We start from the raw sequence: 53,122 nt of genomic DNA, 5'->3' as shown, positions 1-53,122 counted from the left end.
TTCAAACTAAGCAGTACAATTGGCACTATCAATGACACCTTGCATTACTTTGTTGAAGATTACGAATAGATTTAGTGAGGGTAATACGCCAGATTGAATTTGTCCTTTCATTTAGTGGACCAAACATATTTGGGCATTTTTCTACATTGTTGTTTTCTGGAGCTCAGCTAGTGTTGCAGTTACATTTGGAATGCACATCATTATTACTACTGCTGAGATGTTGCCTTGCCCCTTAGCCTTTTGTGGTATTTTGTGCTGTCAGCCATTGCTTTACGTCAGATGCAGTGAATCAAATTGGCTGAAACTGGCTTCTGTGATGGCAAGGATCTTGGGCAGGAGCTGAGATGGATCACCTGCAACTCATTACTGGCTGAAAAGGATTATAAAAGCTTGAACTTGTCTTGATGTTATTGAGAAAGGGGATTTTCTTGGAGTTAACTCATCTTGTTAGCTGTTTAATTATCCAGACCACTTGTCACAACTAGATGGAGTAAGAGTGCAGAGTTTTAGATCTGTTGAAGGACGATCATTAACTGTAAGTTATCTAATTGTTTTTATATAGTTCAGTAGGTTTGTATTGCAGGTTGGCATCCAGTCTATGGTACATTAACTTTTCTAGCCATGGTTAGAAAAGTTTCTGAATGCTTTTAACTGCAATACCAGCCTGGTTTCCACATCAACATTATATATCAACTTGGATTTACAGAGTGTATTTTAAAATGAATCAGTTAAGGGATTTTTGTCAAACAATGGATTCTGAGGAAGAGAAAAGAAATAAAAGAAGGATATAGCAGATATAGAAAATTGAAAATGAGGAGGCCTTTTGGAGTATAAAATTTTTAGGGGACATAATATAAAAAGAAATTTGGAGGGCAAAGAAGGGCCATGAAATATCACTGATGATTAAGAGTAAAGAAAATCCAAAAGTAGTTTACAAGTGTATTAAGGACAAGTGGGTAACCAGGGAATGAGTAGGACTCATGAGGGACCAAAATGACAATCACTCATGGAGCCAGAGGATGTATGTGAGCTCTTAAATTATACTTTGCAACTGAGTTCACCAAAGAGAAGACAATTGTAGCTAGTCACAGGGTGTGTTGCAAGATAACTAGAGGACAGCAAATGTATTTGAGAAAAGCAGCAGGGATAAACCAGCTAATTAAAAATCTAAAACCCAAGGAAGTCTGGAGATGCAACACAGACAAAATGCTGGAGGAACTTAGCAGGCCAGGCAGCATCTACGGAAATGAACGAACATTCGACATTTTAGGTTGGGACCCTTCATCAGGACTGAAAAGGAAGGGGAAGATGCCAAAATGAAAAGGTGGGGGGAGAGGAAGGAGGGTAGCTAGGAGATGGGTGAAGCCAGGTGGGTTGGAAAGAGAAGGAATCTGATTGAGGAGAATGGACCATAGGAGAAAGGGAAGGAGGAGGGGACCAAGGGGGAGGTGAGGTGAAGGTGATGGGCAGGTGTGAAGAATTAAGAGGCCAGTGTAGGAAAAGGAAGGGAGGAGAGTTTTCTTTTTACTAGAAGGAGAAATCAATATTCAGTCTATTAGGTTGGAGGCTACCCAGACAGAATATAAGATGTTGCTCCTCCACCCTGAGGACGGCCTCATCTTGGCACAGGAAGAGGCCATGGATAGTTACGTCGGAACCAGAATGAGAATTGGAATTAAAATGTTTACCCATCAGGAAGTTTCACTTCTGCCAGATGGAGCAGACGTGCTTGACCAAGTGGCTCCCCAAATTTACAATGGGCCTCAATGTGGAGGAGGCTGCACCGAATGGAATAGATAACTGCAGAGATTCGCAAGTGAAATGTTGCCTCACCTAGAAGGACTGTTTGAGGCCCTGTGAGTCTAATGTTAGTGGTGCAGAAATTATTAGAATTAATTCTAAAGGATGGGATTAATCTGAATCTGGAAAGGCAGGAGTTAATCAACAATTTTTGTCAGACAAATCCTGTTGAATCAATGTGATTAAATATTTCAAAGAGGTAACAAAATCTATTGATGAGGACAATGCTGTTGATGCAATCTATATGGAGTTCAATAAGGCCTTTGATAAAGTTCCAGGTGGACAAGTGGTCCAAAAATAATTAGAGCCTATGAGAACCCAGAGCAAATTAGCAAATTAGATCAAAACTGGTTCATGCTAGTAAGCAAAGAATAATGTTGGAGGTTGTTCTGGAATTGAAAATTTGTAACCAGAGCTGTATAACAGATCAGTGCAGGGACCTTTCCTGTTTGCTATATATATTAATAATTTGAATATGAATGTAGAAGATATGATCAGTAAGTTTGCAGATGATATAAAATTGGTAATATTGATTGTGAGGAGCATGGTTACAGGCTTTGGGATGGTATTGATTAGTTGTTAAGATCTGTAGATCTGACAGATAGAATTTAATCCTGGTAAGTGTGAGGGGATGCACTTTAGAGGGCTCATATTCAATAAACAATGAATGGCCGGTCCTTTGGGAGTATTGAGAAACAATGGTTCAAGGATCCATGAATTTGGCTGCACCATGCTCTGGGGCATGGACTATCAGAGCAGGGAGCTGCCTCAGCTCTATAAAAGATTGGCTAAACCTCAGCTGGACTGTGTATGGTTCTGGTCACATTTACAGGAAAGGTTCACTAGGTTGTTGCCTGCAATTAAGATTTACAGTTATGAGAAGGAGTGGAAGAGGCTGTGTGGATCCTGAGGGAGGAATAAAAACTTATATGGGCTATAAGGCAGGAGACTGGGGCTGAGAGGAAGTGGTTCAGCCACGATGAAATGGCCTAATTCTGTTGCTATAAGTCGGGTTGATAGTAGGAAACATGTCTCCGTAGTGACGGTATCTAACAGTAGAGGGCATAGGTTTGGAGTGGATTTGAGGAAGAACTTTTTCCCACTCGGAGGAAGACTCATCTGGGATGTTCTACATTAATAGGTGGAATAGGTAGGGACTTCAACATTTTAAGCCTGCAGACACGGGGATAGTAGATGTGTTTCATATCGTTATTGATGGCCGGAATTGGCGTCACTGTCTGAAGAGCTTATTTTTCTGTGTTGTATGACTCGATTAATTCTTTATCAGGTACCTTGAGCCTGATGAAGAATTCATTAATAAAGAATTCATGAGGACGGGTGGGCTCAAAGATTTGTCAATTATTCCTGGTCTGTAAGCTTTGTCATTTAGCATAAGTGAACGTTATATTTTCCTTTATAAAAGCTCTCGCTTGATTGCCTATGAAAATAAATTCAAAGGCCTTCCCTTTCCACACAACAGACGCACGCATATCCCGAAACTTCCGGAAACCGAAGGGTCAGATCAGACACAGGAAGCGGGATAGCTGGCGACATTTTTTTTATTTGGTTTTATTTTCAAAGCTGAGTGAGAGAGAGTTCAATATTTTCCCGCAAAATGGTGAAGATCTCACTGTCCAGCTCTCTGGGGCAGAAGCCAGAAAAAGCGGAAGGCGAAGCGGATAAAACCGAAATTCTTATCCCTCAAGCTGACGTAAGTCAATTTTAATTTCTGCTCAATTACGTGTAAGCAGTGTCGATTTCTTAAATTCACATATAATTAACATGCATATTGTTTTGTTAGAGGTTGTTTTAGCTTTGGGAAATTACTACAGTGTACCTGACAAACTAACATTCTTGGTATATTGAAACCAAGAATGTGCCATTAATTACATTGGATTTATTGTATCTTAAAAGAGCTGTTTATAATTTTTGCGCTCGCTATTTATAATTCATTAACGTCTCCTCGGGTGGTTAATAGCGTTGTTTCAAGAGCTGTTTTTTTTAATTGGTTACATTACCTTGGAAAGGAACGGCACCAATGTTTATAAAAAACGGTAGGAGATATTGAAAACCAAGTTTCAGACAGGAAGCAACACACACAAAATGCTGGTGGAACACAGCAGGCCAGGCAGCATCTATAAAGAGAAGCACTGCGCTTCTCCCTATAGATGCTGCCTGGCCTGCTGTGTTCCGCCAGCATTTTGTGTGTGTTGTTGTTCGAATTTCCAGCATCTGCAGATTTCCTCGTGTTTGTTCAGACTGGAAGCTTTGTTAAAACAGAGGACTGAGAAAGCACGGGGAGAGGGGCGTGTGGGCGAGTGAAGGGTGTTTCACAAAGGAATGCAGATGGAAAGCAGGGCTTCATAAATAAAATTGTTGTACTGACAGGACGTTCATACCCTGTGCATCTTGCATTTTGTTAAGCTGCAACTACTTAAGTTAACGCTTAATTACACCGATAAAGTTGACACATTTAACTACAGTTCATAGTGCTCATATTTTTCTTTCTTACCTTTATTGCAAAACTCCTCCATTGCATAACACGTAAAATCCTAGCTGAAAAGCAAGATATTCTCTAGTGATTTAATTTCTTCTGTGTATTAATTTACAGCTGATTTCTCTAAACAGAATGCACATTGGGGCTTGTGTTTTTATGGTAAATAAAAGAAAGATCTTTGTTGTTTTCAGTACTGTAATTGATGTCTATGCACATATTATGACTTGCTGATTGACTTAAATCTTAGAACATGGAACATAGAATAGTACAGCATAGGCCCTTCAGCCCACAATGTTGTGCCGACCCCTAACTCCTGCCTCCCATATATCCCCCCACCTTAAATTCCTCCATATTCCTGTCTAGTAGTCTCTTAAATTTCACTAGTGTATCTGCCTCCACCACTGACTCAGGCAGTGCATTCCACGTACCAACCACTCTCTGAGTGAAAAACCCTCCTCTAATATCCCCCTTGAACTTCCCACCCCTTACCTTAAAACCATGTCCTCTTGTACTGAGCAGTGGTGCCCTGGGGAAGAAGTGCTGGCTGTCCACTCTGTCTATTCCTCTTCACTTAAAATAACTACAAATGTAATGTTTTCCAGTTGCTTTGCCTGAAGTTGTACAGTATGTCGTATCTACATTCTGCAATTTTTAGTAATTTATCAGAGAGTTAAAACATTGAAAGGTGATTGTTTCTGGCATTTAAAACAATCTTCTGCAAGTTTGATCATGGTTCACACCATAATGAAAATGTAACTACTATTTCAGTTTTGAGCTACAGTGCTAAAAGTATCCAGGAGCAATGGAATCCTAGAAGAAACAATGCAAACCCTGATCAGGTGTAGCTGAAGTTCATCTGGCTGAGGAGAGATTGGGTTGAATAGGGATATATATCCTAGTTTACACGAACAAGAGAAAATCTCATTGAAAATGCAGCATCCTGATAGGGTTTGGGAGACCAGATGCATAGAGGAGTAATTCCCTTGGGTGGAGCATCTGAACCAGGAGTCACAGTTTCAGGACATAGGGTAGGAGATTTAGGACTGAGATGCATGTTCACGGATGTTGGTGATCCTATAGAAGGATGTGGAGTTTGAATAACTGAGGATATTTAAGAAGATAGATTTACAAACAGACAAGGCATCAAGAAGTATATGGAGGGAACAGGAATGGGATGAATGATCAACCATAATTGAATTGAATGGCTACTAATATTTAAAAAATATATACTGATTTTAGTTAATATAAATCATATGCTGAAATAGTTGATCATTATTCAGTGATCCATCCCATAACAGACAGAATATAACATTTCATCACATCTCTATGACACAAAATTTCATTTCCTGTCTTCACAATTTCTCCTGAAACATTATGCACTGATTTTTTTCCCTTCAGATTTTAGAAGATGACTAGAGGACAACAAATGTATTAGGAAAAAATACTGACTTAAGATTTTTTTCATCTGTAATCATAAACTAAACATTTTTTGTAGTGGTTAGCATAATACTTTCCAGTACCAGTGATGTGAATTCAATTCCACCTGTTACCTGTAAGGAGTTTGTACATTCTCGCTGTGATTCAGTTTCCATCCACATTACAAAGATGTAGAGGTTAGGGTTAGTAAGTTGTGGGCATGCTACATTAGCATCAGAAGCATGGCAATACTTGCAGGCTGCCCCCAGCACAATCCTCGGATTATGTTGGTCATTGATGCAAATGACATATCTCACTGTATGTTTCAATGTATATGTGATAAATAAAGCTAAACTAAACTACCATTGACAGTATGGTTAGTCAGAGGCTTTTTCCCAGGGCTGAAATGGCTAACACAAGAGGGTGCAGTTTTAAGGTGCTTGGAACTAGGTACAGAGATGTCAGGGGTAAGTTTTTTACACAGAGTGGTAAGTGTGTGGAATGGGCCTGCCCCTGACTCTTGGATAGGGACGTGCAGCTTAGAAAAATAAGACGGCATATAACCCATATAAAAAATATGGGTTATTCTTGGTAGTTTCTGAAGTAAGTACATATTCAGCACAGCATTGTGGGCTGAAGGGCCTGTATGGTGCTGTAGGTTTTCTATGTTTCTATGTAATCTAATTGCATCTTTAAAGAGAATTTTTTAAATTGTGTTTTTAACTGCTTTAAAGAAGAACTGGCACAAAAACTTGGGGCTCCGAACTGAGCCCTGCATCTTTGACCTGTTGATATTAGGACAGAACATGTTCCTGTCATGGCTAACAACTTGAACAGTAGGAATTTGAGGTTAATATAGAAATTTTAAAATATCCAAAAGTGCTTCACGGGGTGATAACGTTTGACAGATTGCCACAAGTGGACAGAATTGGAGAAGTGCAGAGAAGAGGAGTGTTATTCGATCTACTGAAACTATGTAAATTAGAGAGGGCAATATAGTTATTTGAAAACAAGCATAAAAATTTTAAACATAAGGCATTGTTTAACCATGAGCCACTGAAGTTAAATGTCCATTAGAGTAATTAGGAGTAAAGTATCCTGCTTGCCTTCATACCCATCTAATTTACCTGTATTACAAATGGAAGAAAATCTGCAGATGCTGGAAATCCAAACAACACACACATACATTTACCTGCATTTGTACCTTTGATAACTGTGGACTTAAAAATCAAGGTCTCAGTTTTCCTCTCCTGTTTCAGTAACTTATCAATTATTGGTTATTCATGGGTCAGTTTGTCTAGCATTACCTCCATTTGCCACTTCTTTGACTACTTGATCAGCCATCGACTCATTCCTAATATTTTTGTTTTTTTCCACGTCACATAGGCAACGCTTTTTCTCATCTGCAAGTATAATATTAATATAATATAATATAATTCCCATTATATTTATGTCCAGATTACCAATGTGTACCTTAAAAGTTAAGGGACCGAACATTAAATTTTAAGCTCCACTTCACTGATTAAAATGTTCACAGGTCATCACTATTTGTTTCCAGTCAGTGTGCTAGCCTTGAATTCAGAGTGTTTCTTTTTGGGACTGATGGTTATTGTATTTTTTCTTATCTTACTGATCTTTGCTGACTTGCAAACTTTTTAACAAAGATTCCAAAACAGCATATGCCAATGAAAGTCAGCATCTGAAACTGAGTAAACAATTGCTTATTTTGGAGCGATGTTATCACCTGGCAGATTTTAGTCATAGTTCTTATCAGAAATACAATCACATTAAAACAAATCAAATCGTACACGGTGCATTGAGGCAGAACAATGCAGAATGAAGTGTAACAGATACACAAAGTAAACTACAAAGTGCAAAATCATAATGAGGAGAGAAACATTGAATGACTGGGCCAGGTGGGCTCTTTGATTATACTGGCTACATTATTGAGGCAGCAAGAAGTATACACAGGGTCTGTGTAGGAGACCACATAATTCGTGGCATGTTATGTGCCACCAGCACATAATTCTCTGAAACTTCTGCCACCTCCTACTGGATCCCACCACCAAACACATCTTCCCCTCCTCTCCACCTTCTGCTCTCCGCAGGGATATGACGCCCTTATCCATTCGTCCCTCTCCACTGATCTCCCTCCTGGCGCTTATCCTTGCAAGCAGAACAAGTGCTACATCTGCCCTATACCACCTCCCTCACTCAGGTCCCAAAAAGTCCTTCCAGGTGAGGCGACACTTCACCTGTGAGTCTGTTGGGGTCGAATACTGTGTTCGGTGCTTCCCACTCCCATTCTGTTATGTTCATCCATGGCCTCCTCCACTGTCATGGTAAGGCCACACTTAGGTTGGAGGAACAGCACCTTATATTTGGTTTGGGTAGCCTCCAACCTGATGGCATAAACATCTATTTTTCAAACTTCCAGTAATGCTTTCCCCTCACTGCCCCCCTTCACCATTTCCCATCTTTTCCCCCCTCTCATGTTATGCCCGCCCATCGCCTCCCTCAGGTGCCCCTCCCCCCTTTTGTTTTCTTCCATGGCCTTCTCTCTTTCACCAGTCAACTTCCCAGCTCTTTACTTCATCGCTCTCCCTCTAAGTTTCACCTCTCGCCTGGTGTTTCTCTCTCCCCTCCCCCCACCTTTCAAATCTACTCCTCAGCTTTTTTTTCTCCGGTCCTGCCAAAGGGTTTTGGTCCAAAATGCCGACTGTGCTTTTTTCCATAGATGCTGCCTGGCCTGCTGAGCTCCTCCAGCATTTTGTGTGTGTTGTCAGTGTAGGAGAGGCTGGTTTATGTGCTGTGCTGAGTTGTGTCCTCGGCTTTCTGTAGTTTCTTGTGGTCACATGCAGAGCAGCTGCCATGCCAGGCAATTATGCATCTAGATAGGGTGCTTTATATGGTGAATCAGTAAAAATGGGTAAGGGTTGACATGCCAAATTTCTTTAGCCTCCTCAGGAAGCAGAGTTGGTGATTTTTCTTCTCTGTGATATCAACAGGTTTGGACCAGGACAGGCTTTGTGTGATGTTCAAGGACCTTAAGTTGCTTAATTCTCTCAACCTCTATACTATTGATAAAAAGATGATTATGATTTCTGAACTCAATAACCAGCTCTTTATCAATTATCCCAATTCTTCCAGTTGTGCTGCCATTATTAATTTCTAAAATGAAACATAACCATCTTTTATATTTTACTCTTCTAATAATTTTAGTTATTTCTGAAATTTAAGCATTACCACTTATTTTTGTTCATTTCCTATTAAAGATTGAACTATGTTAGCTCTCAACTTGGAGTAGTTGTATCCTACAGTGTCTGCCAGTGCAGCTTCCATGAGCTATAGACTTTGGTTTAATCCAGTCATCATGAGCTTTTCCAATAATGATGTGGACATTTTAGTAAAGGCTGTTTCTACTTGATGTGTCAAAGCTGAGTGTGATCAAAAGCGTGCATTACAAATTACTTTCTGGAAGATCTATTTGCTTTACATGATGTACAGACTAAGCAATTTCCTCAAGTGGGCTTTTTAATGTGCATTAACTTATATTCAGATGGATTAAGATGTGCCCAGATATACCCCCAGTGGTGTCTTTTTTCAGTACATGTGTACACCTGCTCCTTAATGTAAATATATAATCCACCAATTATGTGGCAGCAACTCAATGCATAAAACCATGCAGACATGGTCGAGAGGTTCAGTTGTTGTTCAGACCAGACATAAGAATGAGGAAGAAATGTGATTGTGGAATGATTGTGGTACCAGATGGGGAGGTTTGATTATTTCAGCAATTTTTATGCATAACAGATTCTAAGAGTTCACAGAGAATAGTGTGGAAAACAAAAAGCATCCATGAGCAGTAGTTATGTGGTTGACAATGCCTTGCTAATGTGGGAGGTCAGAGGTGAATGACCAGACTGGTTCAAGCTGACAAGATGGTGACAGTAACTCAAATAGCCACGTGTTACAACCCTGGTATACAAAAGAACATCTCCGAACACACAGCACGTCAAACCTTGAAGTGGATGGAGTACAGCAGAAGATCATGAACAAAGACTTAGTGGCACAGGAAGTACCTAATAAAGTGGCCACTGAGTCTATAGCATCAATGATGTTGTAAAATGTTCCAAGATACTCCATCGATGTGAAACCAAATTTTGCACTTAGCTGTATAAGGAGATATTAGGACAAAAAGTGCGCCATGGTAGTGTGGTTAGCGTGACACTATTTCAGCTTGGGGCATCGGAGTCTGGAGTTTAATTTTAGCGTTACCTTTGAGGAGTCTGTATGTCCTCCCCTTGGAATGTGTCGGTTTTCTCCTGGTCCTCCAGTTCCTTCTCACAGTTCAAAGACATAGGTTAATAGGTTATTAGGCTAAGGGGCTGCTGGATGGTGTGACTCAAAGGACCAGAGGGCCTGCCCAATGCTGTGTCTCTAAATAAAATAAAAATAATAATCTAGTTCATTGAAATGCTGTGGAAGACTAGTCAGAGTGCGAGGGAAGGATTGTCAGAGTTTGGTGCAGAAAGTTGATACCTAAATCAATTCTTCAGGGCTAATCTAGGAGTTGGTGTAGTAGACCATTTCTGAGCTGATGTTCAATGGGAATGTCTCTGCTTCTGTATGAGGATATAAAGCATTTTGGTATTTCACCAGCAGCCAGGATTCTAGGCCATTGTTCCCGTTCAGATCCCAACAACCCAATGGGGAGCTTAAGTTCAGGTAGCTAAGTAAGTCTGAAGTTGGGATAGTTATGAAACTGTCTTGAAACTCTATCCTGGCATTCTGTGGTCTAGTAATTCCCATGGGCTTAAGATGTTTTGTACCTGTAGAACAGATGTATACTAATTAACTAATTCCAGCGAAAATTAACTCCGATCTAAAACTGAGGTTCTACTAATTGGTGGTTAATTAACCTTCCTGTACAATTTTTGCAGTCTCAGCTGAAAATATTTCTAACTCAGACACTGGGGTTACAGACAATATTTGTGTGATGACTATATTTCAAAAGAACAGTCCTGTTGCTTAGAGGAAGATGATCAGAGCAGTTTTCATGATCTGGATTTTCTGTGCTGCCCCAGTTTCTGAGAGTTCCAGATGAGGGAGTTTCAACCTGTACTAGGTTATGTCAAAACCCATATGCTTCATTAATATTCAGGAAGGAATTTAGTTCATCCTTGTCTCATCTGTACTAAATGTGACTCCAGACTCACCAATGTGGGTGAGTGTGAAATGCCTCTTCACTTTGGGGCACTGGATAATTGGCTGTCAATGTTGCCAGGAACAAATACAAGAACTAACTGTTGCACAAAAGAGATCAAACTATGAATAATACAGGAATTGGGACCATTGTATCCATCTAGATGACTCCAATAGTGTCGATACTCATGGAGAAAGAAGAACAAATTTAATTTTCAATGAAAGTTTCTCAGTCCAAATAAGAGAGGTGGTAGTTAAGCTCTACCAGGTAGCATGCAAAAACATTAAACCATATCGAAGGATAATTTGCAAATACCTTGACTCCACCCTATACACATTTACAATATTACAATCTTGAATTTATCAACTATAGATAGAGATTTTTTTCCTGAGTTGAGCAAGTGATAAACTGGCATGTAACTATAAAATTTTTTAAAAATGTTGGTTATGTTAAGGTGCCATTCGGAAGGTCATCAGCTTGAATGAAATCAGTGAATGGAAAACAGCTCTGTTTCTTTCCCAACATGTGATTGATACCTGACCTGTTGACTTTTTGCAGCATTTTCATGTATTTTTTTGAGATTTGCAGCATCTGCAGCTTTTTGATTATCATCATTACGTGCTGTGAGTGATCATGGTCTTTGACCTTGATTGTTCTTGGCAAATTTTTCTACAGAAGTGGCTTGCCAATGCCTTTGTCTGGGTAGTGTCTTTACAAGATGGGTGACCCCAGCCATTATCAGTACTCTTCAGAGATGCCTGGCATCAGTTGTTGCATATCCAAGTCTTGTGATGTGCACCAGCTGTTCATATGACCATCCACCACCTGCTCCCATGGTTTAACATGACCATGATAAGGGGCTAAGCATGTGCTACACCTTGCCCAAGGGTAATCTGCAGGCTAGCAGAGGGAAGGAGCACCTTACACCTTTTTTAGAATGTAATTATAATAATTATTTTATTGTGTTCCTAATGTGTTGCCTTGACAGATGAAAGTTGCTATAGTTCAGTATTATATGGAACTTGAAGACTGAGGCTGTTGAAATTTCATTCTTATAGCTATTTCTTTGCTTACAAGTATTGCAGCATAATGGTAATTTAATAGAACATGGAACAAGACCTTTGGCCAACTATGTTTGCCACAATCATAATCCCAGTCTAATTAATTCCAACATGGTCTTTGTCCCTCTATTCCCCACCTGTTCACTTATTTATCTAAATGTCTTTTAAATATCACTACTACTTCCAGACCCTTAGCACACTAATTTTTCAAAAAAGTGCTTGCCTTAGAATCTCTTTTTAAGAAATATTTCTCATTTCATGTCAATCTTATGGCCTTGGGTATTTAATATATCTCCTCTGGGAAGAATATTCTATCTACCCTCTCTATACCTCTCATCATTTTATATACTTCTGTCAGATCACCCTCTGGCACTCTAGAGAAAACAATCCAAGTTTGTCCATTTATACTTAATAGACTCCAATCCAGGCAGTGTTTTCCTCTATTCCTGATGAAGGGTCTCAGCAAGAAATGGCGACTGTACTCTTTTCCATAGATACTGGCTGGCCTGCTGAGTTCCTCCAGCATTTTGTGTGTGTTGCTGGATTTCCAGTATCTGCAGATTTTCTCTTGTTCTGTGAATGTTCAGGTGGACTTACTTTGTACCACTTCAAATTCTCCAAGTTCTTCTTGTAGTGTTGCAACTGCGCATAGTACTCTAAAAGTGGCTTATCTAAAGTTCTTTTACAACGGCAACAGAGCTTCACAGCTGTTTTATTCACTGCCTGGAACAATGATTGCAAGCATGCCATACGCTGCCTTTATCACCGTACCTAATTACGCTGCAACTTTAAAGGAGCTATGGACATGCATCTCAAGTTCCCTCTGAATATCAGTACTCCTGAGGGTCCTGCGTTGTACTGTATGTTTTCTTAATTGTTTTTGACCTCTCAAGATACAGTACTTACACTTGTCTGGATTAAACTCCATCTGCCATTTTTCTGTCCAAGCTTCCAACTGATCTATATCCTGCTGTATCCTATGACCATCTAACTCACTGTTACTGATTCACCAAATTTCATATAATATGTAATCAGACTATCTCCATTTTCATCCAGTTTTGTATTTGCACTTCAAACAGCTGTCCCAGCAACGAACCTTGCAGAGCACCAGTTCTCTATGTCCACAGATTCTGATCTAGAATTAAGTTAATACTTTTGTTTGAACAAGGGTAGAAACATTAACAAACCTTGGTCTTCCTTCCAATGTTAAATAAATGCTAGGGTTGCAATATACCAGATATATTTTGAAGTTTGCAGAAATACAGAAGTTGCAGGAGATACACAGTAGGTTAGTGAGCATCTTCTCTGACATATCGATGAGGGGTACTGTTACAGGTTATTAATTTGATTTGAATGTTTTATGGTTATGCTGAGTTTTACTTCAGTGGTGGGCAAACAATTGGAGAGGATTCTGAGAGATGGGATTTGAGAGTATTTGGAGAAGTGCTAAATGCTTAGGAATAGGGAGCATTGCTTTGAGAGGGGCAGGTCAAGCTTCATGAGCCTGACTGAACAAATTGTTGGAGCTAGAATAGTGGATGTGGTGTATATAGATTTTAGTGAGATGTTAAATTACAAATGTGAAATAGCCTAATATCAACTGACTTAAACCATAAGGTTACACACACAAAACGCTGGTGGAATGCAGCAGGCCAGGCAGCATCTATAGGGAGAAGCATTGTGGACATTTTGGGCCGAGACTCTTTGTCAGGACTAACTGAAAGGAAAGGTAGTAAGAGAAAACAATAACTACTTGTCTACTTTTTTGTGAGTTCCCCAGTGAAATCTTTGTGCAAAGGTTCTCTCATATGGGAACATCTCTTTTTTTGTTCCATCTTGCAATGACGGTAATTTAAAGTGTGGTTATCCACTCTATATAATACTTTACAGGCTCAGTCAGGAATATGGAAAAAATGAACTGGGTTATTTTTTAGTGGCACAGTAATTTGTGAACTTCCTGACCACATAAACCAATGGAGTGCAGTTATCTATTGTTGCTTTACTGTCCCAGCAGATGATCTGAAACCACAGCTTAGCAGGCAGTTGCAATTAGGCCGTTCGCTTTCTGTTATCAGAGCATGTTTTTGAGATGCAGGAGGTTTTCTCCAAGTACTCTGGTTGCCTTCCACATCCCAGAAGTGTCTGGATTCCTAGGTTAACTGGCCACTGTCTATGGCTGCTGGCGAATGGCATTTCTGTTATAAGGATCACCAGATCTCAGCAGTTAATAGCCTTGCAACATTTAAATAACATTCCCCTTTTCCATTCATTAGTGGAGATTAAATCATTGCTGCAGCTGTGTGCACCTTTTAAAAGTACCAGATTCAGTATCTAACATAAATCACAGTCACTGAAGCTGAACTGTTCTTGCCTGGGATCTGTTATGGATTTCTCATGGTTTGTATTTGTACCAGTAATCTTCACATTGATGTGTTTGTTGTCAGAAATGGCAGCTGTGAATCTGCGCTTTTTGAACATACAAGATGTTGTTTATATTGTACTATCCAACTGATGACTAATTGGAGCTAGTTAAGTGAAGGCAGCAGGCGTATTGTGGAGCTGAAACTAGCTGTGAATAGTCGTACAGCAACTGGTAGTTACTTTTGTGCTCCGTGTGTGTGTCATTCATTCCTTACATGCAAATAAAAAGGCTGAATACTAAGAGGGTTGTGGACTTGGTCTAGGCTGCAGTATCGGAAAGTACAACTATTTAAAGTTCAAAGTAAATTTTATTCTCAAAGTACATGTATGCCACCGTATACAGCCTTAACAACACACAAAATGCTGGAGTGGCACAGCAGGCCAGGCAGCATCTATGAAAATCAATAAACAGTTGATGTTTCAGGACAAGACCCTTCATCAGGACTGGGAAAAAAGACGAGAAGCAAGAAGGTGGGGGCAGGGGAGGAAGAAGTAGAATGTGGTAGGTGATAGGTGAAGCTAGGAGAGGAGGGAGAGGTGAAGAAAAGAGTAAGGAAGTTGATTGGTGAAAGAGATACAGGGCTGGATAAGGGGGAATCTGATAAGAGAGGGTAGAAGACCATGGAAGAAAGGGAAGGGGGAGAAGCACAGAGGGAGGTGATGGGCAGGTAAGGAGATAAGTTGGATGAAATAAATAGTGTGCAGAGTGGTGCAATTACTGGAATTTTGATAAATCAATGTTCATGGCATCAGGTTGGAGGCTACCCAGATGGAATATAAGATGTTGCGTCTCCAACCTGAGTGCGGTTTCATCGTGGTTGTGTGCCTGTATGTCTCTTTCTCTCACACACACACACACGTGTCATTCTGGTGTTGTTGCACTGAGTGTATGCACTTCGATGTCTCCCACCCTACCCTACTGTATTCTTATAATGGGTTGGCTTTATGGTGCTTCCCCATCATACACCATTTTCCATTTCTTTAGTAATTGGGGTTTGTAAATGTGGATATGTTGTTTGTATGCTGTATTTAAGGTAGATACTTCTGTTTATTTGGTAATATGATTGTAACTACATTCGTTATTGGGTGCAACATATTCTGATTCATGTGTAGTCTTCAGTTAACTTTGTGGGTAATTGGAGCTGGTATGTGTGTAATAAACACTGCTCATCATTCTCAGTGGAAGAGAGAGATTGGGCTGTCAGGCGTTCACTCTGTACAAAAATAGTATGGAGCTATTGTTGGGTTTTCCGGTAGCTATATTTTTGTAAATATTGGCAGCTTTCTTTTTGCTATTTTCACTAATTTTTGTACTTTTGATTTTTGACACACTTAATCAACACCCTTGCATTGTAGTGCAAAGCAACTTCAGCCATTGTCTTTCTTCAGTCACAACTCTTGTATCTAATGTGGTTGTAAAAGCCTCTGGTGTATTGCTTTCAGTTGCATGGGATCATTCCCATGTTTCACTGGCTGTTTTCACATTGTAGTGTAATTGCCAAGAGGGTAGTTCAGCATTTTTCATACAGTGCAGCAAATACAATGCAGGATAATTTTTGTTGGATTCGACACAACGCACACAGGAACAAGAGGAAGTTATGCAAACAACAGGGCAGTTTAAGGAACATTCCATAACAGTAACAATGAATCATCCATTAATTCCTTTTCAGCAGCAGATAGGTTGCCATATTTCCCACAAGCGGCCAGCAAAGTTAGAATTTCAGAAAGCAGAGCTTAAGAAATGTATATAGGAGATGTTAGACCTCATAATTTACATGGATATAAGATGACAGGATTGACAACAAAAATGAATAACTTTATTTATTGAGATCCAGCGCAGAATAGGCTCCCTAGCAATCCCCTGATTTAACCAGTCGGTCTTTGGGCTATGGCAGGAAACTGGGATACACGGTGGAATCCCATGCGGTCACGGTGAGAATGTAAAAACTCCTTTCGAGCAGTGGTGGGATTTGAACATGGGTTGCCTGTATTGTAAAGCATTCTGCTAACCAATGCACTACCTTGCCACCCCAACTTTACACCAGTAAGAAAAGGAAGTCATATTTCTTTTGTAGGTAAGTTTGATAATTATGTCTATGTTCTGAATCCTTTTTCAACAATCTGATTCATACCATAGATGAAGCAAATATACACTCAGTCCCTTTATTAGGTACAACCATAGACTTGATCCTTAATGAAAATATCTAACCAGCAATGTGGGAGCATAAAAGCTTGAAAATATAAAGTTGTTGTTCAGATCAAACATCAGATTGGAGAAGTACTGTGTTCTAATTTGATGGGGAAGTGATTGTTGGTGCCAGGTGGGGTGATCTGAGTAACTCTAAAACTGTTAATCTCCTGGGATCTTCACACACAATAATGTTTAGAGTTTACAGAAAATGGTGAAAAAACCCCCAAAACTCATCCAGGGAGTAGCAGTTTTGTGGGCAAAAACAGCTTGTTAATGACAAAGGTCAGAGGAGAATAGCCAGAGCAGTTCAAGCTGACGGGTATGACGGTAAGTCAGGTAACCACATGTTAGAACAGTGGTGAGCATCTCTGAATGCACAACATTTTTTTTGAGCCTCGAAATGAATGAGCTGTAGCAGCAGAAAACCACACCAGGTTCCGCTCCTGTACCTAGTAAAGTTGCCACTGAGTGCATGTGTACAATGTTTGGCCGTGCTTGGCTTAACTTGTAGCTCAGTTTAAAGTATTTTACATTGTTTTGTGATTTTAAGAGTGCTGAGCTTTTCTATGGTACATGAATTAATACCTATTAATTCATATCTTGTTCAATATGAGCAGTTAGCTGAGAATTTATTCTTTGTTTTAATGTTAATATGCTTCAATTAATAAATGTATTTCCTAATAGCACACCAAAAAGGCATTTTGTTCAGAATCAGGTTTATTAACACTGCCTTATATGATGTGGTTCCTTGAGGTTGTCATAGCCGGGGGAGGTAGTAGGGATAAACTTCTGGTACCTCCAAAATGCTCCCAAGAGCATGTGTCTCAAATAGCCTCTGACAGTCAAGCCCAGCTCCTGGTTCTCATGTGTGGCTTAGCTATTAAGCCCAGTGAAACCATTTTTACTGATGGGAGAAGGGACAAAGGTGGGTTACTAGTGCCTTAAAGTCAGTTGCTTTGGGTGGATGGGGCTTGTCAGCCATAGATGACAGCTCACCTAGGAGAAGGAAAACTCAATCTGAAAATCCCGCTGCCTTGCAGCTATACCCACTCATGGGGAAGGCTTCAGGAATTATAATATGGACCTGGACCAATATCCGTGGTCGACTCCAACCAACAGAAGACCTTATGTTAACTGATGTGAAAACTATTGTTTTGCAGTAATAGTACAGAGCAAAGACATGAGATTACTATTAATTAATAAACAGTGCAGGAAAAAAGGAATAATGACATAGTGTTAATGGTTTATGGACCATTTAGAAATCTGAAGGCAGAGAGAAAGAAGCTGCTTCTGAATCGTTGAATGTAAGTCTTCAGATTCCTGTACCATCTCCTTGATGGTAGTAACAAAAAGAGAACATGTCTCAGATGGTGAGGGTCCTTAATGATGAATGCTGTCTTCTTGAAGCAGTGCCTGTTGAAGATGTTCTCAATGGGAGGAGTGTTGTATTCATGATGGAGCTAGATTAATCTACAATCCTTGGCGGTGTCTTTAGATCTTGTGCATTGGAGCCTTCATACCAGATAATGATGCATCTGGTCCAAATGCTGTTCACTGTACATCTACAGAAATTTGTAACAGTTTTCAGTGACATATTAAATCTCCTCAAACTCCTAACAAATTAAAATCACTGGCACACCTTCTTTATGATTGCACCAATGTGCTGGATCCAGGACAGATCCTTTGAGATTCGACACCTAGCAAATTAAAGTTACTTGCTTTTTCTACTGTTGATCTCTCAATAAAGACTAGTGCATGTTCTCCCAAGTGCAGATTAATAATTACAGAAAAATATTTTGGTAATTTGCTGAAAGAGTTCTTTGGTTCATCAGGGTCTTTTATAAAGGCAAGATGTATTAAATAACACCAATCCAAATCAGAATGTTTCTGAATTTATAAAACACAAAATAAGATGTGCTTTTATTTAAATTTTGAAACGAGCAATTTCACTGTAGAAGTAAGGAGTTTGCTGTAGGATATTCAATACAGCATGAACAAGTATGAATAATGTTCTGTAAAAATGCAAGCTAATGTTGACAATAGAGTGTGTTTTAAATGTTTTCTAATCTCTGTGAGAATTGTTTTCTGATCTTAATGCCGCGGTCTGGTTAAGATGGGACGGAGGAATTGTCTACTTCGCAGAAAATGTTTTTCTGATTTGTCAGCAGTTACCGCTTGATTTAAAAAAATTAATCTGCTACATGAAGATTAAATCAAAACAAAATCATTTACTGGAATTCAGGAAAATGAGTGAATTCATAGAAACCTACCAAATGTTGAAAGGTCTCGACAGAGTGGATGAGAGGATGTTACTTAAGGTGGGGGAGTCTAAGACCCAGAGGACGCAGCCTCAGAATAGAAAGGTGTTCTTTTAGAATGGAGGTGAGGAAGAATTCTCTTTAGCTAGAGAGTGGTGAATCTGTGGAATTTGTTGCCACAGGCAGCTGTGGAGGCCAAGTCATTGGGTGTATTAAAAGCAATGGCTGATAGATTCTTGATTGGCCAGGGCATGAAGAGATACGGGCAGAAGACAGGAGAGGGAAAATGGATTAGCCATGATGAAATGGTGGAACAGACTTAATGGGTCAAATGGCCTAATTCTGTTCCATTATCTTATTGTCCTATAATGTAGTCTTCTATCAGCTCATATTTTCCAGGAGCTAATTCTGAATATAGTATTTCTAAAAAGTCTTACCCCATGTATGCTGTCATTTCCCATTGCTTCCATGAAGACTTCATCACATGACTATCAGATCAGGTGCATATTTAATTGCCAGTAAATATTGTTCACTGATAACTACAAAGGCTTTTGTTGTCTTTTCATTTTGTCCCAAATGGCTTGTAATCAGGCATTTTCTCTTGGTGATCTATTCATGTTGTTGAGCAATATTAATTTGCAAAGAGCAATTGATGACATTTTTAATAACTTTCAGATATGACAGGAAAATTTAAAAAAATGTTTGGGTTGTAGATGTGAGATTATGATTATGAGAGGCATAGATAGGGTGGACAGTCAGTACCTGTTTCCCAGGGCACCAATAGCAAACACCAGAAGGCATAGGTACAAAATTAAGGGAGGGAAGTTTAGGGGAGAAATCAGGGGTAAGTGGTTTTTTTTTTACACACAGAGTTGTGAGTGCCTGGTATGACTTGCCAGGGATGGTGGTGGAGGCTAAAACATTAGGGGTATTTAAGAGCCACTTGGACAGGCACATGGATGAAAGAAAAATGCAGGGTTATGGGGTAGTGTGAGTTTAGTACTTTTTTTTTAAGGATTATATGGGTCGGCACAACATGGAGGGCTGAAGGACCTGTACTGTGCCGTAGTGTTCTATGGTTCTGTTAATGGAAATGTTAAATCAACACCGGTTGTTTTAAAATTGTTTGCTTTTTAAATTTTGATATTTTCAGTATTATTCTGAATTCCATAAATATTGGATCATTTTAAAAGCAATCGTAAGCAGACACTTATGCACAATCCAAATATGTATAAAAGATAAGGAGTTTATTTTTACTCTCTACATTTTTTCAGATATTGTTCATCATTTTTCATGAATAAATATAGTATCAGAAACTTTTATAGATGTACCGTGGAGAGCATTCCGACAGGCTGCATCGCTGTGGGGTATGGGGTGGGGGAAGCTACTGCACAGGACCGAAAGAAGCTGCAGAGGGTTGTAAATTTAGTCAGCTCCATCATGGACACTAGCCTACAAAGTACTCAGAACATCTTTAGGGAATGGTGTCTCAGAAAGGTAGCTTCCATTATTAAGGACCTCCAGCACCCAGGGCATGCCCTTTTCTCACTGTTACCATCAGGTAGGAGGTACAGAAGCCTGAAGGCACACACTCAGTGATTCAGGAACAGCTTCTTCCCCTCTGCCATCCGATTTCTAAATGGACATTGAACCCGTGAACACTACCTCACTTGTTTTTTAATATATATAATTTCTGATTTTTACACAACTTTTAATCTATTCAATATATGTATACTGTAATTGATTGATTTATTATTATTATATATTTTTTCTTTTGTATTATGTACTGCATTGAACTGCTACTGCTAATTTAACAGATTTTATGATACTTGCCAGTGATAATATACCTGATTCTGAAACAACAAATCATATCCTTTGGTGAGACATATCACTTGTTATTTAAATACGTTTAACAGTTTCCTAATTCTGTGTCAGTTTCATCTGCAACCAGTTGCACCCTTTGGTTGGAGCAAGGTGTCACTGACAACAGCTTGTGGATGCTTAGCCCTGCACGTGCTACGATCAGAAATTGCCTTTGATTTCACAGGGCTTTGGCTAAGAGTGTAGATATAATTTTGTTGAAACTACAGTTCTGTACCAGTGACTCCACTAAGAAGTAAAAAGTTTTTTTCTGTGCAGTTATTCTAAACCAACTTATTTATACTTCCACCATAACTGGAAATGTTTCTTATTTGTTTATACTTGTCACTCAGTATTTTAACTTTTCTTAGAAAGTGATTATATTATCTGGTGTAACCCTCTGTTGAGGGGTTTTGTTGTAGTTTCAGTAAAGCACTGAAGCAATGGGAATTACTTTGCTGTTGCTATTTGCTAATTATGGAGAAGGAATGGCAGCGGCTATCTTTCATTAGGAGTTTGAGGAGAGTTGGTATGTCTCCAAATACTCCAGCAAATTTCTGCAGATGTAGAATATTCAAAGATGGAGAACATTCAAACAGATTGCTTCACCATATGGTATGGAGAGGGGCACTGCACAGGATCATAAAGGGTTGTTAACTCAGCCAGCTCCATCATCGTAGCGACTTTACAAATCTCACAACTAATGTCAGTTATAATAAACCTCATTCTGATTCTAACACAGTGTTGTGAATTTAACTTCCCGAGGAAGGCTCTCAAAATACTGGTCAAAATGTCAATGTTAAAATGCCAACTGGTTGCTTTCTATGGGTGACTCATCTATTGGCATAACCACTGGAAAATGTTTAGTACAAACTGATTTTGATTTATTAGACCCATCAGTTTAAACCAATCTTAAAAAAAAGCAGGCATTTATCCAGCATACTATCAATTTGAATGTGTACGTATGTGGGAGGCTTGTTTCATCTTATAATTTTACTAGGCTTCTGCTAATATTCTCTAGTTTGCCTGAATCCAATTCAAGAATTAACAACACAGTATTTAAACACCAGGTAAATTGAATCTATTTAGATATACAACTCTGAAATTTCCATTAAGTTTCCTGTTCCTTACAAACACCAAATCTGATGATTGATGGGGGAGATATGACCTGTACGAAAGTAACAGGTTGTACCTGAACTTGGGGGGGGGGGGGGGGGGGACCAATATTCTCGCAGACAAGTTTGTTAGAGCTGTTGGGGAGGGTTTAAAGTAATTTGGCAGGGGTGTGGGAGCCGGAGTGAAGGGACTCAGGATAGGATGGATGGTAAAAAAGCAGAGATAGTGTACAGTCAGATTATCAGGAAGGGCAAGTAGATGATAGAACACAGTTGCAGCCAGCAGGGTGAGTATCTGTACATTAGGGATGCAGAATCAAAATGGGTAGCAAATATAGTACTCAGTTTTATATCTCAATGCATGGAGTATAACCATACAACAATTACAGCACGGAAACAGACCATCTCGGCCCTTCTAGTCCGTGCCGAACACTTACTCTCACCTAGTCCCACTGACCTGCACTCAGCCCATAACCCTCCATTCCTTTCCTGTTCAAATACCTATCCAATTTTTTTAAAATGACAAAAACGAACCTGCCTCTATCTTCACTTCTACTGGAAACTCGTTCCACACAGCTACCGCTCTCTGAGTAAAGAAGTTCCCCCTCGTGTTACCCCTAAACTTTTGCCCCTGAACTCTCAACTCATGTCCTCTTGTTTGAATCTCCCCTACTCTCAGTGGAAAAAGCCTATCCACGTCAACTCTATCTATCCCCCTCATAATTTTAAATATCTCTATCAAGTCCCCCCTCAACCCTCTACTCTCATATAAGGAATAAGGTAGATGATCTTGTTGCACTTTTACAGATTGTCGGGTATGGTGTTGTGGCCTTTACTGATTTGTGGTTGAAGAATGGTTGTAGTTGGGAGCTAAGTGACCAAGGTTATATGTTATATTGGAGGAATAGGAAGATAGGCAGAAGGGGTGCTGCGGCTCTGCTGGTTAAAAAAAATGGCATCAAGTCATTTGAAAGCTGTGACATAGGATTGGGGGATGGTGAATCCTAGTGGGTTGAGTTAAGTATCTGCAAGGGTAAAATTACCCTGGTGGCAGTTATATACAGGCCTCCCAACAGTAGCTGGGACGTGGAGCACAGATTACAACAGGGAATAGAAAAGGTATGTCAAAAGGGCAATGTCATGATAATCATGGGAGATTTCAACATGCAGTTCGATTGGGGAAAATCAGCTTAGAAATACATCTCAAGAGAGTGAGTTTGTTGAATGCCCATGAGCTGGCTTTTTAGAACAGTTTGTCATTGAGTCTACTAGGTGTTAAGCTATACTGGGTTGGGTGTTATGTAATGAACCAGAGCTGATTAGGGAGCTTAAGGTAAAAGAACCCTTAGGAGACAGTGATTACAATATGATTGAGTTCAACTTGAAATTTGATAGAGACAATGTAAAGTCTGCCTTAGCAGTATTTTAGTGGAATTCAGGAAATTACAGTGGTATGTGAAAGGAGTTGGCCACAGTAAGTTGGAAGGAGATGCTGGCAGGGATGACAGCAGAGCAGCAATGGCGTGAGTTTCTGGTGAAAAAATGAGGAAGGTGCAGGATAAATTTTTCCAAAAATGAAGAGACACTCAAATAGCAAAATAATACAACTGTGGCTGACAAGGGAAGTCAAAGCTAATGTAAAAGCAAAAGAGAGGGTGTACAATGAAGTAAAATTTAGTGTGAAGACAAAGGATTGGAAAGCATCAGTAGGAGGGGAAAGATGATATCAAAGTGGATAGTAGCTTTTTCAAGTATGTTAAAAAAAATTAAGATGAGAATGGATACAGGACCACTAGAAAATTAGGTTGGAGAAATAATATTAGGGGAGAAGGAGACTGCAGATGAACTAAGTGTTTTGCATCAGTCTTCACTGTGGAAGGCACTAGCAGGGTGCCAGATATTGAAGGGTGTGAGGGAAGAGAAGTGAGTGCAGTTACTATTACAAGGGAGAAGGTGCTCAAAAATCTTAAAGACCCAAGGGTACATAAGTCACACAGACCAGATGAACTGCACCTCTAGGGTTCTGAAAGAGGTAGTGGTAGAGATTATGGAAGCATTAGTAATAATCTTTCAAAAATCATTGGACTCTGGCATGGTATACCAGAGGACTAGAAAATTGTAAATATCACTTCACTCTTTAAGAAAGGAGGAATGCAGCAAAAAGGAAATTGTTGACCAGTTAGCCTGACCTCAGTGGTTGGGAAAATGTTGGAGTCAATCATTCAGGAAGAGTTTATGGAGTACTTGGTGACACAAGACAAAAGATGACAAAGTCAGCATAGTTTTCTTAAAGAAAAACCTTGCCTGACGAATCTGTTGAAATTTGAGAAGATTGCAAGTAGGATAGATAAGGGGGGTTCCGAGGATGTTGTATATTTGGACTTTCGGAAGGCCTTTGACAAGGTGCCACACATGAGGCTGCTGACTAAATTAAGAGCCCATGGTATTACAGGAAAGTTACTGTCCTGCTTAGAGCATTGGCTAACTGCCTTGAGGCAGGGAGTGGGAATAAAAGGATCCTGTTCTGGTTGGCTGCCAGTGACTCGTGGTGTTCTATAGGGGTCAGTGTTGGGACCACTTCTTTTTATGTTGCATATCAATGATTTAGATGATGGATGCAAACTTTGTTGCCAAGTTTGCAGATGATATGAAGGTTGGTGGAGGGGCAGGTAGTAATGAGGAAACAGGTAGGCTGCAGAAGAATGGGCAAGAGAATGGCAATGAAGTACAATGTTGGAAAATGCATGGTCATGCACTTTGGTAGTAGAAATAAATCTGCAATCTATTTTCTAAATGGAGAGAAAATCCAAAAATCTGAGATGCAAAGGGATTTGGGAGTCCTTGTGCAGAACACCCTAAAACTTAACTTACAGATTGAGTTGGTGGTGAGGAAGGTAAATGCAACATTAGCGTTAATTTCAAGAGGTCTTGAATACAAGAGCAGGGATGTGGTGTTGAGGCTTTATAAGGCACTGGTGAGGCCTCATCTTGAGTATTGTGAACAGTTTTGGTCTCATCTAAGAAAATACATACTGGTATTGGAAAGGTTTCAGACGAGGTTCTCAAGGATGATTATGGGAATGAAAGGGTTATCATATGACAAACACGTTATAGATCTGGGCCTGTATTTGCTGGAATTTAGAACAATGGGGGGATCTCTTTGAAACCTTTCGACTGTTTCAAATGCCTAGACAGAGTAGATGTGGAAAGGATGTTTCCCATGGTGGGGGAGTCCAGGTTAAGAGGGCACAGCCTCAGGATAGAGGGGCATAATTTAAAACAGTGATGTGGAGAAACTTCTGCAGCCTGAACGTGGAACTTATTACCTCAGGCAGCTGTAGAGGCCAGGTCATTGGGTGTATTCTTGATTGGACATGGCATCAAGGGTTCTGGAGAGAAGGCCAGGGATTGGGGCTGAGGAGGGAAGAAAAGAATTAGCCATGATTGAATGCGGAACAGACTCTTTGGGCCAAATGAACTAATTCTGCTCCTATGTTTTGTGGTCTTAAGATGTAACAGAAATATAAAAGATTTCACACAACCAGTGGCAAAGGAAGTAAAAATTATAACGATTTTTAATAATGTTTTAAATATTTTACATAAAAAGAAATAAATTTTAGTATGTATATCTTGGATTAAGGTGGTACAAGTGGCCCCCATTTTTCAAATGTTTGCTTTACGACAGCTGGCTGTTACAAAAGACCTACATTAATACCTGTTTTTGCTAACCAAAGAGGATTTCTGCTTTTACGATTAAAAAAAAAAGACACCTGTTTTATACGTGTGTTTACCCCGAGAAAGACTACCATGACTGTGAAGCCTTGTGCAGGTAGTTAATGTGAGCATGCGTGTACATAGTTTTTCTCCAAATCGATTTTGGCTAGCTGTCTTCCCCATTCTGATAAGTGAAACTACACCATACATACAATATTTCTACTTTCTATAGGCTGTATATTTATCATATCATTCCTGCTTTTACTATATGTTCATGTTATTTTAGGTTTTATGTGTTATTTGGTTTGATTTGGTAGGTTATTTTTTGGGTCTGGGAACGCTCAAAAATTTTTCCCATATAAATGAATGATAATTGCTTCTTTGCTTTACAACATTTCGGCTTACAAATGGTTTCATTGGAACGCTCTACCTTCAGATAGCGGGGGAAACCTGTATCTGAAACATCATCTTTTGGGTGTCAGAATTCTGCCTCTGAAATTCTGTCATAAGATCTTAGTAATCTTATCACACTGCTTTTTTTTGCGCTGGGGGGAGGGGGGGATTGTTGCTCACTGCCGCTTACGCAAAGGAGGGAGGGGAGTTGGGGGGACTGCGATTCTTGGGTTTATCTGTCATTCATTCTTTGGAGCACTTCTCTGTTTTCGTGAAGATTTGCAAAGAAAAAGCATTTCAGGATGTACGGCATATTGTACACATTTCTGACATTAAATTGGATCTTTGAACGTTTGAACATTGTTTTCAGTCATTGGATTGTGCTGGTTGAAATTTGAACCTTAAAATGTGAAAAGAAATAGAGCAATATTGCCTCATTTGTGGACAAATGCTGTATTTATGCAAATGCCTGCTCCTATTACTAATCTGAAATATGAACAGTTGTATAGGCAACTGTGCTACCTGTTTCACCTTAAGAGGATTGTAAAGTCCAAACCCTTTCAAAATTTCTTTTCCTTTTTCCCTTTTTTAGGATGTGCAGACTCTCCCTGCAACAACTCAGAAGCCTACACTGAGTCGCATTTTGTGTGTTTCGGTCGTCCTGATTATTCTGCTTTCGACTGTGGTCTTGGGAATAATATGCACCTTCAGGTATTACCATCTCACTCAGGTATGATATGCATTTTATTGGCTAAAATGTAATATTTCCTCAAGTTTGTAAACATTGTTCAAACTTTTAACAAGGGTTCAACATGTGACTGACATTGATTAGTGGAGGACAGATTTCATCTCCCATTCAACATGTTTGTGCTTAAAATTTAGAGCATCATTTTTTAAAGCAATTTTCCTCACGTTGCAATATTATTCTATTCTAAATTAAAACAAGATTGATTAAACAACCACGCTTATGTAAGCTTGACCCCAGATCTCTGTATGCTTAGGTAAAACAACAGAGAACAATTATCTTTTCTTCAATGTTGTACCTCAGTGACAGAAGGAACATACATCATTAGACTTTTATGAGGTGGATTTGAATGTCATCCGGCCTTATTAAGCAGTACTTTAATCACTGTGATGTCAGGATATGGATTGAAAGCAGTGAATAGGTTTAGAAAAGCAAAATAAAATTGCAGGTGCTGAAAATACTGGAAATATTCTGTAGGTCAATCAACATTTGTGGAGGAAGAAACAAAACAGCTTCTCATCAAAAGCATGAGTCAGAAATCAAATTTTAAGTTGCAGCGAAGGGAGGAGGGTAAAGAAAGTAAAGAGAATTTCTGTAAAATGCTGAGGACCCAGAGAGAATGAATAAAGCAAGTAGTGTCATTGTCTGAGAGAAGGTGATGAATGCTTGCTCTGCCTGGAGTAACAAGGAGAGAGAGGAATAAAACACCGTCGAAACTGTGTGGTACAGAATATAACAGCTGTGGTATCTGTCTCAGAGGCCAATGTCAGAGCATCTTTGAAGAGGGTGAACCCTCACAAGGCACGAGACCCAGATGGCATACTAGGAATGGCACTGAAAACCTGTGCCAACCATCTGGCTGGAGTGTTCAAGGATATCTTCAATCTCTCAGTCAGAGGTTTTCACCTGCCTGAAAAGGAGATCAATTATAACTCAAGAAGAGCAGAGTTAGCTGCCTTAAAGACTATCACTCAGTAGCACTCACATCTATGTGATGAAGTGTTTTGTGAGGTTGGTCATGGCTGGAGTTAACTTCTGCCTGAACAAGGACCTCAAATCACTGCAATTTGCTTACCACCACAAGAGGTCTACAGTGGATGCAATCTCACTGGGTTTGGACCACTGGACGATAGCAATACCCATGTTAGAATGCTGTTTATAGATTACAGCTCAGCATTCAACACCATCATCCACACTGTAAATCAATAAGCTACAAACCTGGACTTCTGTACCCACTTCTTCAACTGGGTCCTTGACATCCTCCGGATACCACAGTCCGTGTGGATTTGAAATAACATCTCAAATGTAGATAAGCCGACAAGAGGAGAGGCTGTACTTGATTTGGTTTTGGGAAATGAACATAGTCAGGTGTCACATCTCTCAGTGGGAGAGCATTTTGGTGATAGTGATCATAATTCTATCTTCTTTACCATAGCATTGGAGAGGGATAGGAACAGATAAGTTAGGAAAGCGTTTATTCGGAGTAAGGGGAAATATGAGGCTATCAGGCAGGAACTTGGAAGCATAAATAGGAAACAGATGTTCTCAGGGAAATGTATGGAAAAAATGTAGCAAATGTTCAGGGGATATTTGCGTGGGGTTCTGAGCAGGTACGTTCCAATGAGACATGGAAAGGATGGTAGGATACAAGATCTGTGGTGTACAAGGGCTGTTGTAAATCTAGTCAAGAAGAAGAGCTTACAAGACGTTCAAAAAACTAGGTAATGATAGGAATCTAGAAGGATTCAGAAGTGGCTAGCAGGAAGGAGCTTGAGGATGAAATTTGGAGAGCCAGAAGGAGCTACGAGAAGGCGTTGGTGGACAGGATTAAGGAAAACCCCAAGGCATTCTACAAGTATGTGAAGAGCAAGAGGATAAGATGTGAGAGAATAGGACCTATCAAGTGTGACAATGGAAAAGTGTTATGGAACCCGAGGAAATAGCGGAGGTACTTAATGAATTCTTTGCTTCAGAATTCACTACGGAAAAGGATCTTGGCAATTGTAGGGATGACTTGCAGTGGACTGAAAAGCTTGAGAATGTAGATATTAAGGAAGAGGATGTGCTGGAGCTTTTGAAAAGCATCAAGTTGGATAAGTCACCGGTACCGGGGATGGGATGTGCCCCAGTCTACTGTGGGAAATGAGCGAGGAGGTTGCTGAGCCTCTGGCGATGATCTTTGCGTCATCAATGAGGACAGGAGAGGTTCTGGAGGATTGGAGGGTTGTGGAAGTTGTTCCCTTATTCAAGAAAGGGAGTGGGGATAGCCCAGGAAATTATAGGCCTGTGAGTCTTACTTCAGTGGTTGGTAAGTTGATGGAGAAGATCCTGAGAGGCAGGATTTATAAACATTTGGGGAGGCATAATATGATTAGGAATAGTCAGCATGGCTTTGTCAAAGGTAGGTTGTGCCTTACGAGCCTGATTGAATTTTTGAGGATGTGACTAAACACATTGATCAAGGTAGAGCCGCAGATGTAGTGTATATGGATTCCAGCAAGGCATTTGATAAGGTACCCCATGCAAGGCTTATTGAGAAAGTAAGGAAGCATGGGATCCAAGGGGACATTGCTTTGTGGATCCAGAACTGGCTCGCCCACAGAAGACAAAGAGTAGTTGTAGACGGGTCATATTCTGTATGGAGGCCGGTGACCAGTGGTGTGCCTTGGGGATCTATTCTGGGACCCTTACTCTTTGTGATTTTTATAAATAACCTGGATGAGGAAGTGGAGGGATGGGTTAGTAAATTTGCTGATGACACAAAGGTTGGGGGTGTTGTGAATAGTGTGGAGGACTGTCAGAGGTTAAAGCAGGACATTGATAGGATGCAAAACTGGGCTGAGAAGTGGCAGATGGAGTTCAACCCAGATAAGTGTGAGGTTGGTTCATTTTGGTAGATCAAATATGATGGCAGAATGTAGTATTAATGGTGAGACTCTTGACAGTGTGGAGGATCAGAGGGATCTTGGGGTCCGAGTCCACAGGACACTCAAAGATGCTGCACAGGTTGACTCTGTTATTAAGAAGGCATATGGTGCATTGGCCTTCATCAACTATGGGATTGAGTTTAAGAGCTGAGAGGTAACGTTACAGCTAACTTGGACCCTGGTCAGACCCCACTTGGAGTACTGTGCTCAGTTCTGGTTGCCACACTACAGGAAGGATGTGGAAATCATAGAAAGGATGCAGAGGAGATTTACAAGGATGTTGCCTGAATTGGGGAGCATGCCTTATGAGAATAGGTTGAGTGAACTTGGCCTTTTCTCCTTGGAGTGACAGAGGATCAGAGGTGACCTGATAGAGGTGTATAAGATGATGAGAGGCATTAATCGTGTGGATAGTCAGAGGCTTTCTCCCCAGGGCTGAAATGGCTAGCACAAGAAGGCATCATTTTAAAGTGCTTGGAAGCAGGTACAGAGGAGATGTCAGGAGGAAGTTTTTAAAAGCAGGGAGTGGTGAGTGCGTGAAATGGACTGCTGGCGGAAATGATAGGGTCTTTTAAGAGACTCCTGGATGGCTACATGGAGCTTAGAAAAATAGAGGGCTATGGGTAAAGCCTAAGTAGTTCTAACATAAGAAATAGGAGCAGGAGTAGGCCATCCGCCCCATCAAGCCTGTCCCGCCATTCAATAAGATCATGGCTGATCTGTCCATAAACTCAGCTCCATCTATCTGCCTTTTCCCCATAACCCTTCATTCCCTTACTATGTAAAAATCTATCTAACTGTTTCTTAAGTATATTTAGTGAGGAAGCCTCAACTGCTTCCCTGGGCAGTGAATTCCACAGATTCACCACTCTTTGGGAAAAAGTTTCTCCTTATCTCCATCCTAAATCTTCTCCCCTAAATCTTGAGGCAATGTCGTACCCACCAATCGAAACAACTTTCCTACTTCTATCTTACCTATCCCTTTCAAAATGTTGTATGTTTCCGTAAGATCCCCTCTCATTCTTCTGAACTCCAGAGAGTATAGTCCCAGGCAACTCAATCTGGCCTCATAGGTTAACCCCTTCATCCCTGGAATCAACCTGGTGAACCTCTCTGCACTGCCTTCAAAGGCAGTATATCCTTCCTCAAGTTTGGAGACAAGAACTGCACACTGTACTCCAGGTGCGGCCTCACCAGTACCCTGTATAGTTGCAGCGTGACCTCCCTGCTCTTGAATTGAATCCCTCTAGCAATGAAGGCTAACATTCCATTTGCCTTCTTAATAACCTGTTGTACCTCCAAGCCAACTTTTTGTGATTCATGAACAAGCACTCCCAAGTCCCTCTGCACAACAGCATGCTGCAATCTTTCACCATTCAAATAATAATCTGCTCTCGCATTTACCAATGTTGTATTCCATCTGCCAGACCTTGGCCCACTCACTTAACCTATCTATATCCCTCTGCAGGTTCTCCACATCCTCTGTACATTTTGGTTTTCCACTCAGTTTAGTGTAGGGACATGTTTGGCACAGCTCTGTGGGCTGAAGGGCCTCTATTTTGCTGTATTTTTCAAATTCACTGACAATCAACATAGACACATCTCAAGAATGTGTGCTTCGCTCAGTCCTCTACTCTCTCTACACTCATGATTATGTGGCTCCCAGCTCAAATGATGTCCATAAATTTGCTAGCAATACAACTGTTGGCTGAATCTCTCATGGTGATGAGGTGACATACAGGAGTGAAATAGATTGGCTGGTTGAGTGGTGTTGTAGGAATAGCCTTGCACTCAAAGTCAGTAAGATCAAGGAACTGATTGTGGACTTAAGGAAGGGAAAAATCAGGAAATTACATAGCAGGTCTCATCAAGGGGTCAACAGTAGAAATAGTGAGCAGCTTCAAGTTCCTAGGTCTCAACATCTCAAAGGATATATCCTTGGCCCAACGTATTTACGTAATTATGAAGAAAGCATGCAGGCGACTATATTTCTTTAGGAGTTTGAGGAGATTTTGAATGCCACCAAGGTCTAGCAAATTTCCACAGATGTACTGTGGAAAGCATTCTGACTGGTTGCATCACTGGCTGGTATGGAGACTGCAAAGCACAGGATCAGAGAAAGCTACTGAGGGTTGTAAATTCAGGCAGCTTCATCATAGTCACCAGCCTTCCCATCATCAAGGACATCTTCAAAAGGTGAAGCCTCAAGAAGATGGCATCTGTCATGAAGGAGCCTCATAATCTAGGGCATGTCTTCTCATTGCTACCATCAATAAAGACGCACAGGAGCTTGAAGATGCAAGCTCATTTTAGGAACAGCTTCTTCGCCTCTGCCATCAGATATCTGTATGGTCCATAAATTGGAGAAGCCAAATAAAAAATTTTCTGAGGGGGGGATAGGCGGTATTTTGTGAGTGATAATATCAAGAAATTAAACACATTTCTATCTTTGGTTGAAATTCAACATTTCCTGGTTAGACACAGCATCATCATGCTACTTGCATTTTTGTTATGTGTTGGTGGCATAACTAGTGGGAAGAGTGCCTATTTTTATTGTCTTGGAATCATAACCTATATTTAAGTCACCGATAAGTAGGACACATTTGAAATCTTACCATCCTTATTATTATCCTTGGAGCCTAAGGAGGCCTTTTACTTGCTCAGTTGTGACTTTTGCAACTCCCACATGATTCATCTTTGCGCTGTTTCTACATGACACTAACTACTTGCAGAAAATTGTCAGATCACCTAAGGATTTGTCCTGTAAATTGTTTTTAAATAGAACTAGAAATTTAAATCTGGCAAATGTATGGCATTTTCATTAATAGATTTTGAAAAGCCAGCCCTTTTCTGTAGACGTGGGCTTGGGAGAGTTTTGTGGCTAGGGATTTTCTTGCTATACTTTTCTGTATTTATTGATTTTTAAATATATTGAGTAATCTCTTTACATCCTTCTGATGAGATATTAATGAGATCTGTTTGCTACAAGTTTATACTCTTTCTAATTATTTCTTTCCATTGAAATGGCAGAAGACGTTTGTTAACTAAATTCAAGATTGCTGATGCTGACTCTATTTCCATTCTTTATCACAGAATAGGTTTCATTGTCGGGTCCTGTATGATGAAGATTTTGCCTCTGTACCAAGCAGAGCCCAACTGCAACTGGAAGAGGATGTAGAAATTCGCCTGGAAGAAGAAGTAGAGCTGGTCAAAGTCCCTGTGCCTGAGTTTGAAGGTGGTGACGCTGCCAATATCATCCATGACTTCTACCAAGTGAGTACCGTGCCAGATGCACACGCTTATACAAATCTACAAGTAATTTGGTGCTGAAAATCTAACAATAAAATAATATTGTAGTAGGAATGTTTGTGCTTACCAGTCTTTGAATAGAGGCCTGGATTCCATGCATCTCTATAGGACATCCTTGGGTAACAAACGGGTTCCATTTTTATGGACATCTGTAAGTTAGAAAATACATAAAAATCACACGATATGATGCTACTTTCACTGTTCTTTTCTGTGTGTGAGCGGATGGGGGATCGTTATCGTCCCTGTTTTTCTACAGGTGAGGCAGTCGGGGATTGTTATTGTCGCCATCTGATTCCTAAATGGTCATTGAACCCTTGGAGACGACCTCACTTTTTTTAATATACAGTATTTCTGTTTTTTGCTCATTTTTAATCTATTCAATATACATATGCTGTAATTGATTTACTTATTTATTAATATTATTATTTGTTTTCTTCTATACTATATTGCTGCTACTAAGTGAACAAATTTCACATCACATGCCAGTGATAATAAACCTGATTCTGATTCTATTTCTGATTTTTCTGTGAGGGAGTCAGGGATTGTTACTGTCACTGTTCATTTTTCTGCGAGTGAGGGAGATGGGGTTGTTACTGTTATTTTCTATGGGGAGGGGTGGAGATTTGATGCTATTGTTGCTGTGTTTTTCTGTAGGGGAGGAGGCGAGAGATTTTTGGGGTCTGCTAGTTTTGTTTCTTTTTTGTGTTGGGAGGGGGAGTTGATGACTTTTCTTTCATCAAATCCCATGGTCTTTCATTCATGGCTCTGTGGAGAAGGGAAATATCAGCGTTGTATGGTACATGCATACTTTGACAATAAAATGAACCTTTGGACCTTTTAATTATTAGAAGTGGATAGAGGGAGGAAATTAGTTCTGCTATCCATACAAACGAGCATGTGTCAAATGTTTGAATAATACAGGAGCTTGTTCATTTCTATGGTGTTCACAAGTTGGTGGCATGTAACCTAGGGGCAGCTTAAACAAATGATCTGTGCTTCATTGGAAGGGGACAAGTTCACTGGATCATTTAAAATCCTTTGCCTCAATGTATTTCCTAAATTTAGCTAAGTTTGAGGAATGTTAAGACAACAGTGGGTAGACAGGCAAAGTGCAAGGTAGATCACGAGTTCATCTTTGTTGTATAAGAGGCCCATTCTAGAGTCGTGGGGCGAGGTATTCACTACATTTTGATGTTATATACAAGATTCTGCATGCTGGGTCTTGAGTTTCAGGAGCATTTAAGAAACTTACAAGTAACAAGGAAGGAGTTTCCTCTTAATTAAGGTATGCACTTGTGAATTAATTTGTTAAGTCTAATCTACAATACAGATGGTCATTTGGCAGCAGGAGAGAAAATTATTTCTAAAATAGAAACAATATTTGTTTTTCGTCACAGAGTTTGACTGCTTACCATGACCTCTCTTTGGATAGATGTTACATCATTGAACTCAACAGAACCATCATTTTGCCACCTCGCAATCTCTGGGAGCTGCTGGCCAAAATGAAAGTAAGTTTATTGTTTTGCCCTTAATGCTATAAAAAAATGTTTTCCTTGGTAGTAATAGAGTGGACGTTCAGCTCCACTCTCACAAATGAATGAAAACTAGTGTTCTCAATAGCAAACACGAGGAAATCTGCAGATGCTGGAAATTCAAACAACACACACAAAATGCTGGGGGAACACATGTGTTCCCCCAGCATTTTGTGTGTGTTGTTCTCAATAGCAAGCTGCTTATGCACAATGTCAGCTTTCTCCCGGGTGCCTTGTTAAAGTGCTGGAAGCTGAGGACTTGAAAGGTTACCTCAAGATTTTTGGATCAAAATATCATAGAAAGATACAATATGGAAACAGATCCTTTGACACGGAGAATCTGGGCTGACCACTAAACGCCCATTTTACACCAGTCCTTTACCCAGTCCAGTTTATTTTCTCTACATTGCCATTAACTCCCTTAGATCCTTCCATTTATCTGTGCCTAGTTGCCAATTAACCTAGCAAACTAGTTGAGCCATGTGGCATCAGCTATACCAGCTGCACTGCTGTATCTGCCCTTATATTGTGCTTATATATTCCTTCGTTTTACTGATGACATTGACCTGTTGTCCAGGTATCAGCTAGGCCATGTTCTCTTCTCGCTGTTACTATTGGACAAGGATGTAAAGGAGCCTTGGGTCCCATTCCACCAGGTTCAGGAACAGTTATTACCATACAATCATCAGGCTTCTCACCCAACATGGATAACTTCACTCACCTGAACTAACTCCGTGATCTACAGATTCACTTTTAGTTCAGTACTATTAATTTACTTTTTATTATTTGCATGATTTGCATTTTTGAAAAGCTATACATAAAGAATGATTTGTCTTTTACACTTTGGTTGATTGTCACTCATTCTTTATAGTTTTTCAAAAATTCTATAGTAATTCTTTATTTTCCAGTAAACACATACAAGAAAGTGAATGTCAAGATTGTTTATGGTGACGTATACATGCTTAGATAATGAATTTACTCTGACTTTGACTTGAGTATAATTAGAAGTATTATTTTAACTGTTCACTATCCCAATATGATTCCTCCATGCAGTAGTTTAAAGATGTGATAACAATTTAATAGCAGTCTTTCACCTGTATGACATATGGGATGTTCATAATCCTGAAGGCAGTGAGTGGTTGGGAAGCTCCAGAGGCTGATGTCACATTGATCATGAAGAATGATATTGTGGTCATTTCAATCCCAAGACATCACTGCAGGAGTTCTTCAGGGTACTGTCCCAGACCAAACATCTTTAAGTAGCTCATCAAAGAATATTACTCCAGCATAAAGTCAGAAATGGAAATGTTGAATTTTCCTATTTCAGTTAACCTACACTCCTGATGTTCTTCCAATCACCGGTTCACCTTTCCCATCTACCCCACCTACCCCCACTCCCCTTACCCCCCAGTCCCAGTCTGGTTCCACCTACCAGCCTTACTTCCATTGTTCCTGATACAGGGTCTCAACCCAAAATGTCAACATACGCAATATTCAACCTTGAATTGATAAAGTTCATGCTACACAGGTGACAGCTATTGCATCTTCAACAGAGAGACTATAACCGTTTATTCTGTGAATAAATGACATTACCATTGTTAAATCTCCCATCATCACCATCCTGAGAGTCACTACTGAACAATAACATAGTTCTGCCAGCCACAAACTCTGTTACGCAGGCAGGTTAGAGGCTGACGCTCCCAAACCTTTCCACCATCAGACAACCAGAGCTATCACTTTAAACATTCACTCTCCACACTACTGGTACTGTATTCAAAAACCAACATTTTTCAAAGGCTTCTTCAATACTACCATCAAATCCTGCGGATTCGAGACCCCCAGCATGTGTCCTGCAGGATACAACTGTAATGAATTGGAAATAAGCTATATCATTATCATTGCTGGCTCAAAATCCTGGTACTCGCTAGCTAGAAGCATCCTTTGAACACCTTCTCAAGAAGGATCGCAACAGCTTAGTAAAATGGCTCACCACTACCTTCTTAAAGGCATTTATAAATAGGCAATAAAGTCTGACCTTGCTTGCTGTATCTCATGAATGACAAAATGCAAGTGAACATTAAAAATAATAGGAAATTATTAATTTGTCACTGTCTACTCTTTTTAAGACAAACATGAGTACTAACTTCAGAACAAATTACCTCAATATAATGGCCTGTACTATTATCACTTCTTTCTGGTTAATGATCCCATTTTTAAAATCTTCACAGCTAGGAACCTATCTGCCTCAGACTTACATAATTCAGGAGGAGATGGAAGTGACAGAACAAATCAGCAATGTGCACCAGCTGGGTTCCTTCATCCGCCATCTGTGCAATGGAAAGAAAACATACAAACTGAAGCGCAAGAGTATTCAGAGAAGTGAGTCCTGCAGTTTTTTTTCACATTGCTGTCCCAGAACACTTTCATGATCTTGCTGAACAAAATGCATTCATCTGAGCGCTATGTGCTGATCTGACATTTACTGATCAAAAAATATTCTACAAATTTGCTCTGATATTGCTTAGCAAACCAATGGTACTACTGGTACCCACTAAGAATACTCAACAGATCTGGTAAACAGCCTACTGATTTAATGTGTTGTCGTGCTATAACGGCAGAGCTTTTCACTTTCACTAAACATCTGAAATCAAAGTTATTGAAGCAGCTTTAATAAAATGCATAGAGTAATGGTCATATAGCACGAGAGGTCCTTCAGCCCATCAGGTCTGTTCTAGTCACCCAAAACCCAATTTCAAGTATGATCTAAAGAAACATGTCTGTCAAACCTGTTTGATTTCCGATTAATTTGAAGGATGAACTTCAAAGTTATAATGGAGAAAGAAGGGGAAGTGAAGGCTTTTTATTAGTAGAATTACAGATCCTCCTAGGTTATGACAGGGTTCCTTTCCTGTGAACTGTTCATAATCTGAACAGATTGTGTTCAAAATGTACCCATGAACTTTGTTCCTACATGTCAGAAGATGCCCATAGCCATCAGCAAATCCATCCCACATCTCCCAAATGCCAGTTTAGTCAGGTATTCATAAACTGGGGAGAACTTGTAACTTGAAAATATCTGTTGGCTAATTTTTTTCCTGATGAAGAACAGTTTAGTGCACAAGCTTCTTTGTGGAAAAAATATATGCTCATAACAATGTTGCCTTGCAGCTTCTTTAGAGAACTGGCTGCAGTATTATTCAGCCGTCAGGTGTCACTTGGCAGTGAGAATGGGACAACTGGGTGAGTTAGGCAGAACTGCTATTGATAGGCTTCTTCGATCCCTTTCAGACTTGGGCTGAAGGAGGCATTGCCTGAACATGTGATCCTGTACACCCCAGAGAAACTGACCATTTGACTGAAGTTCCTGGGCAGGTTGCTGCAGATCAGAAGTGTTATTTTGTATACAATGTAGGAATTTATAACAAGCCAAATTTAAAGATGGACTGTCATCTTTTAACATGGGGTGAGCACTAAGCATTCCCTGATCTACAGTATTGTAGTAATTTTATGTACTGCACTGCCACAAAAAGAACAAACAAATCTCATGATGTACGTGAGTGATGATAAACTTGATTCTGATATGGGTCTCTATTGTGGACTGAGAGTGGGAAGTGGGCAGGAAGAAGGGAATTATAGATGGGAAAAGGGGAAAGGAGTGGGAAGCACCAGAAAGACATTCTGCAATGATCAATAAACCAATTGTTTGGAATCAAATGATTTTGCCTGGTGTCATGGTGCTGGATGTGTCAGCACCTGTGTCAACCCCACCCTTGGCACTCCTCCTTTGCCTCTGTCCCACACCCCTCCCATGGTACTCCTCAAATGTCATACCCAACATCCTTTGCTCCCGTCAGATTTACAAACTCCATGTTGATAAATACAGTACTGTGCAAAAGTCTTAGGCGCCCCAGCTGTATATATGTGCCTAAGACTTTTGCACAGAACTGTACTTAATCCCCTTCAACTCATTATGCCTCACACAATCACAACTTTGATGAGCTTAGAGCATGGATCAGTACTTGGAGCTATGATGTTGTGGCCATCACAGAGACATAAATGGCTCTGGAGCAAGATTGGTTATTTCGAGTGCCAGGCTTTAAATATTTCAGAAAGGATAGGGAGGGAGGCAAAAGAGGTGGGGGCGTGGCACTGTTGATCAGAGATAGTGTCACGGCTGCAGGAAAGGGGGAATTCATGGAGGGATTGTCTACAGAGTCTCTGTGGGTAGAAGTTAGGAATAGGAAGGAGTCAATAACTCTACTGGCTGTTTTTTATTGACCACCCAATTGCAACAGGAACATCGATGAGCAGATAGGGAGACAGATTCTGGAAAAAAGTGTAATAAAACAAGGTTGTTGTGGTGGGAGATTTTAACTTCTCAGATATCGATTGGCATCTCCTTAGAGTGAGGAGTTTAGATAGGGTGGAGTTAGGTGTTTTCAGGAAGGTTTATTGACACAATATGTAGATAAGCCTACAAGAGGAGAGGCTGTACTTGATCTGGTATTGGGAAATGAACCTGGTTAGGTGTCAGATGTCTCAGTGGGAGAGCATTTTGGAGATAGTGATCACAATTCTATCTCCTTTACCATAGCATTGGAGTGGGATAGGAATAGGCAAGTTAGGAAGGTGTTTAATTGGAGTAAGGGTAATTATGAGGCTATCAGGCAGGACATTGGAAGCTTAAATTGGAAACAGATGTTCTCAGGGAAAAGTATGGAAGAAATGTAGCAAATTTTCTGGGGATATTTGTGTGGAGTTCTGCATAGCTACGTTCCAATGAGACTGGGAAATTATTCAGGAAAGGGAGTAGAGATAGCCCAGGAAATTATAGACCAGTGAGTCTTACCTCAGTGGTTGGTAAGTTGATGGAGAAGATCCTGAGAGGCAGGATCTATGAACATTTGGAGAGGCATATGATTAAGAATAGTCAGCATGACTTTGTCAAGGACAGGTCATGCCTTACGAGCCGGATTGAATTTTTTGAGGATATGACTAAACACATTGATGAAAGTAGAGCAGTAAATGTAGTGTGTATGGATTTCAGCAAGGCATTTGATAAGGTACCCCATGCAAGGCTTATTGAGAAAGTAAGGGGGGATGGAAATCCAAGGGGACATTGCTCTGTGGATCCAGAACTGGGTTGCCCACAGAAGGCATAGAGTGGTTGTAGACAGGTCATATTCTGCATGGAGGCCAGTGACCAGTGGTGTGCCTCAGGGATCTGTTCTGGGACACCTACTCTTCGTGATTTTTATAAATGACCTGGATGAGTAAGTGGAGGGATGGGTTAGCAAATTTGCTGATGACACAAAGGTTGGGGGTGTTGTGGATAGTGTGGAGGGCTCTCAGAGTTTACAACGGGACATTGATAGGATGCAAAACTGGGCTGAGAAGTGGCAGATGGAGTTCAACCCAGGTAAGTGTGAGGTGATTCATTTTGGTAGGTCAATTATGATGGCATAATATAGTATTAATGGAAAGACACTTGGCAGTGTGGAGGATCAGAGAGATCTTGGGGTCCGAGTCCACAGGACACTCAAAGCTGCTGCGCAGGTTGACTCTGATTAAGAAGGCATATGGACCACTGGCTTTCATCAATCGTGGGATTGAGTTTAAGAGCTGAGAGGTAATGTTGCAGTTATATAGGACCCTGGTCAGATTCCACTTGGAGTACTGTGCTCAGTTCTGGTCGCCTCGCTATAGGAAGGATGTGGATACCATAGAAAGGGTGCAGAGGAGATTTGCAGGGATGTTGCCTGGATTGGGGAGCATGTCTTATGAGAATAGGTTGAGTGAACTTAGCCTTTTGTCCTTGGAGTGATGAAGGATGAGAGGTGACCTGATGGAGGTGTACAAGATGATGAGGGGTATTGATTGTGTGGATAGTCAAAGGCTTTTCCCCCAGGGCTGAAATGGCTAGCACGAGAGGGCATAGTTTTAAGGTGCTTGGAAGTAGGTACAGAGGAGACGTCAGGGGTAAGTTTTTTTTTAAAAACGCAGAGAGTGGCGAGTGTGTGGAATGGGCTGCTGTCAATGGTGGTGGAGGCGGATATGATAGGGTCTTTTAAGAACCTCCGGATAGGTACATGGAGCTTAGAAAAATAGAGGGCTATGTGTAAACCTAAGTAATTTCTAAGGTAAGGACATTTTCAGCACAGCTTTGTGGGCCGAAGGGCCTGTATTGTGCTGTATGTTTTCTATGTAACTATAGTTATTGATTACTATGTGTATTATGAGAGAGTTATCAGCAAATATGAAAGGACAAAAATAATGCTAAAGTAATCTCTTCAAAAATAAACATTTCTTATTGAACCTTGCCTCTGAGAGCTGAATGGTGACACCATTTAATTCCATGAAAAACCACAACAATCTCTTGTGTTTCAGCCATTGATAAGCGTGAAATCAAGAACTGCCATCGTATACGACACCTTGTGAACACATTTGTCATTGAAACATTATTCTGTGACAAGGACTGAAGTTGAGAAGCCAACAAACCCATTACTCTACTATTCAAGGCCAGCTGCTTGAAGTTACTTGTGCATTCAACGTCAATGATGTATTAGTTTGCTGCACACTTTTTCACATCTTTGTGGTGGTTCAATAATGCTATTACTTAAGTAGTTATAAAAACACTTTAATATTGCATTAGTTGCTCTTTGCAGTTTAACAGATTTTATGCTGAAGAACAAGTCAGAACACAAAAGATTGTCTTTCATCACCTCTAACACTGCATGTCTAACAGTATCAAAAGTTTGAAGTATGGGTATGCATTTCACTGTATCATTAAAATGTTTCAATTTAAAATAAGCAAAGGGGTGGAAATTCATTCTTGATGAAATACACAACCAACTTGTTCTTGGAGGTAACTTCTCTGCTTCTGACTTTTACCATTCCATTAATTCAAACAGAAGAGAACTGCAGAAGCAGAAGATAATGCAGACAGTTCTGTTGTGTGTTTAGCACAACTAAACTGAGGATCAATTTCTGCCCCTAAGGTAACAAAATAAAACAAATTAAATAAAGAGAAATGTACATTTCAGCCAAAGAAGTGTCGTGTGCATTTAGACTGTAAACAACAGCAAATAACTGAAATTAAAATTTCTTGAATCAAAAATAGCTTTGTTTCATGTCTCAATCTTCTCAGTTTTAGTGGACTTTTGTTTTCCTCATTGAACAGATTGTTGAAACAACTGTGCATTGTCATGGGAGGTACTTGGGACAGTTTAAACTAGCTTGACAGGGTGGTAGGAACCAAAGCACCATGTCAGAAAGTAAAGGAATTGAGAGGAAGGTAGATGCTGGAGCAAGGTAATAGACAATGGATGGACAGGTTGAGGTGTGTGCATTTTAAAATGAGTATTATGGGTTATGGTAATGGACCAAGCATTGATCAGTACATGGAACTACGACTCTGTGGCCATAACAGAAACTTGATCGGTAGACGGACCAAAATGAATGCTTAATGTTCAAAGGTTCTGATGTTTTAGAAAAGTTAGAGAAGGCAGTAAGAGTGGGAGGGAATTACACAATTAATCAAGGGCAATATCACAGCTGTTCTCAGATGGGACATAGTGGATGGCTCATTCACTGCTCCTAAATAGGTAGATCTCAAAAATAATAAAGGTGTATTCATTCTGATGGAATTATACTACAAACCCTTCAATAACTACTGGGATATGCAGGCAGATTAGGGAAAGGTGTAAAAACAATGAGGTTGTTTTGCTCTGTACTGCTGCCACAAAACAACAATTTTCACAATAAATTTAGTTAAGGAAAAAGAAAAGTTTTAGGAACTAAAAGGCAAACAGAGTCCTTGATGATTATAACAAAGTGAGAAAGGAGTTAGGAAATCCAGGAAGGGCTATGAAAGGTCCTTGGCAAGTTGGATTCAAGAGAAACCCAAGGCATTCCATACATTGAGAACACAAGGATGTCTAGGGATCACTCAAAGGTAAAGAAACAGAGGTGGAGGATGTAGATAAGGTCCTAAATGATAACTTTGCATCAGTATTTACTAAGGGGAAGGTTGTGGAGAATAGGGAGATCAGTGTGGAGTTGGCTAATTAGCTAGGGCAGCTAGAGACAAAGCAGGAGGTTGTGTAAGTTCTCTAAAGGAACATTAAGGTGATTAAGTCCCCAGGGCCTGTTTGAATATACCTCAGGCAATTGAGGGGGGCAAGAGTTGAGATTGTTGGAGCCTTGACCAATATCTTCATGCCCTCTTACAATGGTGCAAACGGCAGCCTATAGTTGCCTGATTTGACGTAGGCCAATTAACAACACTTTTGTCTTACATTTTGCTGATGCATTCCAGAATGACTCATGGTCACTTCACTTTGCAAACCATCTTGAGCAGGCAGCCCCTGCCGTGGGCCAGCTGCAGCCTTGCTCTACAGACAATGCTGTTTTCAGAGGAATAGACAGAGTGGATAGCCAGCGCCTCTTCCCCAGGGCACCACTGCTCAGTACAAGAGGACATGGCTTTAAGGTAAGGGGAGGGAAGATCAAGGGGGATATTAGAGGAAGGTTTTTCACTCAGAGAGTGGTTGGAGCATGGAATGCACTGCCTGAGTCAGTGGTGGAGGCAGATACACTAGTGAAGTTTAAGAGACTAACAGACAGGTATATGGAGGAATTTAATGTGGGGGGTTATATGGGAGGCAGGGTTTGAGGGTCAGCACAATATTGTGGGCCGAAGGGCCTGTAATGTGCTGTACTATTCTATGTTCAGTCTGGCTTCTTAGCTCTTAAACTGATCACTACTTGCAATTTACATTAAGAACTGAAGACTGGGTTCATGTTTGAATTAATACACAATTCTGTAACTCCAGAAAAAATTTGTGTAAGCTGCACCTGGAATATTGCATTCAGCTCTGGTTGGCCCATGATAGAAAGGAAGTCGAAGCTTTAGAGAGAATGCAAAAGAAGTTTACCAGGATGCTGCTTAGATTAGAGGGTATGTGCTAAAATGAGAGGTTGGACAAACTAGAGTTGTTTCTCGGGCATGGCAGAGGATGAGAGGAGATCTGATAGAGGTTTATAAGATTGTGAGAGGCATAGATTAAGTAAAGAGCCATTATCTTTTTCCCAGGTTTGAAATGTCTAATATCAAAAGACATGTATTTAATGTGAGAGGGGCCAAGTCTTTTTCACACAGAAAATAATGAGTTCCCGGCGTATGAGGTGGATTCAAAATGTGTCTTGCAAGTTTCAGTTGCACAGTTTATGATTAAGGTTTGTATCGCAACTCAAAAGTATGATTCTTGGTTATGTAATGAACTAAATGATGGGCTTCAGGAAGTTTACATCTGCAATGAGAAACACAGTAATGCTATGTCACTGGGAATTTATTTCCATGGTGTGCAGTAAAGATGCAAGGGTCACCTGATTGATGTAGGGGAGGGACAGTGACTGAATGTGACAAATAATCTCAATGCTTGCTCCAGCAGAGACTGTAATGGGGAAGTGTTAGATTAGACTAGACTCAACTTTGTCATTGTGCCAAGTACAGATAGGTACAAAGCCAATGAAATGCAATTAGCATCTAACCAGGTGCAAAAAAGTGTCATTTACAAAATAACTGCGAATAAGAAGTGCTACAGCATACCAAATATAAAAGTACTGAGACTCTACAATATGGGTGCAATACTGCTTAGCACTGTGATGTGAGGTTCAGAAGGGTCACAGCCCCAGGGAAAAAGATCTTCCTGTGCCTGCTGATACGGGAGCGGAGGCCCCTTTAGCGCCTACGGGATGGGAGGAGAGTAAAAAGTCCATGGTTAGGGTGAGATGCATCCTTGATAATGCTTTTCACGCTGCCCAGGCAGCGTTTATGGTAAATGTTCTCAATGGTGGGCAATTGGGTTCCGATAATCCACTGGGCAATTTTCACCATTCGCTGGAGTGCTTTGCGGTCCGACATGGGACAATTGCCATACCGCACTGAGATGCAGTTGGTGAGTATGCTCACAATGGTACAGCAGTGAGCTTTCTTGATGCTCTGCAGGAAATAAATAGAAGCCATATTCAGCAACATTATTGCAGAGCACTTTTTAAAAAACTGATTATCAGGCAAAGTCAGCATGTTTATATGAAAAGAAATTCAGTTTGATATTTTTAGAGTTCATTTAGATGTGAAATAGTGCTGTGGACGACTAGATAGTTTATAAAAAGTTTGGGAAATAAATGCTTACGGTTTCGGGTAACACAATGGAAATGAGATTAGCTGTTTAACAGGAAATAAACTGGGCAGAAATCGTTCATTCTCTGGTTGTAACAGAAGAATAGGTGCTGGAGGTCTCAGCTATCTAGAAATGATGTGTTAAAGGACAAAATATATGGTTGCTAGATTTGCTAATGGCACAAAGCGAGGTAGGAAAGTGTAAAGGGCAAAAATGTGGCTACAAAGGGTCAGGAGTTTCCATGAATACCCAAAGATCTAGCAAATGAGGGAAAAGACAAAATTATCATTTTTTTTTACAGGAGTAATAAAAGCAGTTTATTATCTAAGTAGAGAGAGACTGAGGTCAGAGGAATTAGTGTTTCAGGGCATGATTTAAAGGTATAATAAGTAATTTGGAAAACAACATTAATTTTTCATTTATTGTGAAGGTGATTGAATAGAAAAGTAGGGAGATATAAATTCAGGTAAATAGGATGTTTTTGAGACTAGCATACAGTATTGGTCTCTCTATTTCAGGAAGGATGCACAAGCATTTGGATCACTCTTTAAGGAGTGGGGGAAACTATGTTTAGGAATATTTTTAAGGCAGAGGTAGAAAAGCAGTGTTAGAGTAGGCAGATTAGAATATGAAGTTGAGATGAAAGATGAAGAAAGTTCAAGAAAATTACTGCTGTTCTGAATACACATTTGTGAAATAGTTATATTCCCAATGAAAATGAAAGGTAGCATACTGTCTTACAACAGTAGGCAGTTTAAATAGTTCAGCACAGACAAGATTGGCCAAAGAGTCTGTTTCTGTGTTGTGCTATTCTATGACTCTCTAACATTGAAAGAGGCCATTTAGCCCACAAAGCACTTCCCAGCAACCTCATACTCTGACTTATTTCTCTGTAACCTATTCTTTCTTAATGTCCATCAGCTCCTCCAAACTCCCTGCTACCCATCTACACATAAGGGCCACTTTATACCAGCCAAAGAACTTACAACTAGCATGTCTTTGGGATCTGTGAGGAAGCCACACCGTGCCAAGGAAGAACGTGCGAACAGCGCCCAAGGTCAGAATCAAAGTAGAGTTGCTGGAACGGGGAGGAAGCAACACGACCTCCCGATGAGCGTAACACCCATGATTCAATATGGTATCCAACTGATTTCTGAATCAAAAGATCATGGTTTTCAGTGCCATGACACATGACTACAAAACTCAAGGCTGGCATTTGTGCAGGGAGTTATTTGAATTGTTCTGGTCTCAAAAGATACCAGAAGAATGCATATCAATCAATCAACATTTAACCTGAGAAGAGACAATTTCACCTATTGCTAGTTTGCACTATGCCACCTATAATGAAATAAAGTTTATAGCACATTGAACTTCCTTTGCCTTCATTGAGTCATACTTCTGCATATCTGAATATTCTTTGTCAATACAGCAGAAGATTGAGCAATCAAAATTGCAAATATGCTGGCCTTTTAAGTTAACCTTCACATGTCATATGTGGCCACTTAAACAGAACACAGTGAAAAGAACGAAACCTCTTCTGACCTTTGCTTGTCACTTCATAATTGCTCTGTGGTGATGTGACACGTACCTGTCGCAGTGCTGAATCTCTTCAATACATGGACTCTTCAAACTTGCTTATGGAACAGCATAGTTTCAATTTAAATAAGCAAACAACATCTTCGGTTTTGTTTTTTTCAATTTTCATTTGCAAGTTGATTCAGAATCTGGAACTAAAGCTGTATGCTTATTTGATTCTTCTCCATGTGATGCCAAGAAATTATTTAATTCACTGACATGGCAAGGTTGTAGGTCATGACAACATTTTATTTTTATAAGAAAGAGATAAAAAGACTTTTGCATCTCTTACTAAAATGTTCACGTATGCTCTTAATACTCCAGTGCAAGTTAATTTCCTCTGCAGAAATAACAGAATGGAGTCATAGAATCATAGAAATCTACAGCACATTAAAGGCCCTTGGGCCCACAACGTAGTGCTGACCATGCAACCTGCTCAAGAAACTGCCTAGAATTTCCCTATCTCGTACCCCTCAATTTTACTAAGCTCCATGTACCCAACAGTCTCTTAACAGACCCTTTTGTATACGCCTCTACCACTGTCGCTGACAGTGCATTCAAAACACTCACCACTCTCTGTGTAAAAACAAACTTACCTTTGACATCCCCCTTGTACCTACTTCCAATCTCCTTAAAACTATGGCCCCTAATGTTCACCATTTCAGTCCTGGGAAAAATCCTCTGGCAATCAACATGACCCATACCCCACATCATCTTATATGCTCTATCAGGTCACCTCTCATCCTCCATTTCTGAGGAGAAAAGGCCAAGTTTACTTAACTTATACCCTTGTAATAAGGCAAGCTCTCCAATCCAGGCAACATCCTTATAAATCTCCTCTGCACTCTCTCTACAGTATCCACATCCTTCCTGTAGTGAGATGACCAGAACTGAACATAATACTTCAAGTGGACCATAGCTGTAACATTACCTCACAGCTCTTGAACTCAGTCAAATGGTTGATGAAGGCCATCACACAATACGCCTTCTTAACAACACTGTCAACCTGCACAGCAGCTTTGAGTGTCCTGTGGATATGGACCCCAAGATCTCTCTGATCTTCCACACTGCCAAGAGTCTTATCATTATTATATTCTGTCTTCAAATTAGACCTACCGAAATGAACCACTTCACACTTAACTGAGTTGAACTCCATCTGTGACTTCTCAGCCCAGTTCTGCATCCTATCAATGTCACACTGTAACCTCTGAAAACCCCCCAGACTATTCACAACACCCCCTACTTTGGTATCATCAGCAAACTTACTGACCACCCTTCTACATCCTCATCCAGGTCATTCATAAAAATCACAAAGAGGAGAGGTTCCAAATCAAATCCCTACAGAACATCACTGGTCACTGTCCTCCATGCAGAATATGAACCATCTACAACCACCCTTTGCCTTCTGTGGTCAAGCCATTTCTGGATCCACAAAGCAAGGTCTCCTTGGATCCCATACCTCCTTTCTGAATGAGCCTCACATGGGGAGCCTTATCAAATGCCTTACTGAAATCTATATACAATACATCCACTGCTCTACCTTTATCAATGTGTTTTGCTACATCCTCAAAGAATTCAATTAGGCTCAGAAGGCATAACCTTCCCTTGACAAAGCCATGCTGACTATCCCTAATCAGATTATGTCTCTCCAAATGTTCATAAATCCAGCCTCAGGAGCTTCTCATACAAAATGTCCACTGCTGAAGCAAAACTCACTGGTCTATAATTTCCTGGGTTAACTCTTCCTCCTTTCTTGAACAAGGTTCAACATTTGAAACCTTCAGATTCTCTGGTACTTCTCTGGTCTCCATTGATGATGCTAAGATTATTGCCAGAAGCCCAGAAATCTCCTCCCTCACTTCCCACAGTAGCCTGTGGTATATCTTGTCTGGTCCCAGTGACTTTTCTTATTTAATACTTTTCAGCAGCTCCAGCATATACTCTTTCTTAACGTCTATTATTCAAGCATTTCAATCCGCTGTAAGTTATCTCCACAATTGCAAGGTCCTTTTCATTGGTGAATACTGAAGCAAAGTATTCATTAAGTACCTCTGCTACTTCCTTTGGCTCCATGTTTCCACTGTTGCACCTGATTGGTCCTATTCTCACATGGCTCATCCTCTTGCTCTTCATATACTTGTAGAATGCCTTGGGGTTTTCCTCAACCCTACTTGCCAAGGCCTTCCGACAGCCCCTTCTAGCTCTCCTAATTTCATTCTTGAGCTCTTTCCTGGCACCCTTGTAATTCTCTAGAGCTCCAACAGTACCTAGTTTCTTGAACATTTCATAAGCTAGTCCTTTCTTAACTAGGTTTTCTAGATCCTTTGTACACCATGGTTCTTTAACCTTACCATCCTTTTCCTGCCTCAGTGGAACATACCTATGCAGAACGCCATGCAAATGTTCCCTAAACATTTGCCACATTTCTGCCATGCATTTCCCTGAGAATATCTGCTCCCAATTTATGCTGTCTAGTTTCTGCCTAATAGCATCATATTTCTCTCCACCCCAATTAAATGTTTTCCCAAGTTGTCTGCTCCTATCTCTCTCCAGCGCTATGGTAAAGGAGATGGAATTGTGAACATTATCTCCAAAATGCTCTCCCACTGAGAGATCTGACACCCGACCAGGTTCATTTCCCAATACCAGATCAAGGACAGCCTCTCCTCCATTTGGCTTATCTACAACTTGCATCAGGAAACCTTCCTGAACACACCTAACAAACTCCACCCGAAGGAGAGATAAATTCAGTAAGCAAGTGGTGATGCTCTGAAACTCACAGCCTGAGGGAGGCAGAAATCCTCAGCACAATTCTCAAAGGTTGAGTCTTTCCTACAAACGCTCACGTACAAATAACATGCACAAAAAGCTGGAGCAACTCCAGGCAGCATCTATGGAAAAGAATAAACAGTCAACATTTTGGGCCAAGACCTTCATCAGGATTGGAGCAAAAAGATGAGTCTGTTGGAGGGAATAGAAAGTTAAGTCAGGCAAAGTTTTAAACAAACAGAAGTTTTCTCCTACTTCTAATTAATATTTTGGCATTGCGTAATATTTTACCTGATGGTGTGAGATTTTATGCATCTTGGTCAATATTTGCAATTCCCCAGCACCAGTGGTGCTTCTTTTGAAAGATCTGACCAGCTGACTGTAACAATGTTCTAGGAGGCACAATAGCCTGCTGAAAACTGGAGCAACACACAAAACACTGGAGGAACTCCGTATCTGTGGATGGAAATGGACATTTGATGTTTCTGTGCAAGATGTCTCAACCCGAAACATCAACTGTCTGTTTTCCTCTACAGATGCTATGTGACTCACTGAGTTTCACCAGCATTTCACGTAAGAATTCTAGGAAGCTGACTGCAGGTTTCTACTTCCTTTGTGATATCTACACTTTGTGAACAAACACTGTTTCAGTCAGAATACAAACTTCCAAAAAAACAAACAAACAGCTACATTTCATTGTTTTCACCTTAATGATTATTTGATAATTGTGGTAGAGACAGATATTAATAATGAGCGACAAAGATTGACATTAATTTAGTACTGAAGAATAAATTTGCAAAGTAACTTCAAAAAACATGCAAAATAGATTTATTGTAGTGAAAGACAGGAATGTTGCCATGTGAAGCATATAAGCAGCTGTCAGCAGACGACCACTGGTCATCAATAGGCTTCAGAGAATGTGCAGAAAAGCTTCACCAGGATACTGTCTGGTTTAGAGAGCTTGAGCTATCATGAAAGACTAGATAAACTTGGGCTGATTTCTCTGGAGCGGCAGAGGCTGAGGGGAGACCTGATAGAGGTTTATAAGATGATGAGAGGCATAGATAGAGTAGACAAGGAATATCTGTTTCCCAGCGTAGAAATGTCTAATACAAGAGGGCATGCATTGGAGGTGAGGGAGGGTAGGTTTAAAGGGGACGTGAGGGCTTTTTTTTTACTCAGAGAGTGCTGGCTGCCTGGAATGTACTGCTTTGTATGGTGGTAGAGGCAAGTACATTAGAGGCTTTTAAGAGATGTTTGGATAGGCACATGGATGTAAGGGAGATGGAAGGTTGCAGACATTGTGTAGGTAGCAGGGATCAGTGTTTGGGTGTTTTTCATTTGCTTTTTAGATGGCTCAGCACAACATTGTGGGCCAAATAGCTTGTTTCTGTGCTGTATTGTTCCATGTTCTAAATAAGTGTGACGTAAGCATGTTACGCTAAGTGACCATTAAGTCCAGAGACTTGAACATATTACTCAGTGTGCACTATTAAGGAAGTGCTACACTACTGGCAATAAAGTCTTTGGAAGAGCTATTAAATTAAGACATTATTTGCCAGATAAATAAAAAAAAGGGAGATCAACAGTAATTTATCTTTGTTAATATATTCTATTATATTAATAGCATTTTTATTATATCCAAAAATATTGAACATATATTTGTACTCAATGTGCTTTTTAAATGTAGAGTATTCAGTTTGCCTCAATCTGAATACTGCATAATTCATAGTCAATGAAGAATCTCATACAATCAGATGTAATCATGTGCCTTGCTATCACTTAGATCTGTCAGCGTTGCACAATTTACAGTACAGTAAGATTAGTATTTACCATAAAAACTTAAATGGTAACTGAGGAATGGTTTATTGACATTTAAAGGGCCTCATTTCTCCTCTAGTATCAAAACCACAAGCTTGCCCTAGATTAACTCTAAAAGATCAACAGCAAGAATACAATAGAAAGTGTTTCCATAGATTCATACAAAATGATCTGCTGTGCTCTGCTTCTGTGTATTGGTTAATGGTGGCAATAGGATTATTTTTGAATAGCATTTTGTTATGGATATTCTGTATAAAATTGGTACTGCAAACATCTTTAGTTATTTACTTGGCTGATCTGGCATTCTCTCAATGTCTTTCAGATTAAATTACTTTGCTACTACTTGGATTTTTGGAAAACTCGCTTACACCACGTTCTTTCCTGATAATGTTAATAAGCTTGGATTGTTGTCTAACTATAGCTCATCCATTGAAATCGAGGTATCTTATAAGTCCTGAAGCAGCCAGTGTTGCTTGTGCTACTGTCTGGTTGATTACCACCTTACTGACTTTCCCAATTGCCTTTGAATACTATCAGAAAGTTCCAAAGAATGATACAAATGTTATGAAGGATTTTCAACTGAGATTTTGTAATCTGCTATTAAGCTCGTATGATTGATAAGAACATTTGGATGAATATTGTCTTTTGTAACGCTCATCATTTGGTTTTTTTTGCTGTTGTTCTAAATCAGAAAAGAGCCTTATGTGGTTAAAAGATTTTAGAAAATCATACCATTCTTTCCTACTAAACATTATGGTTTTTATTGTGTGCTTTTTATCTTTTAACGGTGCTTTGGTATTGCGTGGACTGTTATTTCTTGATGAAAGGGAGTTTCCCCAGTTCAAGCTGAAACCGTGTACGTGGCCAGTATCAGCACCTGCACGGATCCCATTGTGTAATATTTTACCAGCAAAACTTTTAGTAATGTTGCAGCAAAAGGTACAATGGGCACACATAGTGCAATGCATTTAATAAGACAGACAAGAGAGTTCACTTTGCACCAAAGTTATTAATAGCACTTGGTCATGTATGAATTATAGGTGCTAATAGTTAAATTATGGATTTGCATTTATACATTAAGCAACTGTTGTATGGCAACTAAGTTGATTAAATTATTACCTTTCGTCTTTTGACTTAATGAAACATACTGTTTTCAATGGAGAAAAAGAGCAAGCTAACTTATTAAGCTTGTTTGAAGCCTTTATAAACATCCTGAATATTTTATTTGTTCAGTTGCAAAGAAAGTGTTTTTGCAGCTGGATCCTATTGGACCGTGAAAGAGCACTGATGAGCAGGTTTTTACTGAGAAAGTGCTGTATGATTGCCATTGAAATTAGATTGATGTGCTGATAATTACCTAAATTGAATTAACTTACTTTATGAGAAAAAAATTTGATAACCTATCTTTGGTACGAGGGTTCAGAGTCAACTAGTGAATGGAAATGTATAAACCTCAGATACTGTGTGTGCATTTAAATTGATAAAATGCTAGTTACTTGCAGTTTTTGCTGCATTCTTACATAAGCAGATAATTGTAAGTGAGCCAATCACAAACGAGAGAAAGTCTGCCGTTGCTGGAAATCCAAGCAACCCACGCAAAATGCTGGGGGATCTCAAAAGACTAGGCAGCATCTATGGAAAAGATGAGAAGTTAGAGCAAGAACTTGGGGGGGAGGGAGGGGAGGGAGGGGAGGAAGAAATACAAGGTAGTAGGTGATAGGTGAAATGGGGGAGGGGGGAGTAAAGATCTGCGAAGTCGATTGGTGAAAGAGGTAAAGAGTTGGAGAAGGGGGTAATCTGACAGGAGAGGACAGAGAGCCATGGAAGAAAGGGAGCAAGGGAGGTGATGGAGGGTAAGTAGATAGTGTCAGAAAGAGAAATGGGACTGTGGAATGGTGAGGTGGGGGAGGGGGCATTACTGGAGCTTTGAGAAATTGATCTTCAAGCCAACAGGTTGGAGGCTACCTAGACAGAATATCAGGTGTTGCTCCTCCAATCTGAGTATGGCCTCATTGGGACAGTAGTGGAGGCCATGGACTGACGTGTTGGAATGGGAAGTGGAATTAAAATGGATGGCCACTGGGAGGTCCTGCTTTCTCTGGTGGATGGAGCTTAGGCGCTTGGCGAAGCGGTCTCCCAATCTACACTGTGTCTCACCGATATACAGGAGACCACACAGGGATCACTGGATACAGTAGGTGATCCCAACAGACTCACAGGTGAAGTGTCATCTCACCTGGAAGAACTTTTTGGGACCCTGAATAGTAGTGAGGGAGGAGGTGCAGGAGTAGGTGTAGCACTTATCCATATCCCTCCATCTTTCTTACA

General features: G+C 40.1%; 1 protein-coding gene across 3 annotated transcripts; it reads left to right on the top strand.

The window, feature by feature from the left end:
* The first annotated feature begins 2,831 nt into the window (after positions 1-2,831).
* Positions 2,832-41,562, top strand: LOC140725439 (integral membrane protein 2C-like). 3 transcript variants are annotated; one of them, XM_073040900.1, is made up of 7 exons: positions 2,832-2,950; positions 3,382-3,511; positions 26,525-26,662; positions 32,698-32,877; positions 34,311-34,421; positions 36,674-36,824; positions 40,833-41,562. In XM_073040900.1, the coding sequence occupies exons 2-7, from the start codon at positions 3,416-3,418 to the stop codon at positions 40,922-40,924; spliced, it is 768 nt and encodes a 255-aa protein (XP_072897001.1). In that variant the 5' UTR covers positions 2,832-2,950; positions 3,382-3,415; the 3' UTR covers positions 40,925-41,562. The 3 variants fall into 3 exon arrangements, with proteins under 3 accessions (XP_072897001.1, XP_072896999.1, XP_072897000.1); XM_073040898.1 differs by having other exon boundaries at positions 2,849-2,950; positions 3,281-3,511; XM_073040899.1 differs by lacking the exon at positions 2,832-2,950 and having other exon boundaries at positions 2,997-3,511.
* Positions 41,563-53,122: the final 11,560 nt, after the last annotated feature.

This window comes from Hemitrygon akajei, chromosome 3 (assembly GCF_048418815.1).
Source record: "Hemitrygon akajei chromosome 3, sHemAka1.3, whole genome shotgun sequence".
Taxonomy (NCBI): domain Eukaryota; kingdom Metazoa; phylum Chordata; class Chondrichthyes; order Myliobatiformes; family Dasyatidae; genus Hemitrygon; species Hemitrygon akajei.
Note: the sequence above shows the minus strand (reverse complement) of the source record. Positions and strands in the feature narration are given on the sequence as shown.

What these genes read in the sequence shown, in the direction of transcription:
- LOC140725439 (XM_073040900.1), top strand. Translation starts at nt 3,416, where the DNA reads ATGGTGAAGATCTCACTGTCCAGCTCTCTGGGGCAGAAGCCAGAAAAA. An exon ending in TTCTTATCCCTCAAGCTGAC is followed by an intron (nt 3,512 to 26,524) that starts GTAAGTCAATTT and finishes TCCCTTTTTTAG; the next exon opens with GATGTGCAGACTCTCCCTGC. An exon ending in AGCTGCTGGCCAAAATGAAA is followed by an intron (nt 34,422 to 36,673) that starts GTAAGTTTATTG and finishes AAATCTTCACAG; the next exon opens with CTAGGAACCTATCTGCCTCA.